The sequence below is a fragment of the Cavia porcellus genome, unplaced genomic scaffold (assembly GCF_034190915.1).
Source record: "Cavia porcellus strain 051 isolate PalLab524CR breed Dunkin Hartley unplaced genomic scaffold, mCavPor4.1 scaffold_4, whole genome shotgun sequence".
NCBI classification, from domain to species: domain Eukaryota; kingdom Metazoa; phylum Chordata; class Mammalia; order Rodentia; family Caviidae; genus Cavia; species Cavia porcellus.
In genome coordinates, this window is record NW_026947487.1 from 118,925,138 (window position 1) to 118,996,521 (window position 71,384).

Here is a 71,384-nt window from a genome sequence, read left to right on the forward strand (position 1 = left end):
CAGACAGAGAGGCACATGCGGACAGGGAGATGATGCCCTGCAGAACCAACTGGGGCCCTTTGCAGTCTCTTCCTCCCCAAGGTGACCCCGAACTCCCACAGCCACCCCATCATCACCTGCCCACAAGCAAAGCCCACTGAAGCACCCTGGTGCACAGAGCAGATGCATGAAGATGCACAAGTGACCTGAAGGACAGCTGGTCAGTCCAGACGGGAGATCTCTGAGGCCCAGGTCCCCATGTCACCCGCTTCTCCATGGCACTGCGTCACTGCACCAATGTCTGGCTTGGAGCCAAGGGTGCCCCCAAGACACTGGAGATACCCAGGCCAGCAGCAGCAGGGTGAGGGCACACAGAGACAGCACCCCACCACGGGGCTTTGGGGTTCCCTCATGACTCCTCGGAAGGGTGTCATCAACCCATCCCAATCGCAATCACGGACCCTCCCCAGGGCCATCTCCTCCAGCCCTCACAACCACACTGGGACAGGGGACTGCTGCCTGAAGCGTCCGGGTGACGGAGGAGCAGTGGACACTCGGTAGCCATAGATACTACAATGCAGGGAGGGGATGCCCCTCCGGCCTCACAGCTGGCCAGCAGGGAGCTAGAGGATGGTGGGCCACACCGCCTGGCCAGGGTGAGAAGCCTGGCTCAGCCCCCCACTGCCCCCGCACCCCTTCCCCTATCTGCCCACCTCCTGCCCCTGCTGCCTGAGGCTCCGCACCAGGGTGCTGCCTGGGTCAGCTCGGTGGTGCAACACCCAGCAGCCGTGCAGTTGAGCTGCTCCGTAATGCGTGGTGGCCGGGGCCATCTGCTTCCTCCCCGCCGCCCTCTGCCCTAGTGGGACACGGGGCAAACGTGCAACAGTCGCTTTATTTCTGGGCTCAGGCCTCCTAACTGGCCGGGATTGCTCAACACCTCCCTCAGCCTGGCGCTGGAGGGGTCAGGGTGGCCTGGCAGGTGCCACAGGCAGGAAGGCGACAGCTGGGGCCGCAACAGGCTCTGTGATTTTCCCCTGAAAGGTCTGGCAGGAAGAGACCGTGCCTGGCCTCTGCAGGATGGGGGAGCAGGTCCTTGACAAAGGGTGTGGTCCTGTGTACCGAGCCCAGGTCAGCCACTGCGGCTCTGCCCGGCCCCAGCTCCACCCACCCCACAGACCTCACCCCGCTCCAGCCTCAGCCTCCCTTCCTCCCTGGCCCCACAGGTCACCCCTTGGGACAGGAGGAGAAGGCAGGAGCTGAACTTATGCCTGAGACCACCACCTGCCACCGGCCATGCCGGGCAGCAGCACCCAGGCTGCTCCTGCTGCCTGGGGTCGTCACCACCAGGGCTCAGCCTGCCACCCCACTCACCCACCACCCGCTCAACAGGCCAGTGCCACCGTGAGCCCTGCGCTGGGCAGCAGCTGGAATCACAGCACTACTGAGGCAGGCTGTGGCCCTGGACAGCAGCTGGCCCCTCAGAGAGCCTGCGGGCAGCTATTTAACAAGAGCATAATCTTCGATTAACACCAAGACCGTCGTCGGCATCTCAGGTTTGGACAGACACATGCCCACTTCGACAACTTGTCACTGTGTGATTGTGATGTGACAGTTCCTGACGCACTCTGAGCCTCACACACGTGTGAGATGTGTGTGAACGCACACAGGCCTAACGTTTGCTCCATGGCAGGCACCGTTCCCAGCCCATGTGCTGAGCGAGTGAGCCATGCTCACCTCACCGGGAGCTGCATCCATTGCATCCTCTGCGAAGCTCTCCTGGCCCCACGGAGCCCGGCGCTGAGTGGACACAGGCCCTGGTGGCCCAGTCCCTGTGCTTCTCCGACACCTCCTGAGTCCAGGTCATTCCCGACTCCCTGCAGTGGCTCAGGGCTCTGGGTGGCCAGTGCCCACACACCAGCCTAGGAGGCCACACAGGTGGCCTGGGTCTGCCCGCCCCACCAACTGTGGCTGAAGGAGCCCCTTGGGCCAGCCCTGCAGGGCTGGGACCTCCTGTCCCCCAGAGACTCACGAGGGCCTCTCCAGCCGCCATGGGGACGCAGCTGACCTTGCTCCTCCCCTGCCCTTAGCTGGGTGTCTGTGTCCTGGCCACTGGCTTTGCTGCTGGACACTGCTGGACAGGCCAGCGAGCTGCCACCATCCCCACACCCACTCTCAATCACTGAGGTGCTAACACTCGTCTCATTCAGAGCTACAGGGAGAAACTGAGGCAGGGAGCTTTCATTCCGTAAACGGGGGCCACTTTCCCTCACAAGAGACACAGGAAGTTCTGACCCCACCTAAACTAAAACCCACAGCCTGCTCCCCAGTCACTTCCTGACGTCACTGACAAAGTGTCAGCACTATCACGCTTGACGGGGTGCAGGGCGGCCCAGCCACACCCCACGGGGCAGGGAGCAAAGGGAGAAAGGCAGAGGCGAACCTCTGCCAGGGCCCTCGCCAAAACCCCTGCCACCTACCCGCAGCCCTGGTGGGGAAGGACGGGCGCCAGGACACAGGGCACACAGAGCCATGGGGGAGTGCACCCCAGGAAAGGCGTTTCTGGAGTAGGGAGCAGACTACTGTCACCCCTGAAATGGGAGAGGACCCAGGACAGAATGGATCCGGGATGCTCAGGGAAAAGGCAGAAGATGTAATGGAAAGTTAATAAAACCAGCCAGGTTTGCACCGCTGCATGCTGGGCGGCCTGACCACTGCAAAGTACCCTCAAACCACCCTCAGCTTCCCCGCAGAGCCAGACCCTGGAGTAGAGAAGAGCCTGTGCCACCGTGCCCTGTCCCCGTGGTGACCACAGGGCTGCCAGCAGAGTGGAGCCTCCTGCCCCGCTGACTGGGGGTCGTGTGACCCAGGTCGGCTCTGGACTCTGACCTGTGGGCCGGAGCCAAGAGGCAGCCCTTGTCCCTGGACACCCAGGTCACCGGAGGACCAGCCCAGGTCAGAAACGCTGGGCTGCCCTGCTGTCCCCCGTGACGGCCACTTTCACGGTGGGCCAGTGAACGTTCCTTAGAAAGGACTTCAAGTCCTGAGTAATCAGCTTGCAAACTTTCCATGACAGAGAGCCTGAATCATGGCCCAAGTCATCCCTCCCTGAGCCCAGGGCTGCTGCTCGGTGTAGAGTCCCCACGGCACACATCGAGGGCCTGCAGGTGGCCCCTGACTTGAGGACTCAACCTGGACTCCAAGGGCTGAAGAGGGCCTGTAATGTTTGTCACAGGGCTCGGTATCCGCAGCCACACAGACATCACAAGGGGAAAGAAACACAAGCTTTGCACCGCAGATGGATTTTGCAAAGGTTAGTGAACTCACTATAGCTGTGGGTTGTGCAGAGCCGGAAAGTCCAGCGCTCTGGGAGGCTGAGGCGGGAGGATTGTGAGATCGAGCCCAGCCACCGCCACTTAGCAGCTTAGCAAGAACGTGTCTGAAAATTAAAAGTCGAAAAAGGGCTGAGGTGGAGCTCAGTGAGAAAGCTCTGCCTTCAGTCCCAGTACCACAAAAATAAAGTCAGTGAAGCAAGGAGTGACCCCTCAGAAGGGGACCCCAGGGAGCCTTCCCTGCCGAGGCGCTCATGCACAGCATGGAAGGGGCTGGTTCTGGGGACGCCCCGCCATGCCCTTCTCTTCACGGTCCGGTGTGAACTCTCGCTGGATCGTCTCTGAGGTCAGCTCCCATCTAGGGTCCTAACAATGTGCGCAGAACCCCCACTTCTCACTGGGCAGACAGGCGCTTTCTTAAGAGACCCCAGCCGCTGCCCACAGGAGCTAACGATTCCCTGTGGACCACCGTAGAGCTGGCACGCGGCCAGTGGCTGTCCTGGCCTCTGGGCTGCCACAACGCCCGACAGGACGCAAAGGCCACCCACCTACACTGAGGGGTCTCTGTGATGGGCAGAGCTGTGCCCAGCGTAGAGTGGACACACACACAGGGAAGGACACACCCATGCTGTCCACCCAGCCATCCCCACAGCTTCCAGGGTGGCAGCGCCAGCACTGCCCACACTCTCCTTGGCCGACACGTCCACTCACAGAAACCCAAACAGCCCAGAGTCCAGCATGGCAGGGCACCTGTCCCCACCTGCAGAGGGCTCTGGGGCACCAGTCTGGGTCCCGACATCCTCACCATCTAGCTTCTGGAGACGAGCAAACAAAACCCTCACACTGGCGCCACGGGAGCCCTTGTAATTCCCTCTGAAGAGCCTAGGATCTGGTGGAAACTACAGAATATTTGGCCAAAAAAGGAAAAAAAGATCACACGTCAACTTTATAAAAGAGCATTTTATTTCCATAAAGAATAAGATCAATACAGTTTTTAAACAATACAAAAATAAATATTCATTCTGCATATCAAAGACACATGCGTTCACACTGGAGCGGAGCCCAGCCCGTCCACTCAGCTCACAAACACCTCCACAGATGTCGGTCGCCCCTCAGACGTGCTCCCCACCTCGGGGCAGGGGGCTGCCCCAGCGAGCTCTGGCTCTTCAGATTTTGAGTCAAGACTCTGCCAGGGGTCTCCCGAGTCCCAGACCCCTGACCTCCCACCGTGCGACTCTAGATGCATCGTGCGGGGATCCAGGCAGGGTCACACAAAGGGGCCCTGGTCCTATGCCCCAGAACAGAGTGAAGGGGGACCCTCCCCAAGCCCAGGTCTACTTGGCATCTACTCCCACAGTGGCCCCAAGTCTCACAGCTGCAACAAGCAGGTCCCCAACACCCGTGCAGCCCTTGGACGCACAGGACACAGACATCAAGGAGCAGCCTTGAGCTGATAAAATACAGGGTGTTTTTAGACAGCACGTTCAAGTACTTTCTTACAATGCACATATTGGGAGTGGTTTTGGAGATGCATTAGCTGGAGGGTCACAGGGGTGACAGTGAACGGCCCAGGCATGAAGCCAAGCCTCCAAGCCTTCAGCTCCTGGCCTGCGATCAGCTGCCCACCCCACTGTCCCAGGTAGGAGACGCATTCCACCTGCAGGCTGAGCTCCAGCAGGGCAGAGCTGGAGCTCTGGCAGGCTTCTCCCCTGCCACCACTGGCTGGAGTAGGGCTGGGAAGCCCCAAAGAGTAGACAGACGGCCCCTGCCACACCCCCAGGCCGCCCCAGACAAGGGCCCAGGTACAGGGTGGCAGCCAAGCAGCAGAGGACGGAATCAGCTGAACATATGCAAAATGCTCCCACAGCTCCCAGGCACATTCGAGACTCGAGGTTTGCATCCGGCAGGCTTTAAAGTGCGGGAGATTCAAAGCAGTTTACAGTAGAACAGGTAAGAGCAGGCGATTAAAAGTACAAATAATTTTTAAAACCATCCAGAAAGAAAAGGGAAAGGAACCTGGAATTATTTAATTACAAAAATAAAAATAATACATTTAGCTCTCAGATTTCAGGTACTAAAACCCCAAAGGAAAAGTCTGCCTTATCTGAAACCCAGACACCCAAAGGCGCGTGCGTGCCTGCGGACAGGCCCTGTCCTGGCACCAAATTCCAGGAAGCAGGGAGCTCTCCCATGAGAACACCCGGGTTTCAGCTTTCACCCCTGAACAGGAGGCCTGGAGCTAAACACCGAGAAAACTCATCAGAGAGCTCAGAAGTAAGAGCTTCTCTGCTCCACACAGACGAGAACACAAGAAGCCATCAACCCACATCCCTAACGAGACCCGAGGACAGAAAGAAGCCTGCCCTCCCAAGCTGACTCCACACACCACATTCCTTAACTTTAGAAATGTCACTTAACCCCAAATGCAGAATGAATCATAGCAACTAAGGATAATTAAAGAAAAATGCAGAAAATACAGTTTTTAATCTCGGGTTGTAATTACAGGGTCCAGGACACATCCCAGAAGTTCCCACCTCCTGCACGAGCAGAACTCGGGCCCGACTGCACCCAATGCAGGCTCCTCAGGCCACGTGGCCATCACCACCCAACCAGAGCATCCATGCTGCCACTGTCACTGTGACCACTGAGCCACGGGCGGGGTGGGGGCGCGGGGAGCAACACCACTTAGACAGTGATCTGCTGGTTTTCTCTGAAAAAGGGTCTCTGGTGTGAGGAACAAATCTCAGAGAACATCCGGAAGGCTGGGTCCAGCTGGGGCTCCTCGGGCACCGGCAGCACGGAGCCAGTTCCGCAGCTCTTCCCTGAGTCTTCCACCAGCTGCCTGACGTACAGCTGCTCCACCTGGGGGATGCAAGGTGTCAGGTGGCAGGTGGGCCGGGCTCCAGCCAGGGCTGCGCTGCCCCTGCACCCACCTGCCTGCCCAGGGAATGAAGGGGAGTGGGGGCATCCCTGCAGAGATCGCCAACCCCATGCCCCAGAACCGTCCCAACGCGACTGCTCTGTGCCCAGAATTCCACCACCGGAGTGCCATTCCTCTCTTATATTAGGTAAGAGCTTACCAAGTCCTGCCCTGTCTCTTAGACACGAGGGCACCTGAACTGGGGAATCTTTCTGGGAGGAGAGGCTTTGATTCTAAAAAGCAACCTAATAAAGCTAGATACACCCACATCCCGAGATGCGGACAGTGGTCACCTGCCCACGTCTGGAGGTCTTTGCTGCCCCGAGCTGGGACCCCGCAGTCCCTACCACCTCATCTCAGCCCAAGTGCAAACTCTATGCCAGCCCCTGGGCACCTGGCTGCCCGCTCTCTCACCTGCACCAGGATGAGCTTGGAGCGCAAGGGTGCCATGTCCGGGAACTCCTCCCCGAAGCACAGCACCACCCTGCTGTCTGGCAGGCGGCTCTGGCTGCCATAGAACTGCTGCAGCTCTGGGGGGACACAGAGGGCGGAAGTGAGGGTGGGCTCCAGGCGGTGGGCTGCGGGCAGCCGGCGTGGGGCCGGCAGCGGGCAGGGGTCAGGAAAGCTGTGCACACGCCTGCACTCTGCAGCTGGCCGCCCCAGAGCCAAGCTCTAGCCCAGGAGATTTGACCGCTCCTCAGGCGGCACTGATTTGGATGGTCCGGGGCCAGCAGAGAGCACAGGCACAGAGAAAGGACACTCCGGCCTTGGAGGAAACCCCCGCGGGGTCCCAGACACCCGCATCCCAGAGCAGGGATGTTGGTGGGCAGCACGGACGATGTCCGCGATGTCACCCAGCATGCAGCTCGGTGCACCTCGAGCTCACTCCAGGGCACAGTGCAGTGCCAGAGCCACATGCTGACTGGCAGCTCCCCTCCCCACGGGACCTTGAGGCTCGGAGAGCCTCTAGAGTGCTGACAGACAGCACAGGGGCCCTGGCTGCGAGCCCAGCCCACACTTCCACCCCATCCCTGGACCCAAAGGCAGGGCGATCTCCAGGGAGCCGGTACCGACCTTGGAAGAACTGGCTGGTGTCGAAGACCTGCACCACCTCGTCGCGCTCCAGCTTGTTGGGCTTGCCTTTGCACACCACGGCGTTGCCGCTGTAGAACACGCGGCCCTGGCACAGCCGCTTGACGAACACACCCTGGCGGCTGCTGTGCAGGAGCACGCCCCGCTCCAGGTGCCCGAACAGCTTCCGTGTCACCTGCCTCTGCCGCTCGCTGGGGATGGTGTCGGCTGGCGGGAATCGGACCAGCTCCAGGCCCTCGGGCCCATACAGCTTGGTACTGGGCAGCCCCGGCGGGCCCAGGGCCAGGCGACAGCCCTCGGGACAGGTGGTGGTGGCCTGGCCCACCAGCTTGCCTCCATAGTAGAAGCTGATCACCATCTGGGAGAAAGCTGTGGAGGACAGGGGCGCTCAGGGTGGGCGCGAGGGCGCTCAGGACTCCGCTGTCCAGAGCCACGAGTCACCTCCCTGCCACACGGGCACCTCACTCCTTGTAGCCGTGATGCGCTCAGCAAGGTCCAGTGCCACTCACAAAGTGACATTCTCAGGAGCATGAAAGACAACAGAAACCCAGATCCACGCCCTGCGCCCTGCACGGGGAGTTCATCCCTTGCATCCCAGCCCAGGGGAGGCCCGGTGACCATGACACACACGTCCCACGGAGCGAACAACACGTCCACACCTGCTTATCACAGTGATCTGCCACTGAACTGGACGGTGACAGGAAGTGAGAAACAGGAAAAGTTAAGGTGCCACCCTGTCACTGCGTCAGTCTCTGGGGGCCCCTGGGGCTCAGAAACTCTCCTCCGAGTCCTGGCATTGAGTAGGTGCTGCCAGGGCACCCCCCGGGGTGGAGGGGCTCATTCCGGGAAGACTCCATGTTCCACCCTCACTAGTGGTGGCCGGTGAGCAGGGGAGGAAACCTCGGGTGCGAATGACCCTTGGCACCTCCTGCCCGACGATTTCCTGTTAGGACTCGGGGCTCCGGCCTGAATCTACTAATGCTGCCCGGGGCTTTCCGGGGTCTCAGCCTCACCTCCAACTCCTTCCTCCAGCAGGGGTGGGTGTCTTTCCTTTACAGGCTCCCCGTCTGAGGAGAGCATCCAGACAGTCCCTGACTGTGACACCCCCTGGGAACGTGGGACTCAAGTGACAGAAGTCTGGGTGACCATAAGTGGAGTCAGGAATGCGAGTGACACCTCAAAGTGGGGTTCCTTTCAGATCCGAGAATCTGCATGTTAGCAGCCTAAACTCAGAATCAGCCCAGCAGGATCAGCTGACGGATCCGGGTTCCTTGCGGGTGCTGCAGAGCCCTGCGGGGCACCCCACTGGAGCTGCTCAGGTTGTGAGGTGCTCAGCTCTCTGGAGCCCCTAGCGTTGTGCAGTACACCAAGTGTACCACTGGCGGGGGTGGCCCTGTGGGTGCCGCCTGCACCACCTGCCTCATGCAGCAGAGCACGTGGGCCCTCCCACTGGACACTGCTTACATCAGGTCATAAAGACTCCACACCCCTGCCCACGGGCTCCCACTCTATTCCGCAGTTCACTGGGGGCATTGGAATCCGACAGGGCACAGATTCCAGAGCTGCACCCCTGACATCCAGGGAAACGGAGACCCAGGTAGGGTCGCCCGGCAGAACAGGGGCACTCTCGGCTGTGACTCTCCCCACCGTCCCCCAAGCATGCCACGTCTGTGCCCCATGGACACTTGACCCTCGCTTCCCTGAATGAATTTTGAACTTTGGTCCCAATGAAAGAAACATCAGGCGACTGTCCTGCGGGGGCCGGGACCTGTCGTTGCTGGACCTCAGCTCCGACAGCACCTGCCGCTCCACGCAAACAGGCAGCACCACCAGAGACGGCACCGGGTGTCAGGGAGCCCAGGTGCGCTGGTGAGCAGCGCACACTGCACACACGGGGTGCCAGCGCCTGACCCGACTCAGAATCCCAGCCCTGCCGCCTCCGGCCGGCCACACAAACAAGCAGCAGCTGCCCCGGCTCTGCGCCATTTCCCCCAGCAAAGCAGAGCCATGTGAGCACCATGCGAGCACTGACTTAATTCACAGGGACCGGGATGGGGGCCTCAGGAGAAGGGCTCCTGAGCCCTTCTAGGTAGCACCCCGGCCTGGAGGCAGCCTTAACATTAGGACCATTTTCCTGGTAGGAAAGGAAGGCACCCTGGTGCAGGAGGTGGTCTGTCCAGCAGCACAGGGGCCCTGCAGAGCATCACACAGCAGGAAACAGGGGACAGAGCCTCACTCCAGGGCCACAGGGTGAGGAGAAGGAGGTGAGTCCCCCACACCTCAGGCCCACATGGGTCCCTGGCGTCTGCTTTCAAACAGCACCCGCATCTGCCCAGAGCACTCCATACCTGCCTGGTGCGGATCATAGGCAGGGTACCCGGTCACCAGTGGCAAGCCTGCAGGGACAGAGAGCAAATTCAATGTGCTGAGTGCCAGCAGCTGACCAGAGGCCCCAGACTGTCCAGGGAGCTCCAGGGCCCAGCCACAGCTTCTGCTGACTTTGCACTGTCCCTGCAGACCCAGACCGCAGCCAAACCAGAGGCAGGGGACTTCCTCTGCACTGTGGGATTTCCGGTCCCAGGCCAGTGACCCCTGTGGCCACATTCTCTTCCCACCCCACGGGTGGGAACATTGCAGGACCCTGTGCCACCAGCCAGGGCTCCCAGGCTCCGAGCCAGCATTCTCCAAGACACTGCCACCCAACCTGGCCCCTGAGGCCTGCTGGGCTGCCTGTCCCCTCCTGGTCATGGTGACAACTCAAGAGGTGTACAGGTGTTGCAGAAGCTGAAGGCCAGCAGTCACCTTGAGAGCTGAGGGCCGAGTGTGCCCTGCAAAGCAATCCCAAGGGTGCATGCCTAGGGCAGGCCCCAGAGCCTCTGCCTTACAGAGGGGTAAACTGAGGTTCAGGAAGACCCACAGCCTCCCAGCACGGCTCTGAGCATTTCACATGCCAGCATTCTCCCTGAAGGAGACCCCAATATCCAAACGGAGCAGAGCACCCAGGGAGGGGTGCAAGTGGCCCGACACTGAGTCCTCCCTCCAGCCCTGGGGACAGTCACCTGACCCCGCACTCTGGCTCTGCACAAGTGCAGGACGGATAGACGTGCCATGGTGGGGAGCCAGCACCTGACTTCACCCTCTAGCTCAGTGCCCTGGACAGGACAACCAGTGTCACCCATGCCGTCTCCAGCGGGCGCAGGGTCCTCACCTGTGCTGCCGGGCTGGGGCACCCACCAGTCTGGGAGGAGCTGGCTTCTGCAGGCCTCCGGCGGGGACGGGCTCCGCTTGATCATCCCCATATAATCATCCACAGGAGGCTGCAACAGGAGGGAGACAGCCGCTCAGCCCCGAGCTACCAGCAACCTCCACACAACTAAAGCCACACGGCCACCTCTGTCTGCAGAGAACACTAAGCTTCCCTTGCAAATTAAAAAGCCGTAGCCATAAACTCACTAGTGGAGCAGTCAGAGTGCCAAGTGACCACCTCTCGAAAGCCACCAGAAAGTTCCCTGGTTGCAAGCCAAACGGTTCAGGTTATGCAGCTGCCCAGAGGCTGGCTGACTAGGAGAGGCTGAGACACTCACGGACAGTGACAGCCCAGTTGGCAGAAAAGCCTTCTGGGGACAGCAGGACATTTTAGGAGGGACTCAGGGCCAAGAAGCTGCTTGGTCTGAAACCCAACAGCTGTCACCTGCAGAGAAGCCATCGGCACCGTGTAAGAATTCCTTGAGTGCCCGTGCCGCCCTTTGCGATGGCTTCGGGGACGCCCACCTTGGACTATCCACAGAAAACACATACAGGGTCAAAGCCAGCGTCCACGTAGCTCCAGGAGCTTCGAGAACCCCGTGCTCACCCACACAGGCCTGCGAGGCCTTCGCTGGTGACTATTAACAATTACCCCATGCACACTTCTCACAGCCCTGGGTAACCAATCTCCCAACCCGCTGAGGAATAAAGTGTGTATGTTAAAAACATGAGCAATCTGATAGCCCCGAGGCACAGTGACAGCCAGGCAGCGGAAGGCTGACAGTCCCCCGGCCCGGGAAGGGTGTGAGATCTCACTTAAAAGACAGCATCCAGGGCGCTGCAGTGCTGGACAGAAGCTCACTGACACAGAGCAGCGGCTTGGAGTGAAGGGGCAGATGCGCCCAGCAGGCAGAGGCCGCTGGGAGGGTGACCGGGGCTCCCCGCTCTCCCGTCTGCAGGCGAACGTCGCTTCCAGCGACAGCCAGCTGCACTCACCTCCTTGATCATGTCGTCCACCTCGGCTCGGCCACACTCCATCTCCACCACCTCACTCACGCAGCCGGCAGGCGCAATGCCCAGTTTGCCTAGGGAAGGCAGACAAGCCCTGTCACCCTCCGCACAGAGCCACACGGCCATCCCTGGGGCCAGCGGGTGGCCGTTTTCAGCAGCGGCCCAAGGCCTGGAAATGCACAGACCCTCTCCTCCCAGGCTGCGTCATCCGACCAGCAAGGGCGAAAGGGAGAAGTCGGCAGTGGGGCTGTAAAGGCAGCCTTTTAGGGACGCAGACAGCTCTGGCCTCTTCCGTGTCTTCACCGAAATGCAAAGTGAACCCTATCAAGCAGACGTCATGCCAGGTGTCACTACCTACTCTACAAAGCTAGTTTACAGGCGGGGGCCTCTGAAAACCCCAGAGATTTCCTGGCAAATGTGTTGGCTGGTTGAGTCACTGTTTTTTAAAGCCAGTTGGCAGGAAACCTCTTTTTGGCCTTTCCAAATATACGCATGTCTCTGTGTGCACACACGGCCCTCACGCCGATGGCTAACCCCACCAGTCCGGATCGGCACCTGCCCAGGGGCTTCCAGGATTTCCAGAGTGAGCATCCCCAGCTGGCCTTGCTCTGCCCTGGTTAGAAATTCACCTGCCAGGTCTGGCGCTGTGATACGCATCTCGACCCTCAAACCCCGCTGGCCTTCCCTCTCCCGGGGATCCACGGCCTCTTCCCATCCTTTCCTCCGGACTAAATTCTGATTCCGTCCCGCATTTGCTCAGAGGCTGCGGCTGCTGCTGAGCAGAGTGGGGCGGGGCAGTCCTGGTGCAGTCCAAAGCCGCTCGAGTACAGCAGCAGCTTGGGCTGGCGGTACACTATGCAAATGCACTGTGGCTCATCCCTGAGAGCCTGTCCTTCAGCAGCCACCACAGGTGACACGGCCCCATCCCTGGGCATAAACAGGCTCGAGCAGCCTATCAGGTCAGGCTTGGCCGCCCTGGAGGGGGCCAGAGAAACAGCCCTGCAGCTTCAGGTCACAAGTGACTTTACAGTGACCAAACATTGTCCAAAACTGGGGGGAAGGCAGGACAATGACGGCCTGGCCTTTCCAAGCCAGCTGGCCATTGGAACTGGACTGCACGGGCCATGTGACTCTCTCTCCCGGGGGCCACTGAGTTGGCGTCAGTGAAGTCGGGGTTCACCGCCGGTGATGAAGCTACAGATGATCAGGAAGACAGACAACACCCCGAAACAGAGTCCTGCCATCCAGATCGCCCGTTTGTCTTCCCGTCCTCCCCACAGCGAGCACCTTCGCAGGGCTGCTTCCCTCACCAGCTCCGCCCCGGGCTCGCTGTGTATTTCTGAGTTGAGATTTTAATTTTTAAAAAATTACGCATCGCCAGATGATGCGTTCATAGAATGTTTTAAACCAGCGGTGGTGATTGGATTTTCTCTCCTGAGCCAGCTCTGATTCGTGGCAGACACACAGCCATTGCTTGGAAAACAATTCTCAGGCTGGACCCAAGCCGGACACGTGCGACTGACTGGCCATCCCTGGCCAGAGCCCAGGAGTGGGAAGCAGGGAGCTGTGGCTTTTTGCTTTTCCTTTTTTTTATTTCCCTTTGGCTTTCCCTACTTTAATACCTTCGTGAACGCTTTTGGGTTACAGAGCTGGGAGCCGCTCAGGAACGGTCACATGCCCAAGTTCCAAGCAGCTCCAGGGCGCCGTCTTAGGCATTATGACCCGGCCCTGCCTTGTCCATCAGACTGTCCCCTTGCCCCCTCTCCAAGTGCCAGAGGACCCCAGGAGCCCCCTGAGCAGCTGCTGCAGGTTCTGTGGTCCCAGCCAGGGGAGCGTGTCCTAAGCTTGTCCCCTTGCGTGTCCCCAGCCTGGGCCACAGCCCAGTTCCCTCCGGCCTCCCCTACCCTCCAGCCGCCCCCTCAGCTGGAAGCTGCCACTTGACAGCAGATGGTGCGTGAGGTCAGTGCAGAGACCTCAGCAGCCGCTTACACAAACGACAGAACCGTTTGTTTAACTAAAGCCGTGTGCCCAGACCCTGTGGTGGCCACGTCCACCCCAGACCCGAGCCCTCTGCGAGGCTGCAGACCTGGCAGCTCCTGGAAGCCTGAGTGCCCTCAACCGATAGTTACATTTTTGTTCTTCCTCCGGGACGATTCTGTAAACTTTGTATGGCTCGGAAATGTCCAGCTGGGATCGGTCTGTCACTTCCTCAAAATCTGGGCTCTTGTTCAAGGCACAGCGTAACCTCGTCTTCCAAGTGGCTGGTTCAGCTTTGTCCCCTTCTTTAAACTTCCCTTTAAAAACTGCCCAGGCCTGAGGGAGGAAAGGGGAGCACGTTAAACACATGAGGGCTGCTGACCACAGATCCCCGCCATGGGGACCAGGCCCCCCTTCTCCCCGAGTCTCAGGCCACCGTCTCTCCGGATGTGCAGAGACCCAGGCCAGGCAGGGGTGTCTCAGGTCACTAGCACCCTCCCACCGCCGCCCCTGCTGAGAGCCTTTCGTGGTCCCTCCCTGGGCCAAAGGGCTTGGAGGTTAAGCTGCTCAAAGAGGAAGTTGCACATGATTTCACTAGAACGTTCAAAACAAAGGCTTTTTGCTTTTTCAAATCAACTCCCCTCTAAAACACAGTATAAAAAGGGAACATTTGCAAAAACCCTAAATGTGCCCATCAACTGCCCTGCTCCTTTTAATAGAAGTCTTGTTTTGCATGTTTGCAAGATGCTGGCTTTCTCCCCCACCCTCATCCAAAGCTCTGCTTAAAACGCCATGCCTGGTCTCTCCCTCTACCGCTTAGGTTTTTCTGCTTTGAACAGCTCTGTTTTCTGACCTCTCCAAACCTCAGGACCTGAACTGGGACCAGAAATTCAAACCAGGAAACTTAGAGGTTCAACGGTGTTTACAATTCATGGGGCAGTATTTTTAAAATAAAACACGGAAATGAGCATATTTTAAGAGCCCGAGAATTGGAACCCAGCAGCCAATCAGGTGACCACTAACAGGCAAAAGCGACCTTCAGTCTCAGGTAAACTCGGGCTTCTCCAGCCTGAGCTCACAAGGGATCTGGGGAGAACCCTCCCTCCCCATCGGGAAAGCCGAGGTGGACCCGCCCTGGGCTGGACGCAGCTGCCCCAACTGCCAGTGTGGCTTGAGCTCAAGGCGTCTGCTTGTGACAGGGGCTTGTGACACGCAGCCCCACGCAAGATTCACCTGTGACAGGGTCCGAATAGGTCTGAACTTACATTTCCGGGAACCCAGACTGGCATCTTTTTCCGCTAAAAAAGATACAAATGTTTATAGTGTAAGGCCCAGGCTTTCTACCCGACTGGTGCCAAATTTTGCGTCTAGGCTAAGAGGAACCCGGAACTGCAAGAGCCTTCCTATTCGTCAACGCAGCCGTCTCTGACAAAGGCACAAGTCCCCCTGGTGCTGTGACTTATGAGCAAACAACCTTTTATTTTTCCCTGTGTTTTGAGTCAAGGTCTCACTGTGCAGTCCATGCTGGCCTGGAATTCACTATGTAGCCCAGGCTGCTCTCAAACTGGTGACAATCCTCCTGCCTCAGCCTCCCGAGTGCGGCAGTTAAAAGCATGCACCACCCTGCCCAGAGTAAACTAAGGGACAGGTAATTCCAGGGTCTCTCGGCCCTGCCTCCCTGGTGTGTGGAGCCGGCCTGTGACGTGACGTACTCGGCAGCATCTGTGGTCTTGACCCACCAATGCCAGCAGCATGGCCCCACCTGAACAGCAGGAGGTGTCTGCAGACGTGGCCAGGTGTCCCTGGAATGAAGTCCGGCCCCGCCCTGTCCTTGAGAACCACTGGTCGGCCCATCTCTCACCAGGACCTCCAAAGGCTTGGACTCTGCAGCAACGTCACACGCTGGTCGTGCCGGCCCTGGCACCTCTGCCAGGCTCCCCCATTCCTTCTTCCCACCCCCTCGCCACGAGGAAGGCCAGGAGGCTCCATCCACCAAATGTGCCCCAGACACGCCCGGGGCCCCCGCTGGTACCAGCACACAGAACACCCTGAGCTTTGCCACTCAGCTGGCACCTGGCCCCCCAAGGCCTCTCTGGCTGGCTCTAAAAATTCAGTGAGGCTGGCTGATCTAAACACATGGTGCCAGGCCCATGGGAGCCCCTGGGCGGGTCCCTTTCGCTGTCAGCCCCGAACACTCAGCAGCCAGTACACTCCCTCATTTAGCATCCTGTCACATGTCGCATTTTAGAAACCGGATTCCGTCAGGGCTGGTGGGTCCAGAACACCTGTGCCTGAGGCTCCTGTTCGGGTCCATCAGGATCAGTGCCCATCACTGAATGCCTGGCCAGCTCCACTCACCCGTCATCAAGAAACAGGCAGAAAGCTCTTTTAAAACCAACCACAAGCTGGCATCCAGGCCTCCTCGCTGTGCCCGTGCTCGGGGTTAGGACAACGGGAGCAGAGCGAGGGTCTCTCTCACTGTCCAGGCTGCAGGACGCTGCCAACAAGCACGGAGCCTCTGGTGTTCTCACCACCACTGACCGAGGCAGGAGAGCAAACCCGTGGATTTTTTTTTTTTTTTTTTTTTTTTTTTTTTTGTACTCTCAAATTTCGGAAAGCCTTTCTTTGCACATCCGAGAAAACAGTGTCCCCGCCTCACCTGGCAGCACCTATGACGGCCTCACCCAACCGTGGCATCTGTCTCCCCATTGATTGCTCCCAGCAGCAGCCAGGCTCCACAGGCATCGCAGGGCGGTTCCTCCCCAAGACACCCCAGCAGGCACCTCCGCGTGACCCAGCTCGGGCAAGCACGAGGCGGTGCTGTGACAGCACGTCACCCTGCAGCAACCATCGGCGGCCCACTGGACTCCCACCCCGGGTGGGCACCGTGTCCCCTGCCTGTCCCCATTCCTGCTGAGATTGTACACTCATTTCAGATTGCCACATCGGCGACTGCGTAACCAACGGAAACATTGGGAATCCTGCACATTTTTCTCAACGCTGTTGAAACGGCCATGACGAGCATTGCATAAGATGTATAAATCTGGGGCTTTAGCTCACTACCCAGAACCCCCGCTGAAGCAGGGAACAGGTGGGTGGGAAAGGCTGCCTCTGCAGCCTGCAGGCGCTGTCCCCACCCCTGGAGGCAACCCTGCATCGGAGCCCCAGCACCCAACACCACCGCTTAAGTGCTGATCCCAGCCACGGTCAGCTCGGGACAGGGATTTCACGGGAAGGGCAAGATGGTGCTGCCAGGGGACATCTGGCAATGCTGGACACATTTCTGGTCATCGGGGGAAGGGGACGCCTCTGGAATCTGGTGGGAGGAGACCAGGAATGCTGGGAAACATTCTACAAAGCCCTCAGAATGATAAAGTATCTTCTCAGCTAACTGCTGTGGCCCGGAACCCTGGGCTGCAGCCACCCAAAACCTAGAGTGCCCGGATGACTGGTGGCACTTGGGCACTGTGTACCATGAGCAGGACCATTCTAAAGAGGGCATTCCCATAATGCCAAAGGCAAAAACCACCTGAGAGCAAATGCAAGCAAAATCCACACTGGCACTGAGAAGCGAAGAGGAGGGGCTGGGGCTGCAAACCTTGGGGTGCCCGGGCTTTCTGAACCCAGCCCTCAAATGGGAGGAATCGGGGGACACACGGGCAGCAGGGGTCCCGTGAGTGAGTACAGTGTTCCATGTGCCTGTTTTCCTTGGAGCCATCAGCAACCTGCACCAGTTCTCAGAAACAAGCCCAGAACACAGCTGTCACTGTCACCACAGCACCGTGAGACCTGAGGAGAGACACGGGCCGAAGCCACGCCTGACCAGCCGTGCTCCACTCTGCCCTTGCTGTCCTCTGTGTCAGAAGCCAGTCACTGCAGCTCAGGCCTAGGGATCAGCGGAGCCCAGCTGGCTTTGCTCCCCAACTGGTGCATGTCCAGCATCTGTCTCTGGCCCCCTGTGACTCAGCCCCCTCCGGAGCTCTCACCCCTCTGCCTTCCCCTGCCCCACATGCACGGAATGCAAAAACAAAGGTGGTTTCGAGGCAGGGCCTCTGTCTGCAGAAGTTTGAGCTGACTTTGACCAAAGGCTCCAAATCTCTCTGGACGTCTAGAGCCCCTGAGGTGCCCACAGGTGACTCCCGTGACCCAGTTCCCTGTCTGAAACTAAGTGTGCAAAGGCTGGGACCATGGAGGCCGGGCCCAGCTCAGAACACACCCTCAGCCAAGGCTGCCCATCTCGACATCAGAGGGCAACGAGCGGGCCAGGCCCCACGCATGGCGCCAAGAGAGGAGACCACACTGAGACACTGGCCCCGATGCAGGACAGCCCAGCCCCAGCTCAGGAGCAGTGATGACGGACTGGACACGTCCCTCGGAGCTGTGTCTGCAAGGCCAGGCAGAGCCATGGGGCACAGCCGCCAAGGAGAAGGGCGGCCGCTCTGTGTGCGGGGACCCGGGCTGACCTTGAAGATGGAGGCGTCCACCTCCTGGTTGTAGTCCTGCTTGCCGGCGTGCTTCCAGGGGATCCGGAACATGCTCTTCTCCTCGGTTTCCCAAATCAGCCCCGGGTACATGCTGCTGTCGATCTGCTCGATCAGCCACTGCCGGAGCCGCCGTCCGCCATTCCGGTCACACATCCTGGGAAGGAGAATCAAATCTTGCCGTGTAATAAACGCTGCCTATGACTCAGAGCCACCCAAGAGCGCAGAGAACAGGAAACTTGGAGGCTCACAAGCAGAGGTGCTGGCGTAGGGGAAGCCCCAGGTCCAGGGACTCTGGGCCACCTGCCAGTCGGAGACAATGCTGGCCTCTGTGACCCTGCCCTGAATGAAACCTGCCAGCCAGCCCGCTGGCCCATGTGAGCCCCACCTTCAGTTCCATCTGCCCTGCCCGCTCCCCCGATTTCCCTCTCAGACAGACACAGCCACGTCGGACAGCAACATTCTCAGCGCGAGCTGCAGGAATCTGCACACTCAGATGCACTGGATGACCCGACGCCCAGTGGACAGACACCTCCAGAAAGATGAAGCCGCCCTCCAGATGGTCACTGCACAGCGGGTGAAGGAGCTTTGGGGTGAGACAGAGCCAGGATCCCGTTCCACCCAGGTGACCCTGCCGTGTCATTTCACGCTGGAGTGTGGGGGAGAACTGTCACACCTGGTGGTGAGAGTCCAGGAGTCTCAGTGCAGGGTGGCAGCACCTGCGCCAAGGCCGGTGCCTTGGAACAGTCGTTCGGACAGAGGTGTTACCCTCTTCCACGAGGGGCCGTGGGTGAAGGGGAGGAGGAGCCGCAGCTACAGAACAGCCAGGTTGGCAGCTCGACCCTTCCAGGGGCTCAGCAGTTGGCTTTCCCAGGAGCACGCAGTCACAACGCAGGGCCAACACTTACAAGAACAGGGCTGGAAATCCCCCAGGCGATTGGACAGACGCCCACCCAAAAAGAAACCAAAGAAACAGCGTTTTTATCCTTCCAATGAAATGTGATCACTCTGGGCAAACAAGTTTGAAGCCATCAGCAGTGACAAGACATCACGTCCCCAAGAATATGATCACCACCAGAGCCATGCTGGTCCTCGGGCCAAACAAGTCAGCAACCTTTGCAAGAAGTGCATCTGGGAAACTCCAGCCCCTGCAGGTGGCCGTGGGGGCAGGGAAGGGTCAGGTGAGGGAGGGGAGGTGAGACCTCAAGAGCAGAGCGGGTTCAGCTTTTCCACCCAGTGACCCTGCTGGCCCCTGTGAGCTCAGCAGGGGTAAAGGTGTGAAACACAAATTGGAGTTTGACTGGAAACTTCCTGCCCCAGCAAAGCTCTCCCCCAGCTAGATCTCTTTTGACAACCCCTCTCTCTGAGAGGCCGCATTCAGTAAGTGAGGGATATTTCCAGAAGTCCAGAACCTGAGTTCATAAATAAGAAGGGACCCATTCGAAGGCTGGACCTAGGAAAGAAGGAAGCGGTACCTAGCCCAAAACAACCAAGCTGGGGCGCTCCTGGGGAGGAGGGAGGAGACCCCCAGCCTGGGCCTGGCTATGGGAGGTGGTGGGCTGGGCTCTGGGGGTGTGTCCGGGAAGGGAGCCCCTGAGGAAGAAGCAACCCAGCTGGCATGGGCCTTTTCCCCCAAGGGGCGAACACTTGCTCTTCAGGATTCCCGAGAAGTCTGTCCCCCCAAAATTGGTAAGGGTGGCCAACTTGGTGATTCACGTTCTCTAAAGAACAGGAAGGCTGGAAAGTACTTTAGAACCCTCTGATCTGGCCCTCTTTGCCAGGAAGAAAAGCAGGCTTAGGAAGGCAGAGCAGCCACCAGGGAGCCCAGCAGGCCAGTCGGACGGACAGTCATCCAGGCCACAGCGGCTCATTTTCCCCACCCTCCAGGAGAGGCCACCGCCAAGTCAGGCCGTCTCGCATGTGGACAGCCCTGAATCTGCCGCAGTCACCTCCGCGATTCCACACGGCAGCATCACCGCCTGCGCCCCTCACCGCTGCGACTCGGCCTGATTTATTGAACACTAAGAAAGTAACCCCACCAAACACTCAGCCAGGAAAAAATAATAGGCCGGTCACATGCTTATAACTTCCTCTTCCTCGATTTTGAGGTAAGAATCCCCTCCGCCAACCGAGTGGTATGTGGAGCTAATCTGCATCCCACATGTGCGTGCTGGGTCCCTGCCCGGACCACTCCAAAGGACTGAGACTGGACCTGGCTGAGCCGGTGCTGGAACCCCACCCCCACCCCGCTCCCGTTGATGGTCTGCCCTGGCCTCAAGTGACAGAATCACTCCCAAACTTTCTGGGGGAGCTACCTGCTACAGCCCAAAAGGGGAAACTGCTTTAACCACTAGCTCTTACCTTTAGTTTCAAAAGCAGTGGGGGGCTGTAGATTGGGGGGCAATTTAGAATTCCAGAACCTTCAGTCTGCAGTGTCCACCTCTAAAGCTCTGGACACCAGCAGACCTCACCTGGACAGTCATCCGGGGCCGTGGGATCCTCTCTCTCTCTCTCTCTCTCTCTCTCTCTCTCTGTCTCTTTCCTAGGTAGTGGTCATTGAACCCGCTACTGAACTACATCTCTAGAACTTTTTTAATTTTTATTTTGAGGCAGTGTCTCACTGTCACTAGGTTGCCCAGGCTGGGCTCGAACTTGCCACCCTCCTACCTCAGGCTACCAGTTTTGGCATTATAGATAGGAGCCCCCACGCCTGGCCCCTGGGCTCCCCCGACCCCAGAACTTTCTGTGACCCTGGTCGGCAACAACCTCCTTTCCCAGAGGAAAGGGACACACGGGAGCCAGGGCGCCACGACCCCACTCGGGAACCTCTACCCGCGTCGCCATCCGCACAGGCCCGCCCGAGCGCGCTGCTGGCCGGGCTCGTCGGTCCTCCCGCTGCTCGATTTCGGGGCTCGCTATGTCCCCCATTACTAACAAGCTTCCCTGTAAACCAAATCTTAAGAAAAACTGAGTTTCACAGCGCACCCCGTGTGGGGCGCAGGCGACAGGGACAGAGGTTTAGACCCGGGCTCCCAGAGGCGCTCGTGGCCGCGGGATCCCCCGCCGCGTCCCCGCGCACTCCTACCTGCCCGCCGCGCTCCCGCCGCTCCCCGAGTGCGCCACGGGCTGGGGCACAAGCGCCAGCGCTCCTTTAAGGGCGGGGCGGGGTGGGCGGGGCAGGCGCGGGGAGTGACCGCCACAGCGACCAATGGTGTGCGAGAAGAGAGCGGGCACCGCCCAATCGGCGCGGCCTACTCTGCCCGCCTTCTTCGAAGCGCTCGGCTTTCCGAGAAATCACTGTGCCACGCGGGGCGCGGCGGGCGGCGGGCGCGAGGGTCCCGGGCCCCTTCCGAGCAGCCGAGCCCCTGACCTTGCCGGGGTTCAGGGGCGGCGCGGGCGGGGGCTTCCCGCAGGAATTCCCGGGGGGCTGCGGGGGTGCGCCCGGCCGAGGCGGAGGTCCCCGCAGAGACCCCACGCCGCACCCGGGCCCGAGGCGAGGCGCACGCGGACACGTGACGCGAGGCCACAGTCACCTGCCCGCCGGGTCGCGTGGGGAAGGCCGGAGAGAGCGGGCGGCTCGGGGTGGCGCGGAGCGTGCACCGGGGCTCTGCACCGACCTGGCCGCGCTGCAGCGCGCACGCAGGGGGGCGCCTTCGGCCCTTCCCCCACTCCCCCTCAATGAAGGCCGTGATTGACTTCTCGACGGCTGGCCACGCACACGCCAGCGCCCGCACCGGGGTACAGCTACCTGACTCACCCAGCCTTTCAGGGACCTGGGGAGACCGCGAAAGAAAAGTTTATGGTTTTACAACAGTGGAGAGAGAGGGGGACAAAGGGGGGAGGAAGAGGGAGAGAAAGACCGGGGAAAGGGAGGGGAGGGAAGGGAGAATCACGGAAATTTGCAAATAAATGCTCAAATCAAGGTCTCAAAACGTAGCAAGCCGACTTGCCGACCTCACGGTTGTAATTCTTAGGTTGACAGACGTTTCGTTACACTTGAAAACCGCTTGTAAATTGGAAATCTCTCCGAGTGAATTTCCTGAGGCCGTGATTGCCAGGAAGTCAGGAGCAATCGCAGAGTAAACAAGTTCCCGCGGCCAAATAACCCAAGTGAAAACGCGTTTTAGCGCGCACATGCTCCGAGAGCGCCCGGATGGTGGGAGAGTGTCCCCTGGGGGGAGCTCCCGGGGCCTCGGTGGCCTCTGGTGTGTGCTGGCGCTCATCTCTACCCACGCACGCCTGAAACCCGCACGGATCGTCTCACCGACACAGGCGGGCAGCACAAGGCCGCTGGCTCAGGTTTCCACGTGGGGCTTGCTTAGCCCAAGGGGGCAGGAGCTGGGGGCGCGGCAATGTGGCAGAGCTATTGCCCGTACGAGGCGCTGGGTTCAAACGCTGGCACGGACCAAAAGGGACGGAAAGACAAGAACAGAAAAGACCGGCGGTAGGAAGTCTGCGCTCTGTATGGGCAGCAGGTGTCACCCTAGACACTGCAGGAGGCCCTCGCAGAGCCAGCCGCATGACAACCGACCCCAAAGAGGTGATCCTGCTGCCTAGGGACAGTTTCCACCGGCTCTGCTTATTTCCACCGAGTGTGAGTGTGTGATGGTGGTGGAACTGGGGACTGAATAACGCGGTCTGCACTGAGCTGCATCCCCAGCCCATTTTACTCTTTTTGTTATTGAGATGGTTGCTAAATTGTCACACTGGTTGTGGATCCTGCTGCCTCAGCCTCCCAGAAAGCTGGAATTACAGACACACGCTACTATACCCAACTAAGCCTGTTCTTATTTACTGGGCATTTAGTTAAGTAAGTACTGTGTGCTGCGCAGGGCACCCAGAAAACTGAATACGATGCCTCTCGGCTTGCTCCTGCCTGCCTCGCAGTCCAGCAGGTTTCGTCCTGATCTCTGCAGCAGCCCACTGATCATCCTGCCTCCTTGTCAGGTCCCATGTCATCCACCAGCGGCTCCCGGTGTATCTTTCTGTCTTCTTTGGCTCCCTGGGGCTGTCACCCGAGCCTCTTCCTGGCACCTAAGCCACATTCCCCAGCGTCACGGCTTTCCACGGCACAGCCCGTCAAGCTAGGACAGGTTCTGAGCGAGGCTCTGTCCACATCCCAGCTCCCTGGCTCACAAAACACACGGCGCTGAGCAAAGAACAGTGACCTGGAGCCACCACCTTCTCCGCTGTGCAGCTGCGTTGGTAATATGAGTTTGGACTCGTGACATTGCCAGCAGTCAGCTCTTTGGGGCCCACAGGAAGGACAATTTATATGGCCATGCATAATTGTTCCTGCCCCCCGGGACCGGCAGGGACGCAGGGAGAGCATGTGGTGTGTGTGGTGTGTGTGAGGCACCAGAAAAGTGCCTCCAGAAAAGGCGACCAGAAAAGTGGACACAGTGTCTAGACCCCACCTACTGGCTCCTCACTGCAACAGTAATAACCTGCCCTGTGACTGTCACCTCCCCGCCCCTAACACCGCAGGAGCCCGCCGCAGCTGCAGAGGGGCCTCGCCCCCTGCTCTCCTCTCCCCTTCAGCCTGGGCGTCCTGATCTCCCCATCTGCCCTCCCCCAGCTGTCCCGCTGCTTCTGCTGAACTTTGGGCCCGAGTCCTTATCTTTCTGCTCTGCCCAGCTTCTTCACTGGCAGTGGAGCCAGTAGACGGATGACAGAGAAACAGTGCCTCCGACTGCTGGCCTCTGCGCAAATCAAATCCCTCAGAGACTCTGCACCTCCAACAGTGTGTCCCTGTGCCCTACCTGAGGGCATCTTGAGCGGTGACCGGGGCTAAATGAGGGTTCAGTGTCCTAAGGGGCACCAAGAGCTAGTGTGCCCCTCCGTCAAATGGGGTCTCACTAGTTAGCTCAATTGGCCTCCAACTCATGTAGCCCAGATTGGCCTCCAACTCAAGATCCTCCTGCCTCAGCCTCCTGAGCGCCGGGATTGGGAGTGCTACTGTGCCCAGCTTCTGTTGTCTCCAGTGAGAGGGTGGCCAACTGCAAGCCAGCAGGTGAATTGTCACCAGAACAGAGCACTGGCCCCTGACCTCTGACCTGAGCCCCCAGAACTTTGAGACAGTGGATGCCCACTATGGAAGCCACTTGGCTGATGGAGGCAGCATTCCAGGGACCAGAGAAAGTGCCTCTCCTGGGCAGCGGGCAGCACGGAACCTCTGGCTCTCGTCCTGTCCCCATAGAGTGGCTGAAAGCCTTCCTGCTCCCCAACTGCTGTCCCTAGCCTTGGAGACACACTGCCCATCCTGTAGGTAGGAAAAGAGGGTGAAGTCACCCACCCCGCTGTCACTGCCCACACAGTGCCTGGCACGCAGCACAGGCCCAGGGCTTGCAGGAGAGACTTCAAGTACTCAGTCCTCCAATGCCATCGGAGCCTGGGCCGTGAGGCTACAAATGTGGCCTGGCAGTGGAGGAGTTCTGGGGGCTGGGCACCTGTGCCCCTGGAGAAGGACAGAGGACAGAGCTGGAGACTTTCCTCGGGCTTCTCGGCCTCCGTCAGTGCTCCAGGCAGCTCTGTGCCAGGTCCCTAAGCGCTTAAGTTCCCGCAGGCCTGAGGCCGCCAAGGTCCCTTGCTGATGGGCTGAGCGCAGCCTGGAAGCCCTCAGGGCACTTTGGGTGGTGGCGACGACGTGTGAGCCACCATGCAGGGAACAGCCTGGCCTCACGCCGGCAACTGAGAAGGAGAGGCCAGCATGGGGTCCTGCTGGACAGCCTCCCGCAGCCAAGGGTCCTCAGGGCGTGGTGGTAGGGAGTCGTGGCTCACAGCACCACGTGGAGGAAATGCTTCCCAGCAGGAGCTCCGGGGAGCCCCCTCCAGATAGCCCTCCAGTCACCTCCTTTCAGGTCCCCAGATATGGCACTGTCACAGTTCCTAGACCCAGAGAGCACCAAACCTTCAGCTCCTGGGATGCGGCCCCCTCTCCTGCTCCCCTAAGCCCCGCCCGGGTCACCCAGCAGCGTTACCACCCGCCCTGAGCACAGCGTCTTCATGAGTCTCCTGTCCGCTGTCCACGGGACACTGACTGGCTCTCCGTCATTCTCAGCCTCTTTCCTAAAACTCTGCGAATCTCCACGTGCACTAACCGAGCAGCAGAGACCGAGGCTTGGAACACACCATGGACGTCCGTCTGCTCGTGGCTCTGCAGGTCCTGAGGGTCTCCGGAGCCCTCGACTTCTCCACTCCTGTCTGACAGGGGTCCCGGGCTCGGGGCCTCTCCTCCCATCACCAAAGCCTGCGGTGGCCAGCAGAGTCCCACATCATCTGCTCTGCCCTGCCTCCCACTGCCCTCTCCCCTAATCCCTGGGGCTATACTGAGCCCGCCTGGCTGGCCCAGGACTCCTCCCTGCCTCCATGCCAGCCGACTGGCAGCTTCACCCACAGCCTTCAGTCCCCTCTGTTTGCCACCTGGCATTGCCCGGATCCCTCTCAAGGTCCTTGCTCTGCACCCGTCTGGGAGGTCCAGCCCCGGCCGGCCCTGGGTCCCACCCCATTCTCCTGGCCCAGGACTCAAAACCCTCAGGCTCCAGCCAGCTACCGTGAAGACGGTGACACAATGGGGTCCTCGTAGAGAGTCCACCAAAAAATGTCTACAAGACACTTCAGGGGAAGAAGAAATGGTACAAAATATTTTAGTACTGCATTTATTGAGACCTCATGAAAGTCCTGCCATGCCTGTGGACAAAGCAGTCAGTTTACCAGCAGCCAAGATGTGGTGTGTGTATTTTTACAAGTTTTTCTTTTTCTGAAGTGTGTTTATACATTTCTCTGGCACACTCTGTTTTCCAATTATCTTCCTGAACGGTCCTTGAGATAAACTCCTATTGCGTTTCAGGGCCAGCAGTGATTTAGAGGTGCCCTCTATGGACAAGAGTCTGTTCATTGCAAGAGAAGATCTCACAGGAGAGGAGCTGGAGATGTTACTTACCTCTGCAGACCAGGAGCTGTGTACATTTGGGGGTCCCCAATATGGTCCTCAGTTTCCGGGACTTACTAGGAAGACCCAAGGTGTGGCTCATAGCCACCGCCACAGTGTGATTCAGTGTAGTTAAAGCTAATCCCTGGGTGGGCGGAGGGGACTGTGTGTCTAACACCCAGCCACCAGGTGTGTGTGAAACGTCACCACCCTGGAAGTCACCAGGGTCTCGGCACCCAGGGTTCTTGCTGGGGCCTGAGCTCATGGGCACCCTCGTCTGGCCGTCCCCAAGAATTAGCAGGAGCGCAGGAATTCAGCAGGGACACACAGCTGATTCACTTTGGGCACGAGAGCACCGTCATCATCGAGGAGCTTGAGGACCCTTCCTGAATCCGGCTCCTGGACCCCAGCAGCACTTTCGGGCCACTGCGCAAGCTCTTCAGTTCTGAGGTGGTCAGTGTTTGCGTTCCCCTGCTGCTAACCACCTGCATTAGACAGCCACCCACTGCGGTCAGGGACACAGGGCTGAAGACAGAGGAGCTGACGTTCAGAACTGGGTGGGCGCCGAGCCACCAACGCCTCCTCCTGCAGCTCCCGCCCAGCGGGCCTGGCTCTCTCTTCCTACGGGGAGACCGACGGTGGCGGAGCAGAAACACACTTCCCTCTGTTGAGCCCTCAGATTCCAACTTCCACCTGCCCAGGAGTGGTGCCTCACAGTTTATACTTAGCAGTTACCTTACTGTACTGTTTGTGAGGTGAGGGCCACCCCTGAAGGCTCCCCCGGGCTCCAGCTTCCTGGCTGTATCTCAGCGCCCGCAGATGGAAATCCTGAGCTGGGACACCTGGGAGTCCAGGAAGACTTTACTGAGTGGACACAACTCGAACAGAAAGGGCACATTTGCTGCTGAAGACCACCCCAGCGTGATCACAGCATCACGTCCCTCCGAGCAGGGCAGCACCGAGAGACAGGAGCGGTAACCGGTGGCAGGAAAGGTGCTCGTGCTGGGTCTGAGAGGGCTGGCAGGAGACCAAGTACAGGACTGGTCAGGAGATGGCTGTGTTCATCAAAGAGCACTGGAGATAGACAACGTGGCTCACACCTGTAATCCAGCACCCTGGGAGGCTGAAGCAGGACGATTACATGGTTTTTGTTTATTTTTTTGAAAGTTTGATTGAATCCATGAATGAAGTCAAATAGTTAACATTGATGAGTGACCACATGTTGGAGGCCAAGCTGTGCAAATTAGTAACTTGGCAAGATTCCCTCAAAAACAGAATAGGTGAAAGCCTGGAGATACAGCTCAGTACAGAGGTCCTGGGTTCAATCCTTGCTACTGAAAAGCAAAAAAAATAGCCTTAGGAATGAAGAAGTGAAGCGAGACAGAGAGGAGATATTCACAACACAGAGTCAGAAAATGACCTCTGTCCAAAATGTTAAACCACCACGAGTCAGTCAGAAAAGGACAGGTGAGTTCTCCCGTGACCCAGCACACAGCAATGCCGTCTGTATCACAAGGATTCACCAGAAGAATAGATTTAATGCTATATACCATACATAAAGGATTCACAAAGGAGGCGTACAACAGCCACCTGCAGAGTCACACACAGAAGAACACAAAAGGGCCATTCATCCACGTGCCGGAGGGCTGGAGGACCCAGGTGCAAGTCAACGGTGTGGAGCTCACTGGAAATCCAGTGCAAGTCCTTCTGGGAATGCTGGACGGTTTGTGTTGGAAGACAGAAGAATGCTGGCGGCTGAAGGAACTGGTGATGACGAAGACCGAGCTCCTCTGCAGAAGCAAAAAGGGTGGACTTCCTTCTCCTTTCCCATTTTATTCCATCCAAGCTACAGGCCGACTGGTTGTACCACCCGCATCCATGGTGGGTTTTCCCTCGTCCATGTTGGGTTAATCATCCAGACACACCCAGACCTGTGCTGCACCAACCCACTCATCCATTCAAGTTGACACCAAAATTAGCGGGCACAGTCCACCCCTTGCTAACTGGGCGATCACTACACCTCCCTAAGCCATACTCACTCTCCAAATACAACAGCAAGTTCGTAATTACATCTAACATGATACACCGATCCTGCATACACGTGGCAGCACACTAATTCCCTGCCCAGAACAGAAGGCAAATGGGGGCAGGGTGGTAATGTCTACTCTTCCCCTAACATTTCACAATTTAAGCATTGTAACGTAAATTTGCAATACCGAAGAGCTGATATTATCTGTCAACATTTTTATGTTGCAAAGGAAGAAAACAAAGATACCTGCCTAGTAATACAAGCCTATAGATGCAGCAGGAAGAAAGTTATAATTGCACCCTCATTTCTGTAAGTGGCCATGCTGGTATTCAGAACTACTGTCTTCTGGTACCAGTTCTGTACTCCCTTGGCCGTCACCAATCACCTCAGGTCTTGGTGCTTTACCTGACAGAGTGACCCGTACGTTCCTGAGACCGTGGACCGTTTGTCACCCTGCCTGGATCGGGCTGTGGTCGTTTCCACTGACCTTAATAACAGGGCATGGTCATTCTAGGAGGCACCCTGGGAACCTCCTTCACTCCAGATACATTTTTCCTCCATGGTAGAATAATAGCCCCATTCCCCTTTAGGTATCACTCCTAACTGCCTTTGAGCTTGCTTACGCAGAGGCATCAGGAGCCCGAAAGAACCCAGGGACACTCTCAGTTTCCAGCTCGGGGGAACCACGGCTGTGCTTCCTGGTATATCTTCCCTGCTCAGGAATTAAGACTTCTAGGCCATCAGAGGGTAAGCTCACGGAACAGAAAGCAAAACTTTTGCTGGTGGGTCCCTAGAGTCATGGTGAGCAGTACCATTCCCACCTCCACCCCTCGATTCCTGGACCCCTGGATGCTGGCTGTGGAGACACAGTGCCCCACCGTGGATGCTGATTCAAAGCACGTACAGCCTTTTGACGAACCTTGCCCCAAACCTGCAAGCTATTGCCACTTAGCTGGAGCTGTAATGGCATCTTAGATAGATGGTTCTACCATGTTTATCAATCCAGCTGCTTCTGGATGGGGAGGAACATGGTAAGACCAGTGAATTCCAGGAGCGTGGCCCATTGCTTCACTTATGTGGCTATAAATGTGTTCCCTGGTCAGAGGCAGTGCTGTGTGGAAACCCACGGGGGTGGATAAGGCATTCTGTGAGTCCACGGAGGGTGGTTCTGGGAGAAGCATTGCATGCAGGGAAGGCAAAGCCATACCCGAAATAAATATCAATGCCAGTAAGAACCAAGTGCTCCCCTCTCGTGGCAGAAGCAGCCCAATACAATCAACCTGCCCTGGTCTCCTCAGCCTGATCCTCCAGGGACTATCCGAGACCCAGCGTTGGTCTCTGCCACTGGCACAGCAGGCATTCGGCAGCGGCTAGATCAGCCTTAATGGGCTGCAGAGACCATGCACAACCTCATCCCTGTTCAGGAGGCCCGTGGGCAGTGACCAGGTGGCTGGAGATCTGCACTAGAAGGTGAAGGAGCTGGAGATGAATGACCAAAGGTGACCACAAAGCAAGACCGGCCGGAGGCCTCCAAAGAAGCATAAAGGCGAACATCCTTCCTCTTTCCCTTTTTACCCCAACCAGGCTGCAAGTCGCTGCCACTCACACCAGCCGGGCTCTGCTTCTTCAGTCGCAGCTTGCTAATTAACACTCAGACACAGCTGCTAGTCTGCCAGAGGGTTCTTCACCAGTTAATCATTACACTGTCGCTGACTGTCAAAGACTTAGTCGGTCTTTGCACAGATCTTTCTTGTGGATCAAAACCTTGGTGACTGTTTAGATGTTTTTATTCATTACAGTCAAAAACACATTGCCATAACCCCTCTCAGAATCCTCCCCTTCTCTCAGTTATCCCGTCATTCTCCCTGCTTCCCGGAGTCCTCTTTCCTGAGCATCTTCAGCTATGCTGTCACGGCTGCCTCTATGTGCTGAAGGGATTCAGAGTGTTGGCCCTGCGGGTCCTCTTGGCTCTGAGGAGGAGGGGAAGTCACACGGTGCCGGATCCCGCACGTAGCTGGATGAGGGCCCGCTGTAACTCTGTGTGAGCTGCCTTCCTGTCAGGCGGCCCTGGCCAGCAGCGGTCACCAGAGTTTTTATCACACAAGCGACCAAACCAAAGGAATAAATTCGTTTGAAGTGACGGGCAGGATTTGGAGAGGGACTCATCACAAAACGTCCTCTGTAATAAATTCAAACTTTCACCCACCGTTTATTCTGATCACCCTGGAAAGTTACGCAGCTCCCCGGGAGCAGTGAGCTCGGGGAGTGGCCTTTGCCCAGCAGTGCCTGAGTCACTGCAGTGTTAATAACTGGCTGGGTGGTCAGTCTCGTCACTGTCACCGGCAGGCTCGATAGCTGTGCCTCTATCTCTCCTGCAATCTTTATGTGCCTAGTGTTAACATCCGCGAGCCTGGGAAAGTGCTCGGGTATTTACACACACAGGCACGCACACACACACACACAGTATATTTGCACAAAGCTGATCAGGGATGAAAGGTCACACATGCTCTTGAGGGTTTCTGTGGGTACAGAACGAATGCTGCATTTCAAGGAGTCTCTCTTAACAGAGTTCCAGAAGGAGCTCTGCTGACCTTGTCAGCCCAGGCCGGATTTTATAACCTTGCTTCTAGCAATAAGCAAAGATTAGGGATCCAGCACACTCACGGAATGGCACAGAAATGTACGAGAGGTTTGGCCAGAATCACACAGCATGGGTGCAAACCAGAAGTGACAAGCGGGTGTCCCCACACGCTCACCAGAAGGCTGGAGTTGAAAACATTGATGGGAACAAATGTTGGGGAAGATGTGGGGGTGAGAACCGTGCGTCCTGCAGGTGGGGAGACAAATTGGCGTGCCCCACTCGGAAAACACAGGTTAAGTCTCCTCCCCCAAGTGTGGTAGCTGCCCACCCCCAGAAACGAGCATGTGAGGTCCCCCAGAGACACAGAGGTTTAAGAGCAGCTCCGTTCACTCCCCAGGTGTCAGTCTGCCACCAGGAAACCAACCTCGGGTGCCCACCCATGCATAGAAAGGCACGTGGCATGCTCAGGGTGCACCTGCAGGCCCCAGGAGGCTGGAGGCAGCTGACACGCAGCACGAGGATGGGCCCACTGTGCGGTGGAGGTCAGGACCCAGGTGGCCTCCAGGAAGCAGGGGAGGGACCAAGTGGGAGCTGTCAGGGACAAGCTGCGGGAGAGCTCCCTGGAGCGGGCTGCTCAGCTGTGACCAGAGTAGCAGACATAGGTATGTCCATGCCACAGCACAGCGAGGGGCGTGGGCTCAGCAGAGGCCCTGATGCACCTTCTACGGGTCCGGAACCGAGCCCCAGAGGCAGGTACCCACAGCCCAGGGTACATGTTTATTCTGGGTGATCAGAAAAAGATTCACCCAGAGTACACAAGGCAGAAACCAAGTGAGCACAGCTTCACAGGCAGCAATATACACAATCGTGTGTGTGTGTGTGTGTGTGTGTGTGTGTGTGTGTGCGCGCGCACACACACACCCACACAGCGGATGGCTTTTCACAGAAGGGGCTGTTTTCCCACAAAAGCGAGATTGAGTCAAGGCAGTAAACTGAAGTCACTCAAGGGCTGGGGGGTCAGAAATGTTGAGGACCTTGCCTGCCTTAAAGATGTCAACTTTGCCCTTGTTTCTTAGCAGTAGTTTCTCTTTGACTAAAAGCAATTTGCTTTGTTTGTTCAAGGTGGATTTAGAGGATAATTTACCAGCTGCTAATACAGCCCCAGTATAGGACAGTCAGGAACAATCTGAGATATGTGCCGGGCGTGGTGGCTCACCCTGTCACCCCAGCACTCGGGAGGCCGAGACAGCTAGATCACTGCAAATCCCAGACCAGCCTGGGCTACAGAGCGAGCTCAAGGCCAGCCTGGACTGCATAGCGAGCCCCTGTCTCAGAAAGACAAAAAAAGAGAGAGAATCTGAAATATGTTCATGTTTGTTCAACCCTAAAATTTATTACTGCCAAACATCATTCATTAATTTCTTGGATTAGGTTAAGGTGCCTGCAGTGTACTCATTCAGAATTCTTCCACCCAAAACATATATATAGGATCAAAATATATAACAAGATAAGAAAATGGCTTGACACACTCAGCTGCGTTTGTCTATCAAATGAGACTTTATTCATATCGTTACGAAGGGAAGAACTTGAAACAACCCCGAGCCAGAACGACTCTGCAGAGTAAAAGCGTTCCAAGCATAGATCAGCAGGAGCTAGACACCAGTTTACCAAAAATATCAATTCTAATGCGTAAATAGATGAATGCTTTTAAATATTGACATAGACGTGTGACAAGGCAGGATTCTGTCTCGGGAGATGAGTGGAACATAGTAACCCTTGTGTTCAGCAAGCAACTTATATTTAATTCAGAACAAACTTACCCAAATCTGTGTCCAAGCCACCTTTGTAGACAGCCACAAGCGTGTCTCTCACAGGTGCGTGGCTTGGGCACAGAAAAACATTAATGTAGCAACTGTAATTTGCCACTTAAGAGAATCACAAATTCTGAGCAGAGGGAGAGACGTTTGAGGTGATGCCCCAGGGCTCTGTCTCTGCCCTGGTGCTTAAAGGCCCAGCTAAGGACATTGTCATGGCCTCCGTGTGCAAACGGTCATCCAGGGCTGCCATGGCCGTGGCCGTGGCAGGCAGGTACTAGTGGAGAGTCTGCGCACATTTCCTGATCCACTTCGCAGTGAGCCGAACAGCAGCAGTGAAGAGGAGGTGCCCAGGAGGTGAGAGCTGCCTCTCCCTCCAAGCCGGCAAGGAACACGCATCCCCTCACCTGTGCAACCCCGACTCAGGGTCCCCGTGTCACTCCAGACGGCGCGTGACTCAGCCTGTGATCAGCTCATCTCGATTCTCAGCCTGATTGGCTTGAGACACAGACGCCCACGAGAGTAGTCCGGGTGACCCTGGGTGGGTCCCGGCCCTCTCCCCACTGCTGTTCCTCGCTCCCTCTGTGTCCAGCCGGCCCTGCCTGCCTTGACGTTTCCGAAGCCCGTCAGCAATCACGGTCTAACAGATACCCCACCTCCTTTACGCTGTAGATGCCCGGTATTTTGTCCCAGCAACAGACAGGTGACTAACACTCCATCGTGTCCAAGTCTCTGCCAACATGAAGATGCCACAGCTCTAGGTCCACTTCAGGGCCACTGGAAAGGGTCAGTAGACGTTTTCTGATCTAAAGCAGTCAAGTCCACCAGTGCTGTCACGTGCTTGGCTGTGACACATCAGACAACTACCAACAGGGGACGCGAGGCCGGCCACCAGCAGATAGGACAGGTTTGGTAACCTCGAGTGGGGCCCCAAGGGCAATTTAAATCTGCATGTTGCTTTCTCTTTTATAAAATACTGGCTTTTAAATTGCCTTGTTTGCTCCCCCAGCATCTCTGTCAAGCAACACTTGATTATCCCCGTTTGACAGATGGGGAAACTGAGGCCTGGGCCCGAGGCCTCTTGTCTCTGAGCCCGAGGCACTCTGCACACCTCCTCACTGCTCTGCCCAAGGGTGGGGGTGCGGCCCAGAGCAGAAGGTGTAACTCAAGCCCCTGTCTCCCCTTCTGTGAAACGAAAGGAGAGAACCAGTTACGCACCGGAGCCCCGTCTCTCATCATTTCTCCAGGCCGAGGCACAAGCTAAAAACAGCCAGGCAGAAACTGGCTGGGGGCGGCCGCAGCAAGGACACGTGGCCGAAACGCCTCGGCCAGTCATTTCCTTCCTGACAGCCTCCAGCTCCTCGGCTTTCTTCCCGTCCGTCACCCACGCACCACATCATCACTGGTGACTCGGGCCACTTCTGTGTGCAGAGGACACCTGCTTGGTGCTCTGCTGGGGACACGTGTGACAGCCGGGCTCACATCAGGCTCGCAGAGGGCCACGCAAAGCCTCGGGAGTCCCCTAAATTCTCTTTCTGGTCTTTGGGTTTCTCTTGAGACCCCCGAGGGACTGGGATTGTCCCTCTGCAAAATAATTCCCAGGGACTCTTTCAGGTTTAGGTAGCAGGAAAGTCTATGAGTTTCGTCCCGGGGTGCGCTGACCCTGAGCAGGTGGTGTGGGCTGCTTGTCGCTGCCCACGTGCCCCACGCTGACCGCAGCAGGCACAGTGACACTTCCAGCCTGTGGACGTCCGGCTTACTTTTCCTAAAGACACTTCTCATGCTCCTCGGTCCTCATTTATTGCTTAGACCAAATCACTTGGCATTTCAACACGCAGGCTTCCTCCGGCACCCAGCGCAGGAGGTCAGTCTGTGGTCAGGCTCTTGCAGGCAGCGAGAGCCCTCTCTCTGTCCCTCCAGTGACACAGCGCATTTTCCTCTCCAAGGGCCACAAATCTATGTCACAGGAAGACGAATGTGCAGCTATTGGCTTTTACAAACTTGGTGCCAGGCCTGAACGGGCACGGGACAAAGGAAAAAGCAATGGACAGAGGCAGGGGAACCGTGTCCAGGTTCCTGCAGAAAGCCGTGTGACCGCTCAGGTCTTCCACAGCAGTGAGATTCTGTAACAGACCTGGAAATGACTTACTAAAAGGCGCCCTGGTGTCAGTATGGAACGTGGGGAATGTTACTGCGGGTCACAAGCAAAACCCTGACTGGACAGGATCTGCGCCGTGTCCGTGGATTAGAGAGGACAGTGTCTCGGAGCAGGGACTCAACGCTGGCCCCGGCTACACCGAGTTTACTGTGAATCTGTTGGAACCAAGAGTCTGACAGCAACCTGAGCTGGAGACTCAACCGTGGGTAACAGGACCCACTCAGCAGCCGCGCCCCGAGCCGGGAGCCGGGAGGTCTCGACGTGCAGCAGAGGAGGTGCTGAGCCCCGCAGGGGAGGGGCGTGGGCTAAGGAATCGCTGACTGCACACACGGAAACTTTAAAGAATTAGTTTCATACTGTACGACAAACACAAAATTCCGACAGTTGGAAGCTCTAACTTTCTAAGACAATGTGCTTACATCCTTACAAGAAATATAGGAAAATAAATTGACAATCTCAGAATAAGAAATGCTTTCTCAGACAAGGCACAGACCATAAAGGAAACGCTCTATAAACTTCAAAGTTCTACAGTAGCGGCAAAAACGGAAAGCAAAGGTGACCAAGACCACAGCTAGAAGCCGCGCACAGCAGCACTGTAGACCGGCAGTTATCTAGCAGGAACACAGGAATCCTACACACAGCAAAACCCCACAGACAACTCATCAGAAAAACGTGCAAAAGATATAAACAAAACGTGAAGTTACCACATTCCCAAGAGAAATACAAATACATGCCTACACAAAAGAATGCATGTGTTCCTGCCAGCTTTATTCCTGTCAGCCAAAACGTAGAAACAACCCAAGTCCATCGACTGATGAATGGGTAAGCAAAATGTGACATTTCTAAGGAGCGGATAGAATTCTGTCATTTAAAATTAAAAAAAAAAAAAAATTAGGGCCAGGGGGACTAGCTCAGCGGTACAAGCACCTGCCCAGCAAGCACAAGGTCATGAATTCGACCCTCAACACCAAAAAAAAGAATTAACACTGATACACACCATAATGAGGTGAATCTAGAAAACATTATGGCTCGTGCAGGAAGAAGGTAGGTTGGTGGGTACTGAGGGGTAGGCCCGGGAGGAGAGCAGGGAATGATCCCGAGACATTGCATGGGGGAGGATCCAACCAATGACAAATGTTCCATTTAGAAGACAATTACATAGTCACTGTACAAAAGAGAGGAAAAGAAAGTGCTCTAAACTATATAACTGCATGTATATTTAAATGTATAAGATAGAAAATGACATCACAGAGTTTTATTGGATCATTGAACAGAACTGTTTGCAGTATCATTGTTGGAATGTCCACTCTACAAGCTTTAATTTTGTGACTTAAACAATTATTTCTAAGATGGTAATATGTAATCCATTAACTAGTGATTTCCTACTGCGCATTTTTTTATTCTGTAAATCTGTATAACTTGTACCCCTTCACTGTTTTTTTTTCCTTTCTTTTCTTTTCTCCTTAAATAAATAAAAAAAAAAAAAAAGATTCTATCACATTTTACCTGAGTCCTCTGTTTATGATCAGGCCTGAATCAGTATTGATGGGTAGCGTTCTTACCTGAGTTCTCTTCTATTCTCTATTGTTTGTAGTTCCTTCTAGTTACAGGAGAATCTTGTTTTTGGCTGAATACTAGAAGAGCCAAAGTAGGTTCCTCTAGGCTTTGGTAGGGAGTAGGGATTTTATTATAACTGGAAGGGAAGCCAGTGGATGTTTAACTATCTCATATTGGAGAATAGAGTTTTCTTGAGATAAGTACACAAATTCATAAAATGGGCTTGCTTCAAATACCTACTTTGAGTTCTTTTGCAGAAAAGCTCTTCCTTTGAAACTCTACTGAATACACATTCTTTTGCTAAATAAATTTGGATAATGCCATATGGAGTTTGTTAAAGGGTACCTCTCCTGACAGGTCACAATCATATATGTTCTTTTCATTGGTTTGTTTAACTAGCAGCTGGTCATTATCATGGTTAGCAACCTTAATTATTTCTAAAAGCTCTGTGAAAGAATTTAAGAATATAAAGCACATATCAGACTTTACTTAATAAAATGCTGTTTAAAGTCAAAAAAAAAAAAAAAAAGAAGACAATTACAGTAAAAGGCAGGTTGCCACTGACCCCCTCTAAGTATCCCCCTGTGCTGCTAAAACGTTTATCATTCTGGCCGCACTGTGCAGCAGTGAAATCCTCTTTCATGAAAGTCTAGTTGCAGTGTCCTGAGGGCTCCCTCAACGCCCTGACTTGATTCAAAACAACCTTCCGTCATTTCGACCTTGGGGAAGAGCCTCCAGTCACACGGTGCCAGATCCAGGGGACGCGGGTGAGGCCACAGCTCATGTCTTTATAATCTGTTGCTCCAATAGATGGTAGTGGGCAGCAGCGGTCACCCACAGCGGTCAGGTGTATCTGACGGTACATCAGAGCAGCCACGACAGCACAAGAAAGATTCACAAAAGAGGATTTCACAACAGCTGCAGAGAATGGCCAGCAGCCAGGCACGGTGGCACACACCTGCAATCCCGGCACTCGGGAGGCTGAGGCTGGTGTGTTGCCTTGAGTTCAAGGCCAGCCTGAGCTCCACAGTGAGTTGAAGGCCAGCTGGACCACACAGTGAAACTCTATCTTAAAAATAAAAAGAAAGAAAAGGAAAAACCAAAGTGTCAAAAACCTGAATAAGTGAAGGAACCTATTTTGAGGAGGCTTAATGGCAATATGTCTTTTACTATGATAATTTTTTAATTTAAATATTTACCAGAATTTCCAACCACCCTTGTATTATAACATTATGTTAACGTTCACACAGTCATGGGATGCTAAAAGCCATCGGGTTGTGCACTTTAAAAGGGTGAATTGTGTGGTGTGTGATTATACCTCAACACGGCCGGCTTGAAGTATTTAACTCAATAGTTCATAGGAGAGGAAACATGCAGTGCCCCGCCAACGCATGGACCACCCCTCGGGGAGCCCCACCACCACCTCCTGGACCTAGTACTGCTGCTGGGCTCCGGCTCCCACCCTTTCCCCCAGAACCGTGGACTACCGCAGATTAAACATGCTGGCTCAATGGGAGACCCAAGAACCCCTCACCCAAACAGAAGACCTCAGCAGGCTCCAGTCAGTATGGAGAGTTTGCCCCTAAAATAGAGGTCTTCGGTGGGTAAATAGAGGTCTGCAGTGGGTAGTGAACCTCCCTCCAATTGTAAGACCTTGGAAAACCTGGCGAGAGAGTGGGTGATCCCTTCCTCCACACAGAGAACATCAGACATGTGAGGAGTGGGCCAATGGGGCCTCCCCCAACTTGGAGAAAATTAAAAGGGCTTATGAGACCCCCAGTGACACAGGAGACCTGGGGACTAACAACAACCTGAACACTTAGCAGCAGCAGGAACTAAGCGTTGACCTACATCAGTACTCTGAGGCTTGTCAGCCCAGAAAGAATATAGGACTCACCCAAGAGGCCCTGCAGGAGGAATTCAGGTGACTGGCCCACGTCTTCATTGTGGTACCAGCAACTGGACAAACATCAGCCACACAGTAGGACCCTAAAAGTCACACTACGGACAGTTGAGACTGTTGGGATTGAAAGACCAAATATTTACCCAAAACGTGAAAATGACAAAACAAAAAGGCCAAATGCAATCTCAGGAGCAAGTACAGTCGACCCTGATATAGAGGACCTTAAAAGTCATGCACCAGGAATCTCTGAAAAGACAGCAAATGAAGTAAAGAAACAAATCCACGAGGCTACAGAGGAAATCAAATTAGAAATAGTTTCCTATATAAAGACAAAAATAACAACCTTAGTAAAGGAGTTACTCAGCATAGCCAGAGAAGAAATAGATTAAAAAAAAAAAAAAAAAAAAAAAAACAGGAACATGGGAAATTGATTGAAATCTTGTATGAACAGTATAGAAAACAAACAGAACCTATGAAATTCAGAGACATCCAAGAAACAAAAGATTCTATTGAAAGCTGGCAAACCATTTCAATGAAGCTGAGGACAGAATTTCGGACCTTGAGGACAGGATCACAGTTAGTGAGCATGAAAGGATAGAACTTTTAAAAACAACAAAACAGCATGAAATGACAATCTAGCCGCTTCAGGATGATGTCAAGAGAAACAATATAAACTAATAGGCATCAGTGAAGACGCAGGAGTCAATGCAAATGACACTGGTAAACTATTCACAGAAGTAATGGTAGAAAATTTCCCACACATAGGGAAAAATCTCATATACAAATAAGTGAGGCATACCGAACACCAAACAGCCAGAACCAAGACAAATCTACACACAGACATATAATAATTAAGATCCCAGACATGCAGCATAAAAACAGATACTAAAAGCTGTTAGAGAAAAGACACAACTCACCTATCAAGGAAAGCCCCTTAGAATCGCAGCGGACTTTTCAGCACAAACCTTCAAGTCAGGACAAGCTTGGAGTGAAGTATTTCAAGCCCTGAAAGAAAATGACTTTCAACCCAGGCTGATGTTCCCAACAAAACTTTCATTCAAATTTAACGGAGAAACAAGATATTCCATGACAAAGAACAACTGAAGAAATTCGTGTCCACCAAACAGCCCCAGAAAACGTATTAGATAGAGACACAAGTGACCACAATCTCCAGAACAACAGAAAGAAACCACCAGGCAGGACAAGTAATTAAACAAAGGGGAAAAGCAGAAAGCAAACAGCTGGAGCACAAGGCAAAGTCAAGCCAACACATATCAGTGATATCCGAAAGTGTAAAAGGCCTCAAATCACCTACCAAAAGGAATAGGTTGACAGAATGGATCGAGAAGCAGGACCCCACAATATGCTGTATACAAGAAACACATCTGACCCAAAAGGAAACTCATAGATTAAAAGTCAAAGGGTGAGCCGGGGGTGGTGGCTCACACCTGTGATCCCAGCACTCGGGAGGCTGAGGCAGGAGGATTGTTGCGAGTTTGAGAGCACCCTGGGCTAAAAAGTGAGCTCAAGGCCAGCCTGAACTGCATAGAGAGGCCCTTTCTCAAAAAGACAAAAAAAAAAAAGTCAAAGGATGGAAAACAGTGTTCCATGCAACAGGAAACCAGAAAAAAGCAGGGAAAGCTATTCTGTTTGCAGACAATGTGAACTTCAAACCTAAAACGATTAAAAGAGATAAAGAAGGTCGCTACATACTCATTAGTGGAAAACTTTAAGAAAAACTAACAATTATAAATATATATGCACCAGATACAGGAGCATCCAACTATACAAGGTAGATACTAATGGACATGGAAAACCAAACACCCAAGAACACAGTTTTAACAGGGGATCTTAACACCGCACTGTCACAAAGAGATAGATCGACTAGACAAAAAGTCAGCAAAGAAATAACAGAACTCAATCATACCTGTGAGCAAATGGACTTAGTAGACATTTACAGAGTGTTCCATTCAACCACATCAGAATATACATTCTTCTCAGCTGCACATGGAACATTCTCCAAAAGAGACCATATATTAACTCATAAAACATTCTTAAATAAGTGCAAAGGGATTGAAATTATCCCATGCATAATATATGATCAGTGTCACTGAAACTGGAAATTAACAGCAAAAGAAATTGTGAGACCTGCATAAATACATGGAAATTAAATACCCACCTTCTGAACCAGTGGGCTACAGGTGAAATTGAAGAAGAAAAAAAGCAATACCTACAACTCAATGAAAATGCAACAAAATACCATAACCCATGGGATCCATGAAAGCAGTCCTAAGAGGGAAATATACAGCAATAAACAGTCACATCAAGAAGACAGAACAAGCATACATAAACAACCTGATGCTACATCTCAAGCGTCTAGAAAAGGAAGAGCAAGTCAAACCCAAAGCTCACAGAAAAGAGGAAAGTATAAAGATCAGAGCAGAAAGTAATGCAATTGAAACTAAAAAAAAATAGAAATTAACAAGCCAAAGAGCTCACTTTTTGAGAGAATTAACAAAATTGATAAGCCTCTAGTCAACCTTATCAAGAAAAAGAAGAAAAATTCAAATTCACGCAATAAGGACTGAAAAGAGAGAAATCACTACAGATTCCATGAAAATCCAAAAGATCATGAACACCTACTTTGAAAATCTCTACTCACATAGAGTGGAAAATACAGAGGAAATGGACAGATTTCTAGAAACATCTCAACTACCAAAGCTCAGTCGAGAAGATACAACAATTTTGAATAACCCAATATCAGCTACTGAAATTAAAAACATGACTAAAAGCTTACCAACAAAGAAAAGCCCAGGGCGGCCTGATGAATCCATGGCTGAATTCTAAAAGAAATTTAGAGAAGATTTGATGCCAATACTCCTTAAACACTTCAATGAAATCGAAGGAGAAGCAGTCCTCCCTCCCTCATTCCTGGAGGAAAGTGTTACTCTGATACCAAAACCAGAGAAAGACCCAACCAAAAGAAGAACCATAGGCCAGTCTCACTAATGAACATTGGTTCAAAGATGCTCAATAAAATATTGGCAAATAGAGGGCAGTAAATCATCAAGAAGATTCTACATCATGACCAAGTGGATTCATTCCAGGAATGCAGAGATGGTTTAACATACGCGAATCAATAAATGTAATACACCACATCCACAGAGCCAAAAACAAAAACCACAGGATCATCTCAATAGATGCAGAAAAAGCTTTTGATAAAGTCCAACACTTGTTCATGATACAAACCCTACAGAAACTGGGAATGGATGGTACCCACCTCAATCTCATAAAGGCCATCTATGACAGACCCACAGCCAACATTATACTAAACGGACAAAAACTGAAAGCCTTCACTCTAAAATCAGGAACAAGACAAAGACCTCCACTATTACTGCTCCTCTTCAATATAGTTCTGGAAATATTAGCCAGAGCAATTAGACAAGAGAAAAAAGTAGGAAAGAAAGAAGCTAAATTGTCACTATTTGCAGATGACATGATACTCTATATAGAAGACCCAAAAAACTCCGTTAAGACTACTAGAGGTAATAAACAAATTCAGCAGCATAGCTGGATACAAAGTCAACACTCAAAATGTACAGCATTCCTGTACACAAACAAAAGACTCACTGAGAAATTATGGAAATACTGCCTTTCACAATAGCATCTAAAAAAATGAAATACCTAGGAATCAACCTAACCAAGAATGTAAAAGACCTATATGCTGAAAATTATACTGCTCTAAAATAGGAGATTGAAGAGGACATTAGAAAATGGAAGGATATTCTTTGCTCTTGGTCAGGAAGAGCCAACACTGTGAAAATGGCCATACTCCCAAAACTGTTATACAGATTTAATGCAATCCTAATCAAAATACCATTAGTACATTACAGAGCAGGAGAAAACACTCCTAAAATTCATTTGGAAACAAATGAAACAAAAGCAATTCTGGGCAACAAAGGCAAAGCAGGAGGCATCTCAATTCCTGACTTGAAACTATACTACAAAGCCACAGTGATAAAATCAGCATGGTACTGGCAAAGAAATAGACTGAGGATCAATGGAACAGATTAGAAGACACAAACACAACTACAAAGACACTCAGACACCTGATATTTGACAAAGGTGCTAAACATATTCACTAGAAGAAGGACAGCCTCTTTAATAAATGGTGTTGGAAAAATTGGCTCTCCATGTGCCAAAGACCTAAACTAGACCCATGCCTATTACTGTGCACTAAATTAAAGTCTAAATGGATCAAAAATCTCAATATTAAAACAGAAACACTAAATCTATTGGAAAACAAGGTAGGTAGAAAACTTGGAGACATAGGGATAGGCAGAGAATTCGTGAACAAAATGCAAACCACATGGGAAATACTTCAAAGAATCAACAACCGGGATCACATCTTATTGAAAAGTTTTTGTACTTCAAAAGAAATCACCAACAAAGTGAAAAGAAAACCCACATAATGGGAAAGAATTTTAGCTGACAGTCCCACAGACAAAGGACTTATATCCAGAATATACAAAGCACTAAAAAACATCAAGCCCCCCAAATTCAAAGACACCCTCCAAAAATGGGCATCTGAGATGAACACACAGTTCTCAGATGAAGACATACAAATGGCAAATAAATACATGAAGAAATGTTCACCATCACTGGTCATTCGAGAATGTAAATTGAAACAGCATTGAGATTTCATCTCACTCTGGAAAGAATGGCTGCCATGAAGAAATCAACTGATAACAAATGTTGGCTGCGGGGAAAAAGGAGCCCTGCTCCACTGTTGGCGGGGGTGTAGACTGGTGCAGCCACTGTGGAAATCAGTGTGGAGAGCTCTCAGAAGACCAGGATTGAAAGTTCCATTAAACCCAGCTATTCCCTTCCTGGGTATTTTCCCAGAAAAACTGGGAAAGGTCATGTCACTGAAGGTCATGAAACTGAAAAGGTCATGTCACAGTGATATATGTGCACCCGTGTTCACAGCAGCACAATCTGTAATAGCTAAATCTTGGAAACAACCAAAATGCCCATCAGCCACAGAGTGGATGAAAAAGATGTGGTATTTTTATACAATGGAATATTACTCAGCTATAAAAAGAATGATCTTGAGGCCTTTACAGGTAAATGGAGGCAACTCGAGACTATCCTCATAAGCGAAATAAATCAGACTCACTTTTGTAACTATCACATTGTCTCTCTAGTGTAAAAAAATAATACAAACTGAAAGAGTAATAAGATCCAAAATAAATAATAGATACTGTAAAAATGAAAGGGAAGGAAAGTGCTCTAAAGGATGTAGCATATTTAAGTGTGCAGGACAGATGACCAGGTTACTAAGTTTCCATCGCATCACTGACCAGAAGGGTTTGCACTGTCAATGTCTGAGTGTCCACTTTTTATGCTTTGATTTTGTAACTTGCACAACTGTTTCTAAGAGGACAATATGTAACTTATCAACTAGTAATTTCTTAGTGTTAATATTTTTCTTTGAAATTCTGTATTACTTCTAACCTTTTTTCTATTTTGTCTTTTTTTTTTCCTTTCTCTTTAAATAAAAAAACATGAAAAAGTACTAGGGAGAATTTCTTCTTTTTTTAAATTTTATTTTATTTTTACTTTGAAGAGAATAAAGCCAAATGAAATAAAACAGAGTCAATCAAAACAAAACAATGAACATGGAAAATGACTTTAAAACAAAATACAAGGAAATCAATAATGGCTACCATAATGCCTCATGGTATCTTCCAAAGAACTGCCCGTAGCGTCAGGCATAATAATAAAATTTTATTTTGAAGGGAATAAAAACAAACAAAATAAGACAGAATAAAGCCAATTAAAACAAAAGAGTGAAAGTGAGACAGAACTTCAAGACAGGATACTAGGAAACCAACAAGGTTACCATGATGCCTCTTGTTATCTTCAAAATTGCTGCCCCTACCAGCAGACATAATATAACCCAACAAAACAAAACAGAATAAAACCGATCAAAAAAGAACACTGAAGAAAAGAAAACAGTAAAATGGACCAAAACAAAACAGTGAGAACAATATTGGATTTCAAAAACCAGACAGAAGGACACCCCCACGGTGCTATACTGCGTATTGTTATCCTCTAACTAGATGCTCAGACTACCAGCCTAGGCCTGCGAGGTCAACTGATCAATACTAGAACTCATTAGTCTGTGTGCCTCAGTCACTATCATGCCAGCCTGTGTTCCTTCGAGTGAGCCGGTTGCTTACAGGGTTGGGGTGAAGGGTCGCTTCTTGTCTCCCAGCCCGTGCACTATTGGCTCACAGGAAGGGTGAACTGGCTTCTTCTAGGGAAGATATTAGCAAAATTCCCAAACCGTAGCAATACTTGACGTGGCTGAGAAATTCGGTAATACGGAACAAACATACTGGTGGGGCAAAGCTGCGGGACCTCCCGGAATACTTGAACAATGTCTCTGAGTGTGGAGGTATTCGTCCTCTCGGACTCCAGTTCTGCTTCAGGGCACGGACCATGCAGAGGCCCAGACACGTGTGCAAGAAGGCACAGAGAGACTACTGACCTGTAGCTCCTGTCACAGCAAAAGCCAGGCACGGAAGTCACAGTAGAGTGTCGTCACCTGGGCTGGCCCTTGGGACTTCCCTGGGGGATCCATAGCACACACTTCCAGGTGTGTCTGGATGGCTGTAGCGGTGTGGCCTTAGGTCTGCGCCTGACCCCCAGTCCCTTGGTCTCTGGCAGTGTTTCCCAGCTCTGCTTCCTGGCCACCATAAACTGAATGCTTTTCCTGCCCTTCCACCATGATGGGCCTGCCTTGGAACCCGCCAACCATGGACTGAACCCCCTGCAACCATGAGCCAGGTAAACCCCTTCTCCTTTAAACTGTAGGTGTGGACTACCGTGTCTTAGCATGGAAAAGCTGACTAATGCCCCATAAGCACACAGTAGGGCTGGACATGTCCCACCACTCAGGAGATTCAGGCAGAAGGATTGCTGTGAGTTTGAGGCCAGCTAAGGCCACAAAGTGGTTCAAGGCCACTCTGAAACCTGCCTCAAAAAGATAAATAAAAGCACATAGGAGGAGGAAGAAACTGGTTTGCACAAACACCCAGGGATATGACTGACACGGCCCCCAGCCAACCCAGGTCAAGCTAAGATGTTCTGTGCTAGTTTTTAGAAGTATTCCGCACTAGTCCTGGGGTCAGGCCCAGCTTGTTAACACAGCTTGGGACAGCTCACACGGGCAGGGTGGGCTAAGTTGTCGGGAATAGCCTCTGTCTTGCAGAAAAGCTCACAGGTATGAGTCACTTTAAATCACAGCAGAATACCTGGCAATCAGGAGGGCTGTGTTCGAAGAACTAGGAGAAAGATAACGAGGTGGGTGTGCAGCTCACATTTAGAGAAGTCCATGGAGCTCTGTCCCTGAAATGGGCTGCCTGCCAAGCTCGCAGGCTTGCGGGAGAGACAGCAAACACAATCCGGGACCCCGTGCATGTGGCAGGGACAGTCGAGGCAGTGGACACAGAGGGCAGCCCAGCCGGGAGTCAAGGCGGGAGGAACCCGGCTCTCTGACAAGCAGTGAGTGGACTCGGCCTGCCGTGCTGAGGTCGCCCCACTGAGACCATCGCAAGGCTCAGGGAGGTGGCAGACACCACCCAGACAGACTGAGAGGGGCCCGGGAAGCCCAAGTTTGAGTGGGCTACCAGACACCTGGAGCGCCCCTGGGGGACAGCACCGGTCACCACAGGCCACTGTCCGAGGGGCTGCAGAGAGGAAGGAGCCACACAGAGCAGGGCTTCCCGAGCAGGGGCAAGAGCCATGGGCTGGGCAGGAGGGGTGTGGCGGCTCCTACGCAGGGCTGCACACAGTGGCGGGCATCCCTTAGGATCATAACAGGGCAGGGAACCCCTTGGGAATGTTGGACTCCAGGTATCCACATTATAAAAGAACACATGGTGTCATTCGGAAGTTTCCGGTGGGTGGTTTCTCTCCGTGACCATGAACCTGGGGGTTTCCAGGAGGCAGTTCTCTGTCCCTGGCCGCGGCTTCCTCTGGCCTCAGCCAGCAGTGGCCTGTCCACTGTCCTCCACACATGGACTTCCAGAATGCAACGGCTCCCCGTGCAGGGTGCACTTTTCACAGCCTGGAGGCCTCTGCAGGGTCAGTGCCATCCACCCAGATGGACAGCACACAGGTTCACCGAGTGTCCAGTCGTCACCTGGGTCGTCCTGTGGACAAAGGGAGGTACAGGGGACCGTGTCCTTCCAGGTCAGCACTGTCCAGGTAGAGCCAGCATCAGACCAGGGAAGGGGCCATCTGTCCAGGACCCTCAGCAGTGTGGAGACAAAACCACCCGGCCTCAACGCGGTGGTCAGCGCTCAGCGATCGCACTGCTTCACGTTAAAACTGCAGTCACCCGAGTTTACTCCCAGTGTTCCCTCTGTTATGGAGAGGCATGGTTTTCACCTAAGGTTTCCCACTTCTCCTTTCTGGTTTTCACTTGAGGAAACTCAAAAATTATGTCATCCAAAGACACTGGGGTTGCCTGTCCCCTCACTATGAGGACATCATCACAAGAGACATAGAAAAAGACCCTCGAGAACCCGGGGCAGAAAGACAGCCATGCGGAGGCGACAGGGACACCGACACACTGGCCACGTGACGTGGCGGGGTAAAGCCACGGCCACAGGAGTCACGTGGGGGAAAGAGCTGCGGTGTCTGCACGGCCCCAGCTGCTGTGACCCAGCTGCCTTTCAGTGTCTCAGGAGAAGTGGCAAGGGCGAGGGCGGGTGTCAGACTGGAGGCCAGACCGCAGGGAGCCCCGCACGGCGGGACTTCCCACCTGCAGGAAGGCGGTGGCACTGGTGCCCGGAGCCCCTCCCACACCCCGCTGATGGCCAGCTCCGTCCTGCTCGGGACCGTGGCGGGGTCGGGCAGTGAGTGGCCCCTCATTCTCAATTCCCAGGGCAGGAACCAGAGAATGGAGTCAGCAAGGAAAGCTGGTTTCAGCGAGAAAGTCACCAGGACAGCAAAGGCTGGCAGCAAAGACAGCGATCCTCGGTGCCAGGGGCGTTTTCGTGCGGAGGACTCGTGATGAGCTGCATGTTGGTGCCCCTCAACAAAAAAAGAAAGCAAGAAGAAAAGAGAAAAAGCGGATACGTCCGCATCCTGAACCCCAGACCCAGGAGTGCAGACGTCGTGGAAGAGGGGTCTTTGCAGACATACCTAAGCAAAGGATTCAAAATGAGCCCCAGTGTCAGGGTGCTTATAAGAAGAGGGGACACAGACACAGAGGGGGCAGTCACATAACCAGGAGGCAGCGACAGGAGGGGTGGGCCCCCAGGACAGGAAGGGCCGTGGTTGCCGCTGAATCAGGGTGAGCAGGGAAGCGATTCTCCTCCAGGTCCTCCAGCGGGGGTCGATCCCGGTGCCATCCTGATTTCAGATGCTTGGCTCTAAAACAAGCTGTCCCCGCTGGCTGTGCTGACTTTCAGGGAGCGACAGTCTGCCCAGCAGCCCCTCCCTGCACAGCTCTTGGGGTGGAGGTCGGGGGAGGCGGAGGGCGTTGGTGGGGGGATCTCCAGGCTCATGTTTTGAAATCCACACTGTGCTCGCTTTTAGCAGTAACACGTGACCCTGTTCACTACTTCTCAGAAACCCTTACCCCCAAGATGCTGACGTGGCACACACGGGTGCTGGCTCTGGCAGGAAACTAGGTCTCCCCCACCTGCCCATCCCAGGAGAGGCTGAGTGAGACCCAGGAGGCAGTGCTTCCTCTCTCCGAGTTCTGGAGCTCTGGACAGGCCAGCCAACACTTCCCCACAAGGAGATGAGCTGAAATTCTGTTTCTAAAAGGCGGCACCGCCACCGAGCCTTTGGACGTGGTACTTTAACTAAATACTTCTCCAGGCAGCTTCAGAAGGCTAACCTGGTGGGGTCTCCTGAGCCCGTCCTCGGCAGTGGAGATGCTCTCATCCCTGGACCACGCCGCCCTGCTCCACTCCCTGTGTGTGGCATCTTCCTCTGACCGATACTGCTGCACAGTTATCTGATGTGCACACGCGTGTTCACAGCAGCCCCAAGGGGAGACAGCCTGGTAAGTGTCCATACAGGTGACGGAGAGGCACACACGGTCCATCCACACGATGGAACAGCGCTCAGCCTCCGGAAGAGATGCAGCTCCGACGCCTGCCACCGTGTAGGGATACCCAGAGGACACCATGCCATGGGAAATAAGCCAGACACACAGGAATAAGCAGCGTGGTTCCGCTGACATGAGGAACCAACAGGCAAACTCATAGCGACAGAAAGTAGGACGGTGAGTCAGGTGTGGTGGCACACGCCTGAAATCCCAGTTCTCAGGAGGCTGAGGCAGGAGGATTGCCATGAGTTGCAGGCCAGTCTGGGCTACATAAGCAAGTTCAAGACCAGCCTGCACTACATAGCGAGACCCTGTCTCAAACAACAAACCACATGAAACAAACAGACGAACGACAATTGCTGGTACTATTTAAGTGACAAATGTCAGTCTTGTGGAAATGGAACAGCCGGTTCCGAAGTGCTAGGTCAGCAGCTGCCCACGGAGCACGGTTTGGAAATGTGAAATGGCTATTTCCTGGAACTGGTGCACACAAGCGGCAACGCTGGGATCAGAGCTCTCGCTCTGTCGGGGAGCCAGAGGCAGACTTCGCTGCGAAGAGTCTCCAGGAGCTGAGAGAGAGCAGGAAGACCATCCCGCAATTCTGCCCATAGTTGCTTTTGTTCACTTTCTCCTCCTTCTCCCGGCTCCTCAGTGGGGATTCATTGGAGGGTAACTACCTGCTAACATTGGCTTTACGCTTTATAAAGATAAAAGACAATTGTAGAAAATTTTTACAAAGGCAGACAGAAACAAAACATAAATTCCCTGAGATCCCACCATCCAGCACGAGCACAGTCACATTTGGTTAACATTCTGCAAATCCTTTGCTATTCTAGAGGGGCCGGGGACACAGCCCAACGGCCCAAGCGCCAGCCTGGCAAGCTCCGGTCGTGAGTTTGGTCACAGGTACAAAAAAAATCTAATGGCTGTAGACAGATAAACTAGCCAGCTAAAAGGGACCAGGGAAAGAAAGAGGAAGAAGAGGTGACAGAGATCAGTTAGATAGATAGATAGGGCAGAAATAAACAGATGGACACAACAGACATGTAAAACTTACATAAATAAATGCAAGTTGTGTCTGCCCATTTTAATTTGGTATGATGCTCTAGAGATCATATTTCACTGCACTGTCTCAGCTGGCTTTGTTCTGTCTTGTTCTGTTGTATTTTACTACCTTCGAAATAATCATAATAATAAACAGCTTAACGCCCGTATTGTCCGATTGACTTCACAGGCCTAGACTAGGAGCCTGAGCATCTAGTTAGAGGATAACAATCCGCAGTATAGCACCGTGGGGGTCTCCTGTCTGGTTTTGGAAATCCAACATTGTTCTCACTGTTTTGTTTTGGCCCATTTTTATTGTTCTGTTTTATCCCCTTCAAAATAAAAAAAAGTAAAACAAAATGCACCTCTGATCTTCCGTCCTGTGACACACATGTGCTTTCTGTGTCACTTTAGCATGGTTGGTGGTGCTTCTGCTTTGCTTCGTGTGTGTAAGTGCCTGCTATTTTGCTCAGCACGCCTGTCACTTCTATCTGTGTAGACTTCACAGTATGTTCACGAGAGGCTCCTCCACCCCAGAGTGAGAGACCATTCATCCGAAGCCCCCCGCAGTTCCGTGCTTGTGTTCTGCACAGAAACGTTTCACTTCCTCTTGACCGCATCCCACACAGCGAGAGAGTGCAAGCCACTCTGTCCATCCAGGCATCCAACCGCTGGCCTCGGTTTGCTAGCTGAACACACTGCAGCTGCCCCCGCTGCAGTAAGACATTTCTTCCACCAGCTGAGCATGGTGGTGCATGCTGTAATCCCAGCACCAGGAAGGCTGAGGCAGGAGGATCACGCAAGTACAAGGCCAGCCTGGGCTACACAGTGAGTTCAAGGATGGCCTGAACTACACAGCAAAAGCCTGTGGAAAGAAACAAAGACAGACAGACAGACAGACACACTCACACACACAAAATGCTTCCCCTGGCGGTTATGGATGGATATACCAGATGCTTGCTGCATCCTTTCTTTTCCGGGTCCCTGCTTTTCACTAACAGGATGTGCACGGCGGTAGTGTTAGTGCACACAGCTGGGAGGGATCGTGCGCACCCCAAAGGTTCTCCCATCAGCTGCAGCCAGCACCTGGACAGACCCCTGTGGCGATGACGTGAGGACTCTGCAAAGCCAGCACCCACAGGTGGGTCTTTCGGGGAAGGAAACTAATTATCTAAGAAGAATGTTAGGTAATGAGCTTCCTGGGATTTTCCCTTCAAAATTTCCAGGAACCCGAACCCTGGAACCACACCAAGAGTGTGGACAGAACAGGGTAAGCCTGTACCAGAGGAGAGGAAGGGAATCTGAGGGGCCCACGCAGGGGCAGCCCCCCTTTCCTCTTGTTCCTTTTCGTCTCCTGGCTCCACCCCAGATCAACTCCTCCCACAGGTGCCGGAGCCTTGGGAGACGGCAGACCAGCGACTAAGCAAAGTGCTTCATTTTGGCAGAAGAACCAGAATAGGGGTTCTGGGGCGGAGAAGCCTTACGTTTTTTCTTTCCCCTTCACCGCAAGGCAGACACAGTTGCAAAAACCTTGAAATGGCCGTGCAGGAAGGTTAACCCCTGGGGAGAACCCTTGGGGTGGGCACTGGGGGGGGGGGACGAAATGCAGGTCTCACCCCCAAAGTGGATTCGTAAAAAGTGAATCAAAAGACACAGAGCTGTGACGTGGCCAGACAGCTGCCCAACAGCTCTAATCAGGGACACAGCCAAAGCCACCAGGCTGTCGCTTCGCACCTGTTCAAAAGAGAAGGAACAAAGAGCAAAGATAATAAGTCCTGACCGAGTGAAATCTGCACCGCTGTCCACTGCGGGAAATGTAAGTTAGTTTGGCATTACGGAGGGAGGGAGACGCCTTCAAAAGGGAGAACCAGAACTCCCGTACGATCCAGCCCTCTTCTAGGTGTTATCGAGTCACGGGAACAAAATCTAGGAGAGATGTTTATTCCTCTGTGTTTACTGCAGCATCCCTCACTATAGTCAAGGCAGGAAACAAACTAAACGTCAAGCTACGGAAGAACAGGTGAAGAAGAGGGAGCACGTACGTGTGACATTCCTGAGCCTTAGAGAAGAAGGGAAAGGAAATCCTCCCGGTACCAGACGTGGATGAGCTCAAGGACATCATGCCAAGTCACATAAGCCACACAGAAGGACACATACTGCATGATCTCACTGACACAATGACACTGCCGTAGTCAAACCCATAAAGGCAGGGAATGCAATGGTGGTTTCCAAGGGCCAGGGAACAGGAGAAAGGGAGACCAGTTGGCCAAAGGGCAGAACGCTTCGATCCCGGGATAAGCAGTCCTGAAGATCTACAGCTCTCACACACACAAGCTGTGTGAGGAGAACAGTAAACACTTTAATCTAATGCAAAGAAATACGTGGTCAGATGTCCATAAACAAACATGGAGGAGAAATACTAAAACATCTGACAGAACAGAGGAAGAAAGCAGACGAAGACAAACAGAAACCTAATAACAAACCATGTCACAGGATGTACCCAGCAAGCTTGCTATCACTAGACAGAGATGATCAGATAATACTAAAATAAATATCCAATTGCACGCTGTGTCTGCAAGAAACTCACCTCAAATGTAATAATATAAATGGGCTAAAGGTTCAAGGGTGGCCAACGACAGATCCTGAACACAGTGAAAGGTGGTCACTCCTACAGTTACACAGCATTCCCGTTCTATTCCTGGAATTTCATACCAAAGGAAATGAAAACGTACATTGGCACAACAATTTTTGGAGAAATTAATCAATTACGGTGCGTTGATGTAACAAAACTTCCTCAGCATAAAAAGCAGTGAGGTGTGGATGCTGTGGCATGAAGGACTCCTGAGAACACGGTGCTGAGTGACAGAAGCCAGCCACAAAAGACCTCGGATGGTCTGGCTTCATCTCTGCGAAGTGCCCGGAAAGACACACTTAGAGACAGGGGACACAAGAGCGGGCTCCTGAGGAGAGGCAGAGCAGGGCGCGGGACGCTGGCGGGTGCAGTTTCTTTGGGGGCACGGAATTATTTCAGAATCGGATGGGGTGATATTTTCACACCCTGCAAATACACTTAAAACACTGACTTTCATAACACACACTCTAAGTGAATTTGACATGTGATTTACATCTCAAAGGTCTGGCTTTTTAAAACTAAAAGGGCAAAAGTTGCTATACTGCTCTCCAACAAAGTAGATTTCAAAACAAGAAAATTAACAAAGATAAAGAGAATAAACTATGGTGCCCAAAAGCTCGATTCATCAGGAACATTGATCGTAAATGTGCACGCACCCAACCACAGGGCTTCAAAATACGTAAGAATAAAGAAAGAAATGAAAGAAGTAAATCAACTCAAAGTTACACGTGAAGACTTCGACACTCCTCACTCCGTACCTAGTGAAACCAGAAGAGCGAAACCACCAGGAACACGGAAGGAACCCTGCACGACGCTGGCCAGCGACTGGGTCCAGCTCACATCCGTGGCGCTCTACACCAGTGACGGCAGCGTCTGCGAGTCCACGTGGCACAGAATCTCCATGAATTACTAAAAATTATCCTACACACTTGACACCTTCGCAGCGTGTTCCGTGGCTATCATGGAACTCCACCACAGGAGGATATTCAGAAATCCCCCCAAGTATTTGGAAATTAACCAGCCCACTTCTAGATAATCCCTAGGCCAAAGAGTAAGTCACAGGGAAATTGTAGAATACTTCGAAAATGAAAATGAAAACACAACTTATCAAATTGTGGGACGCGACTAAAACAGTGTTTAGAGAAGAATTCACATTAGTACACGTTACCCTGGAGATGGGAAGAGTTTACAAATAAATAATGCAAAGTTCCACCTTCAGGACCTAGAAAAAAGAAACAGAGTAAACCCAGAGCAAGAAATGGAAACGACTAATAAAGACTGAAATCGGAAAAGAAATGAAATTGGAAACAAAACCAAAAAGTAAACTCAAAAATACCAAAAGTTAGTTCTTTCAGAGTATCAGAAACAGGGATAAACCGCTCGCTAGAATGACCAAGAAAAAACAGAAAGAACAGAAACTTCTTATTTACCAAAATAAGGCCTGTCATAAAGATCCTAGAGATAATAAACGGGTAAGGAAACAACATTGTAATAATTCTGCAATAAATTTGACAACCGGGATGACTTTGCCCACTTGTTTCAAGAACACAGACTACATACACCAAAACTCACTCCAGATGAAACAGATAACCTAAAAAGTCCTGCATACATTAAAGAAATTAAGTTTGTACTTTAAAATCTTCCAAGTAAGAAAGTTCAGGCCCAAATGGTTTCACTGGAAAACCTATTAAAATTTAATAAGAGAATAATATAAATTCTACAGGCTCCTCCAAAAAATGAGACAAGGAAACACTTCCTAAGTAATTCTACGCAGCCAATATTATCCTGATACCAAAGCCTATGCAAAAACCATACAAGAAAACTATGGACCAGTTCCCCTTGTGAACCCAGACAATAAAAGTCCTCATCAAAATATTAGGAGCTCAAAGCTAGCTGTAGGTAATATGCTCTGATCCAGCTGAGTTTATCCCTGGAACAGGAGGTTGGATCAGCACCAGAACATCAATCAGCATGACCCACAACACCAACGAACTAGAGAATACAAAACATACATCATCTCCATAAATGCAAAAAAAAAATTTTAACCAAATCTAACAACTATGAATGATTTTCAAACCCTCAGCAAAGCAGAAATACAAGGGAACTTCTCTAGCTGGTAAAAGACAAGTAATGAAGACCTACAACTCACCTTTAATGAATGCTGACTATTTCCACCCTACACTCAAGAGCAGGGCCAGGCTGTTTACCCTCACCCGGAGAAATGAAAATGTGTGTCCAGACAAAGCCTGCACCCACAGCTTACAGCAGCCTTGCTCATGATGGTTAAATGTCGTGGACAATCAGCTAGCCAAAAGTGGAGTGCCCATACCAGGGAAGCTCCTAAGGAATAGAAAAGAGGCCAGGAGTGGTGGCACAAGCCTGTGATCCCAGAGACCGGGAGGCTGAGGCAGGAGGATCACCGTGAGTGCCAGCTCAGCCCGGGCTTATGCAGCGACAGCCTGACTCCAAAACAAAGGAATAAATTACTAACACGACAACTTGATTGAAAAGAAGTACATTAAGTGAAGGGAACAAGCAGACACGGGACACTCTAGATCAGCAAATGATAGGACAAGAACAGATCCGTGCCTGCACGGATTAGGTCAGAGGGAGGCCTGACTTCAAAGAGGCAAGGAACTGGGGTTGAACTGCCTGCACCCCTGTGTGCCAGTTCATGACTCCATGAACCTATCAGAACTTATGCACCAAAGCAAGTAAATTTTCTTTGTGTAGATTGATATAAAATTTTTGTTAGAATGGGCCAGGGATTTAGCTCAGCGGACCAAGTGCCTTCCCGGCAAGCACAAGGTCATGAGTTCAATCCCCAGTACTTCCCCTCCAAAAAAACTGTTGTCAAAGACGCACGTGCGCGCGCGCGCACACACACACACACACACACACACACACACACACCTCCGGCCGTCTTCCTGTTCTGGTCTTAGGGATCATGTTGGTCAATTTGTCACATAGCCAATACTCAAGTTGGTAGCTCACTGACTCCAAGGCAGGAGTCTAAGGTGGAGGAGCCTAGCAAGGGCACAGCTGCTCACAATGTGGGCTCCAAGAGATACAAAGTGGGGCTGGGGATTTAGCTCAGCGGTGTAAGCACCTGCTCGGCAAACTCGAGGTCGTGAGTTCAATCCCCGATACAAAAAAAAGAAAGAAAGAAACACAGAGCAAAGGGAGGAGCCAGGGAGGGAGACGAGCCTTTCTAGGCCATGACTCAGTGATCCCACTGCTTAGCAGCACCCCGCACCACAGGTAGCTAGGACACCGGGAGGCAGCCGTCCCCCAAAGCTCTGCCTGTGAGCACCTGAGGCTCTTGGAGGACAGCTAGGAATAACCTATCACACAGATCTGCTTCAGAATGCTTTCTTTTGAGAAGAAAGAAAAGCTCATTGGTAATTTGCTTGAAACCACATTGAATCTGTCACCTATGGAAACCTTTCTCCATACCCAAGAACTAGATGTTTTATAAATAATTTCTATTTTATTGATTGATTGATTGATTGATACCAGGGATCCAACTCAGGGCCTCATAATTGCCAGTCAGGCACTTAAGCCATGGAGTTAAATTCCTGGCCCATAATTTTTACTTTAGAGAGAATAAAACCAAGTCAAATAAAACAGAATAAAGCCAATCAATACTCAACAGTAAAAGTAATACAGAATTCAAACAAGAAATCTATGATGGGAGGTTTTAAAAAATGGCGGCTTGCTAGGGGATTGGGCAGAGAGTTTCTCCGGAGAAATCATATTAGAAGCTAGAATATGACAACATGGAGAGGGCCAGACGAATGGATAACGATTCTTATTAACCAAGGCAGCGCGGCTGGAAGATTTAAAGTCGTGCTGAGACTGTGAAGGCTGATAATGGGAGGCTGCAAATCCCACGCCTTTAATGCGGCAAACTGACCAGTGGACCCAACAGGAAAAGATGTGTTGGCTTTGGTGACTGCTGGAAATTGAGACCTGGGACCCCACAAAGCAGCCAGGACTGCCCCGCTGCACCAGAGGAGATTTTGAAAGGCTCTGGAGCTCCGAAGCCGAACGCTGTGCAGTTTTCTGACCATTCCACACTGTGCGGGGAGCGCAGTGAGGGCAAGCGGCATGGTGTGCAGTAGACTCAAGAGGAGGACCTGCACCGAGCCCTGGTGAGTACTGGGGACCCTGTGGCTGCTGGGGTTGGCCAGAGAACATCTTGGAACTGGGCAGTGCCCGCCACCACAGGGACATCAATAACACAGAGAGTCTGGTGGCAGACATCTTAGAGTTGGGCAGAACCTACAGCTCGGTGACATCACCGAGTCCCCTTGTAGGGAGGTCTGGTAGAGGACATCTTGAAATTGGGCAGAGCTTGGCACCGTGTTGGCTTCAGCATCATACAGAGAACTAATGGACGACATCATGGAATTGGGCAGACCCGCTGTCCTGGTGCTCCTGGCACAGAGAGGCCTGGAAGAGAACAGCTGGGATTTGGGCAGAACCCTGTGCCATGGTGACATTAGTCAGCTGCTTCTGGCACAGAGAGAACTGGCACGATCTATGCGGCTGAACCAAGCCTCTGCTTGGGGCCCAATAAGCAGATACAAAATAGTCACAACTCTGCGCCATCCAGAAAGTACAGCCTAATTTACGGATTGACTGGCACAGAGGCTGGAGGCTAGCCTGCACCGTCCCTGCATCCCTGCCTACCCCAGATAACAGCAAATTGTGGAAGACAGCAAAAACTCAAGTCAGCATGCTTCTGAAAGGCCCTAAGCAATACGGAGAGGGCCAGAGACCCCCAGGACACTCCAGTCTGAAAGAATCCAGAAACATGACAAGAGATAAAAATTTTAAAAAATCTCCAGCTGCCCAACATGAGAAAATAAGCCCAGGAGAAGTAAACACTGAAGAGAACAAGCACAGTAACCATCCAATACTGGACACAGCATCAGCCGAAATTTAAAAATACCTCCATGACCTCATAGATGAATTTAAAGCTGTACTCCTGATCCAAGTGAGGCAAGATATAAAGAGATTAATTAAAGAAATGACAATTCTCACCCAAGAGAACACAGATGGAAAAACTGAGGAAATCAGAAAAGAAAGAGAAACTTCTAAAGAAGAATTTAAACATAACCTAGAATACATGAAACAGATCCAAAGAGATTACCAGGAAACTAAAAGCTCCATTGAACACTGGCAAAATACCCCAACAGAAACTAAAGCCAGCCTTCTAAAACTTGAAGAGAGATTTATGACATATGATGTGAAAGAAAAAACCTCTTAAAAATAACAAGGAACCAGAAAGAAACAATTCAAAGGCTAGAAGATGACAAAAGGATATATAACTTAAGAATAAAGAATGTGAGTGAGGAAGCAGGAGCAACCAAAAATGAAATACAAAGAATATTCACAGATATATTAAAGCAAAATTTCCCATGTATAGCAAAAAGAAATGATATCCAGATAAAAGAGGCATACAGAACACCAGCTACCTACAACCAAACAGATCTACGCCTAGACATATAATAATCAAGATTCCAGAAATCCACCAAAAGAACAGAATATTAAAAGCAGCCAGAGAAAAGAAGCAGATTACCTACAACAGGAAAATTATCAAAATAACAACAGACTTATCAACACAAACTCTTAAGTCAAGAAGGGAATGGGGAGAAATATTTCAAGTCCTGAAAGAAAACAATATGCAACCAAGACTCATATACCCGTAAAAACTCTGTCTCAAAATTAATGGAGAAATAAGATGCTTCCAAGACAAGGAGGAACTGTGGGAGTTCGTGGCCACCAACCCAGCCCTACAGAGAGTGCTGAAGGACATTCCAGAGAAAGAGAGGAAGGGATACCAGGATTCCAGCAACAGTGGCAGAGAGGCCTCAATGAATGGGGCAGACAGTGGAATGAGGGAATAAGGTGGACAAATTATAGCAGAAAAGTGGAGTAGCAGACATGAGGCAGAGATGGTAAGCTATAGTCTTTAGTATAGACAGCTCTGAAAAGGCAGAGGTCATTGTTAATAGTGCATCAGGATTTAAAAGACACAGTAGTCTTATTGCCATATTTAGTTTGAATTTAATTTGTTCTGGTCTGTCCACTCATGTAAGATTTGAAGGCACAGACATCTGACCCAAAAATAGCAGGTTATACCATGGTAACTATCCTTACTTTCCTATTAACTTAAACTGAAATCCTGTATTACTTACATTGTCTTACTATGACTGATCTTAATTGAATTCAATTCATAAGACCATGGGTTGGCCTTGGCTGATTTTATTTGAATTTGGTATGCTTTGTAGTATCAACCCTAAAAGTAGAGGCAACTACTCTGAAGATGACAAGATGTAAAGGATATCCATACTGGTGTTAATTATTAACAGCTCTCAAATCCTACAATGCTTTCAAAGTTGTGTTTTTATAAAAATAGGTAATACTATGTTTAACTATATTAAGCCGGTGTTGTGGACAAATCTATTCAAAATAACAAGAGAAAACATAGTAACTACGGAAGATCATCTATATTGTGGTCTTATATGTCTTATCCATTGCATGTTTTTCTAGGAATTTGTTTTGCTGTCTTGTTACAACTTGGTTTTCCCTATAATACAGAGAGGATAGATATATATGTAGAAATTCACACATGAGATTTTTTTTAAAAATTATTTACGGGAACAGATTATATAATGCAAGATGCAATGAACAGATACTCTGAAGAAGAGACACTAAGAAACCCAATGCTAATTTTGTAGCATTATGATATAAATTCTAGCAATACTATTATTCAATGATCAGAATGATATTAGTCTAGTCTCTTAAGTTCAATTTCAGCATATGTAAAGATGGGGACGGCTACCACGAAGAGAATGTGAGATGTGATAGTAGTTATTATTGTCTTCCCCAAAGTTAGACCTTGAAGACCTAAAAAGCCTTCATCATCCTGTAATGATTTGATTATAATCTATAATATTCAATATGTATATCATGTGGGTGAAGATGGGGACAACTATTTGTAAAAAACTAGAGACAGTTAGATAGACAGTGAAGATCTCCAGTGGACTTGCTTTGAAATCTGTATTTCTTTAAATTGTTTTTTAACTGTTTTGTTCTGTTTTGATATGTTTAATCTTACCCTCTTTGAGATGTAAAACAAGTGTGTAGGACTGATAACCATATTACTGAGTTTTTGTTCGATCATTGAGCAGAACTGTTTGCAGTGTCACTTTGTGAATGTCATTCTAAATACTTTAATTTTGTAACCTGAGCAGCTATTTCTAAGATGACAATATGTAACTTATCAACCAGCGATTTCTTACCATTTATTTTTCTGTAATTTTGTATTATTTCTACCCTTTTTTATCTCCATGTATTTTTTGTTTCCTTTTCTTTAAATAAAATAAAATAAAAAGAAATCTATAATGGCTGCCAAACTGCCTCCGGTGGTCTTTAAAATAGCTGCCCATACCTTCAGACATAAGAAAATCAAACAAAACAGAACAGAATAGAACCAATAAACACAAATCAATGAGCACATAAAACAAGATAGCAGTAAATCCAGTGGTTCCTGAACTGCCGTCAGGATGCCCTCAAGCGTAGTTTCAGGGTTTGTCACTTGAGTTCTTGCACGTTTTTTGCACAATTTCTCCTAGTTTTGTAAAAATATGTTTGGCTGGGGGCCGGGGATTTAGCTCAGCAACATGAGCACCTGCCTGGAAAGCGCTAGGCCGTGAGTTCGATCCCTGGTATCACGCACAAAAAAATTTGTTTTGCTATAAAATTTGTATTTGGTTGCCATTATGAATGAAATCCTTCCATTTCAAGGTTTAACTTTTTTGGTTTAAAGGGGACATATTTCTGATTATTTGCTTTATAACTGGCCCCACTGGGACCCCGCCACCAGCACTGTGAATGTCAGTCTCTAAGAAGTCACAGCTACCCGAGCTTACACCGGTCACCGACGATGCCTGCCCCTCCTGGTCTGTCAGACTTCCCCTTTCTAAGCGCAGTGACTAACACTTCAAAAACAGTGATAAGCAGTCGTGCTTTTATTTTTCTAAGTTTCACCCACAAGTAGGTGAAACAGCTGTTTGGTTTTTATTCTCAGCCCTTGCTTTTCTGTCCCGAGAGATAAACCCGTGTACTATTACGTCACAACAGGCTTCCATTAATTAATACTGAGCAGCTTGGCAACACGGAACACTAAAGAAGAGAACATAGTCAGCCCCACCCTACCACCCTAACCAATCAACCGTGTGCACCCTCTACTGCTCCCCGTGCAGGCTCTGTACACCTTTTATTTAGGGCGTAAGCATAATACCAAAATGTCTGTTGAAAGGACAAAAGAAATCCCTGGATTTTACATCAAACTGTATCCCCAGGGCCCTGCTGGCATGTTTTCCGTCAGAGCTATTTAGAATGAGGGCAGCTGGTCTGGCAACAGGAAAGAACTGTAGGCTACACGATCTCCACGGTAATGGGAAAGAATTGCGGGTGCCACCAGGAAAGGAAGGGAAATAACACAGAATAAAATAAAAGCAACTAGTTGGGAGCTGGTTTCACAGGGCCTCGGCTCCCAAGGATGGCACGGTTACAAGGTAAAGAGCGTGACAGCCTGACAGCATCTCCTGCTCTGAGTCAGATAAGACAGCACGTCCCAGAGAGCTGACCCCAGCCCGTCCCTGCAGTGGGCCACTGTGTCACCTTGGAAAGATCAACCCCTTTAGTAAAAAGAGCAAGTGGATCATTGGGACGCTGCAGCTCTAACTTTGTGTATCTGTTTCTTCAGAATACAGGGCAACTGGAATAGGGTTCAGCCTTCAGAGCAAGAAAACCGAGAAGCATTTCCAGGAGACACCAGACCATAAAATCACATGCTCTTAGTGTGGGAAGGACCAGAGGCTGACCTAACATAACTTCCCACTCTGCAGGAATCCCCTCGGTGACATCTTGACGGCCTTTTGAGTTGTTCTGGTAATGACAAATTTGCTATTTCATCAAGCAGTTTTTGAACAGTTCAAAATGCCTAGGAAACTTTACTAAATTGAGCTGAGGTCAGTTCCTATTCAACATGTCTTACTTTTCTGGTTGCTAACACAAAATACTCAACACTCAAAATTAAAGAGGAAAGGTTTATTAGCTCACAGTTCATGGCAGTCTCAGTCCATAATCCGCTGGCTCCAAGGCAGGGTGACTCTGGGCAGAAGGGCAACAGTCCAAGGGATGGGGAAGAGGAGCCTCTTCCTGTCCCTTATATTGTGTCCAGTCTACCTGGAACGGGGCGGTGCCAATCCAATCAGTAGACTGAGCCGGCAATCACCCGTCTTAATCCCAGAACCTTAATCCCAGTATTGCAACACAACTAGTCACACATTCTGGATTCAGCCACCTCCAATAAAGCCCTATGGCCACATGAGACTTTGGGGAGACAGCTAGACACAAGCCGTGGCAACATTCAAAACTTGAACTAGGAATGCCAGGCAGTGGCACACACCTGTAGTCCCTGCAGATGATTAAGGCAGGAGGGGCCCTTGAGCCCAGGACTCTGTGGCCAGTGAGACCTTGTCAAAAAAAAAAAAAAGCTTTTAAAAATAGATTTGGGGTTGGTAAAGAAGATCAGTGGCAGAATACATACTTTGGAGGGCACGTACTCTTCGTGTATGAGGAGCTGGTTCAATGGCCAACATTGCAAAACTTAAAAAGTAGAAAACACACAGGAGCTCTCACACGTGTTAATACAGAATGCAGCTCTTTTGTCCAACACACGGCCAGCCACCTTTTCTTTGACATACTGTGAATTCAGCGGTATTTGGTGAATTACGGTCACGTTTATAAAAGAATTTCTTTAAGCGCAGCATATCGCCACATGGATTTAGGAAAGAAATGCATTCTATACATATTCAGTGGAAATTCTATTAATAAGTGGCAGGCACCGAGCCCCAGGTCACACCCCAAAGACCTAAGCAGTTGTTTTTTTAGCTTAAAACCTGACCTCTAAAATGTTGACTACATTCTCAGGCTAATCCACAAGAACACAGTGAATCTGCAATGTAATTTTCTCACCATTCTATTAAACAAAATGGAGAGCAGCGAGCAGCCGCGGTCAAATGTGCTCACTGTATACTGCTGTTGCAACCAACTGCCCAAAACACAGTGGCCTGAAACAACACACGTTTATCCTCCGCAAGGTCCCATGTGCAACACGGGTCCCACAGCCCTCAGGGTGTCGCCAGGGCAAAGTTCACTCACAAGGCTCCAGCTTCCAGGTGCCATGGTTCGGACAGATTTCAGGCTGTCCCCATCGGTCATGGGCTGGCACTGACACCCTGCACAGATGTCGCGAGGTGGTGGGCCCTTTAAGAGGCGGGGCCTAGTGGGCGGAGATTGGGGATTTAAGAGGAGCTGGTTTGCCGCTCCATCCCTCCACTTCCGGTCTCTACCGGAAGTGCCTCAGGCCTCTTCCCCTCCCTGTGCTCTGTCCGCCATGTTGTTCACCAGGACTTTCACCAGGACGGTTGGTGCGCGGCTCGCTCCACAGAACAGTGACCCGGGTGACTGCCCTGCTTCTGAAGCACCACGCCCGCAGTTCCATGTTCACAGCAGTGACCCGGACAGCTCTTGGCTGGCGCCCCCTCCACCCTCAGTGCCTGCGTTCTGAGAGGGCGCTGGGCGCCCCGCCCTGTCCACCGCTGAGGGTCCCGGGTGTGCACCCGGCCACCAGGCCAGTTTCTTTGCCGCCCTCTCAGGCCCAGGAATGGAGCCGTGGTCACCCTGGGGACCATGCCCCTGCCGGCAGCATTGACCCTGCCCGAGCGGTTGCGGAGAAGATGGGTGAGCACGGGCAGGGGGTTCGCGGGCGCCCACACTGCCCGGCCGCTGCCTGCTGAAGGACTTTGTGGGTGGCTTCTGTTGTCGGTTAACTGAAGGGGAGACGGGCTTCTCGAGCTTAGTGAACAAAACTGGAAGAAAATCAAGACCGAGGGAGTCCCAGAGTGTGCATCTAAAGAGTGGCAGAAATGGAAGGCCGGAGACCCGTGTGAGGTGGGCAGGAGGTCGCCAGGGGCGCTGCCCTGCAGCGCCACCGCTTCCTGGATGATCATTTGCAGGAGAGCGTATGATGCACTGGGCCCGAGGCGTCGTTCTCTTCTCCTTTGTGAACCTCTCACGGTTGAGACTTCAAGAACCTTGCTGGGCTGGTGCTTGGTAAGTAGCTTCGGTTCTAAACGGAAGATGATTTAAAATTCAACACATAGGCACCGGAAAGCTCGGAGGCAGCGAAGGTTCGATGAAAACGACAGAGATGTTTCCTCCAGATGCCAGCCTGCGTCCTTGCTGCAGTTGGTTAGAACAGCCTTTCTCTTATGAATATGATGCCACTGCGTAAGTGACTGGGGGATTTTAGTGGCCTTATAACGGCGTCAATTCCCCCTCACAGTTTCTTTTCCTACTGATCTTGGAACTGTGAAAATGTCGAAAGTGTTGGTCCCCACACTGCTCCTGTGGGCACATTATAAATGTGTCATTCGTGAGAGCAGAACACAGTAGAAAACCACTTATATTTTTCTGTGGGTATCATAGACTAAATGTAATGTACAAGTATGAAAACTGTTCAGAGAGGTAAAAACGTAAGTACTTTTAACCTTTTTTCACATTTTTGTCTTCTTAGCTACAGTTGATGCTGTTTTCAAAAAAGTAAAGTACATCTTTTCTTGGTAAAATCAAAATAGAATCTGGTAATAGATTCCTACATACATGATCCCAAGACAACTAAGTGAGGAATCATATTTTCAGTAAATACTATTGTACACTATATTGGGTGTCTAGATAGGAAAAAATGAATCACAGCTCTTCTTTCATACATGATAATTAACTCAAAATAGACCTAAAACACATTGAAGAGCTGGAACTGTAAAATTTCTTGAAAGAAAAAATGTATGTGACCTTGGATTAAGCAAAAACTGCTTAAATAGGATGTACCAAAAACACTTTAAAAAGCACTTGGTAAATTAAGACATTATAAAAGTTTAAAATTTTACTCTTCAGATACTTCTGTAAAGAAAATGAAAAGGCAAGCCAAAAAAATAAAACCACAGAACATCTGACAAGAGCTAATAAGCAGAATATATCAAAAACTCTTGCCGATTTGATACAGAAAACAACACAATTTTTTAAATGATCCAAGAATCTAAACAGACACTTCATCAGAATATATCAGTGCTAGATAAGCACATGAAACATCATTTGGTCATTAGGCAAATACAGAACCATAAAGAAACACCCTACTGTATAGCCACTAAAATAGTTAAAATTTTAAAAACCGATAATACCAGGGGCTGGTGACAATGTACAATAACAACATTTTGTATGTTGCTGGTGGTAGTAGAAATAGTGCCAGCTGTTTTGGAAAATAGTTTGATAAATCCTTAAAAATTTAAACTTGCTTTGTAGCCCAGGAATTACACTTATAGATATTTACCCAAACAAACAAGACTGTTAGAAAAGACACGTATGTCCACACTGATACTGATAGACAAAGGTTTATAGCTACTTTATTCAGTTGTCAAAGTCAGGACGCGGTCTCTCTGTCCATCAGCTGGTGAGCAGGTAAACTGCAGTGCAGTAAGAAGAACCAGCTGCCTCTACAGGTAATAGTATGGGTGACTCCTGGAAGATCATACCAAGTTTTAAAAGCCAAACCTATACTGTAAGATTCTGTTTACCTTGAGTTAATTAAAGGTCCAACCGCAGTGACGAAAGACTAGAGGTTGCCAAAGAGTGGGGCTGGAGGGAAAAATTTAACTATACAGGGATACAGAGGAACCTTTGGGGTGACAGAAGTGTTTATATATAAATTACACATTGATGAAGCTGACCTCCAAAAGCATCATGCAGTGGAAGCCACTGGCAAGTCTATAATTAAGGGTAAGTCCATGTGTGCTGTCACTGAGAGACCGTCAGAGGGGAAATAGGGTTTCAGTTTTGTTTTGTCAAAGGATTCCTCTAAATCTAAGTGAACGAAAACAAAACATTCCTCAGAATTTTCAGAGTTTTCCTGAAGCCTCCCCTACCCCCACACTCCTGTTCCAACCTTGGTGGCTCCCCCAGACATCAGTGAGACTTACTTTCACTTACCGGAGGTTTTGATCACATGCTCAGAAAGGTTGTTCTCAGCTACCATGTCAGTGTTGGCGTGTACTTTCCAAGCTGTGTGCTCAGGAGGCCATCTCAGATTAGGGACTCCGGTCATCTGTGTACACTCTCAGGAATGCTAGCCTTCTTCCTTTGCTTTCAGATGACACCTGGCTGAAATTTTCACAAAGGGCGACCTTGGAGAGAGAACGATCTTCCATGGGTGGGGCGGGACTGTCATAACTAGGCATGCAGTTTAGAGTCCTCACTTACCTTTGGAAATAGCTTGGTGTGCCCCAAGACTGAGTCTACCATCTGCCCCAGTTGCTTGCCCCCCGGAAGAACTGCCCTGTTATCTGGTATAACAGGAGGTAGTTACTGTCAACCTGCCATTTCTCTGATTATGACAAAGATATCTAGGACATACTTGCTCTTCCTATAAATCCCACATCCAGTGAGTCCTTGTCCCTGAGCTTCCTTGAACCATTAACTGAAGTTCAAAAATGATGAATGGAGCTTTCCCACTGGAGAAGTTCCAAGTGGAATTAAGCAGTTTTCGGGGATGTCAGTTGGGGATCTCTTGTCCTCCCAGCCTTCATCTTTGGAGTTGCATCAGGGCTTCTCTCCCTCAGCGGTGTCCATGTCTGTGCCTTGGTCATTCTCTATAGTGAGAGCTGTCCTGGGCTTTGTACAGTATTCTCCACTTACTAGATACCAGCAGCAGCCCCTGGTTGTGACAACCAAAATTGTCATCACACATTGGCAAGTGTCTTCATGAGCTACAAAGCACCTCCCATTGAGACCCAATGATTTGTATGTCTTCCTTTCATTTGAGTCCCTTTTAAATCTTCTCTTTGGCTCGTCCTTGCCTCTGATTCCCTAGCTCCAAACCTGCCCTAACCTGTCATAAAACGCACAGCTCCTCCATCAGGGATCCAAGGAGAAAGTATCTCACAGTGGCAGAAGCAAGAGCTGGCAGAAGCAAGACAACTGCCAACACAAGGTGGTGAGGAGGAACTGGGTGCTGCTACCCTGGCGAGAGTGGCACTCCAGCAAGGAAGAGTGGTGGCCTGCCGCCTGCCCGCTGTGCATCACCCAGGGGAGCTCCGTGTGAGCCAGGAGCCCTCTGCCTCATGGAAACCCACTGTACACCAACGCCTAGATAATCCAGCTTTGAGCAGTAAAAGCCTGAAGCCCCATAAATTCCCCAGAAGAATGGAATACAGGAGAACTGCAATGAAAGGAATCCAAACAGCAGGGCCTGCCCTCACGGGGATCCCGGGAGTCCCAGAAACAGCATGATGACAAATGCATCCCAGGAAAGCATCAGGGCCACACCCATCAGGAGCAGTCTGCACCATAGACAGGAACTCCCTTTACAGACTTCTTGGTTCTGACCCACTGCTGTCTTCAAAGGGAACGTCAAACAGTAACTACTCAGAACCACTAGGTCTGAGTGAGAAATAATTCTGAGCTTATTAAAGTCACTTACTGCTACATCCCTATCTTGATGGACCTATGGCAACCAGACTGTGGGTCTCTGAAGACCTTAGCATTCCCAGGCGTCTCCATTCGTTGGGCGAATGGCAGCACCTCGTGTGACTGTCCCTTTGAAAGGAATTTCAAGTATAGGGGCTGCCTAGTTACAGAGGACCCTGCTGAGGGCTGGACTCAGACATGCCTCTGGGCACTCCGTACTCATGCCCACTTTCTCCTGCCCAGCACCTCCTCACTACATAAGGAAGCACATTACAGATTACCTGTGCTCCATTAAGAATGTTCTAGATATTCTCATTGTCCACTCCTGCCTCCAAAACTGCTGCCCTTGGGTCACAGGAGCAGAAAAGGAGGAACACAGTTTTGCCAGCCTTGCAGATACCAAGCCTTCTCTACCTTGATGCCTAACAGCTGGTCATGGTCGGAGACCTCCGTCTCTTTTCATCCTGACTATGACCACCTGCACCCCCTCCCCCACCGCCAGCAATAGGTTATCTTTCCCGACAGCTTTCCTCTCTCCTAAGCAACTGGTTAACATTCTTTCAATTTTAAGACTCCAGCATGCCCTTGATCATGTGGCCATTTCACTAAGAAAAATAAAAACTGGAAGGAAAGAAAGCACAGCCTCCCTGAAGCCAGAGCTACTCAAGTATGAGCCTAGCTGTCTGCCTGGAAACAGGGTCTTCCCAGAAGGTTCCGTCCATGTACCTAAGTGCAGGTCTGGTGCTTGTCCTGGCTCTGCCTATGGCACAGGATCAAATAAAAAAACCACATACATAAGTGCATTATCCACAGAGTATGGAAAGCCCCAGCTTAGGGTATGGTGTCAGTGTGTCTTCCTCTCTCGCTGAATAAATGCATGCAATTGGCCACAAGTGGAAAGAATGGATAAAAAGAGAAAACATTTGAGGGTTAGCCCAACATTCCTTTCAGGCCCTAGGAATACAGTGCTGAACAAGTGGAGTTTCTAAAACAGACCTAGATATGAAACATCCAACAGGATGAGAAATTGTGTAGCTCCAGTGAAGGAAAGGAGGAGGAAGGGAGAGACTGAGATGTGATGAAGCTCTGGGATGACGAGGATCTGTGAGTAGCCAGGGGGGTCCAGAGCCATCACAGGATCCGTGTAAGGAGGGCAGGGAGGGTCACATCAGGGAAGGAGAGGTGAGAGAGAGAGTTGAGAAGCTCCTGCCCTGGTGGCCTGAAAGTGGAGGAAGGAGCCATGAGCCAAGGGATACCCAGGCTTCGAGAAGCCAGAAAAGGTGGGGAATTAGATTCAGCCCCGGAGCCCCTAAAGGAGCTGCCCTGCCACATCATCTTGTTAGCCCATCGAGGCTTACGTGGAGTTCCAACCTCCAGCACTGTGAGGGAGTGTGTTGGGAGCCGCAGCCCCGAGCCCGGTCGCCTCACTTGGCGGACGTGAGGCCTGTAGTAAAGAGTAAAGCCTGAGGTAGATTACCCCTCCCATCGAGCACGTTAGTTTCCTGCTTACCGCGTAAGCAACCCGCTCAACAATATAGTCTGCCTGGCAACTGATGATGTTAGCCAATCAGCTTGCCTTGCTTACTTTAACATGATTGGACACTGTATCCGTATATATACTGGTGCCACCCCTGGGGGAGAAGAAGAAGCCCGGAAGTAGAAGCCCAGAAAGAGCCGCGGGGAGCGGACCAAAGGAGGCTTCGGCTGGGAGCGATCCCAGGGCAGGCTGTACGGAGAAGGAAAATAAAAGAAAAGGTTGTCCACTGCCAGACTTTGTCGTGTGTCCTTCCTGCCGGCCGGGAGCGACATCGACATTTGGAGGCCCGCACGGGGACTGATCACCCCCGAGACGTGACAGCGGACAACGCTCCAGTACAGAGCTGCGAGACAGGTGAGTTGGGGATAAGCCTGGGCTCTGGGTGGTGCGCACCTACAGGGCTTTTAGACTCCCCTCAGGCTCACGCGTAAGTGGCGGATTCCTTGGGCCTCACGCGGTGAGTAACATATTAAAAGATGGGAAACATGCTAGGTAGCAACACTAAGAGCGAGGGTGGTTGTGGAGAAAGCTCTCAAGAGCTTACAAAAGTACGCAGGGTATTTGAGCAGGCCCAGTCGGGGAGCTCCCGAGAGGGGCCCGTCAAGGGGAACAAAGATGCTAAGGAGAAGGACGGGGCTCTAGCCTCGGAGTCGTCTGACTCCGAGGACGAGGGAAAGTTGAATGGCAAGGAGGCCAAAGAGACCAGCTGTCAGGAGCCTAAGTCGCTCGATAAGGAGTCGCAGGGTTCTTTCCCAGCGTTGCGCCGTGAATTGCGCTCCGCTCAACTTGGTCTGCGGAGGAGTAGAGAGCTCCTGAGCGCTCCCCGGCGCGAGAGGGAGGCGAAGCCTTCCGCCCCACCTTGGGGGCTGTTCCCGGAGGCGGTCCCTCGCCGCGAGGCGGCCGCCCGGGAGCTCTCTTCCCCTTCGCCAGAACAAGAAGTGATGCACGGGCCCCCATTTTCCGCCCAATCATGGCTGCCGTCTTATGCTCCGCCGCCGGCGGGTCGGTATTTTTACAGGCGGCTACGGCAGGGGGGACGTTTGTCTCATGAGGTACATCCACCACCTGGGATAGATAGTGGCCCCTACGGGATATTTCCTGTACAAGTAGCTATGGGCCAGGGACGTAATGCATGGGAGCCTTTTGAGATAAAGCAGATTAGAGAACTTAAAAATGCAGTTACAACCTTTGGGCCGACTGCGCCTTACACCATTGCCATGCTGGAAAACCTGTCTTCTGGGCCCCTCACCCCCGCGGACTGGATTCAGCTGGCAAAGGCGTGTCTGCCCTCGGGTAGTTACCTGGATTGGCGAGCCTGGTACGCAGAGTTCTCTGCAGAGCAGGCTGAGAGAAACGCCAGTCGGGGAAACCGGGGGTGGAACAAGGAAATGCTTATGGGAGAAGGTCGGCACGCTGATGATCAGACTCAGTTCCCCGGCGCTGTCTATGAACAAATCAACGCCATAGGGCTCCGCGCCTGGAAGCAGGTAAGTGGTGCCGGAACAGCCTCCTTGTGTCTTTCAAAAATAATTCAGGGTACCACAGAGCCATTTGTTGACTTTGTGGCCCGAATGCAAGATGCTGCCGATAAGATATTTTCTGATCCGGGAGTGGCTCGACCGCTGGTAAGGCAGCTGATTTTTGAGCAATGTACAAAGGAGTGCAAGGCAGCGATAGCTCCTCATAAGAACAAGGACCTCAACGCCTGGATTAGGATATGTAGAGAGATAGGGGGGCCGCTCTCCAACTCGGGAGTGGCTGCTCTCCTGGCCGCGGCTGTACAGCAGAGGGGACCTCGAGGGTTAGAAGGGGAATGTAAGGCCAGAGGGTGTTTTGCCTGCGGGGAGCCAGGACACATTAAACGTCATTGCCCAAACAATGCAGATGCTAGGCCTCGCCCTAGGAATGAAAAACCATATGTTTGTGGGCGATGCAAGAGGGGATCACACAAAGCTGAGGAGTGTAGGTCGGTCTTTGATGCTCAGGGCAACCGTATTTGTGGACGAGATGCTAGAGGGCCAAAAAATGGCCAGAGGGGGCCCCCTTCACAGGCGGGCCCCCGCCCCAGAGACAGGACAGCTCAGGATGGCAGCCTTCAACAAGGGCCACCCCTGGGTCAGCAGGTGTGGACCTCAGTGTCGCCTCCAGACTTATATTAGTGCCTGATATGGGTGTTCAAGTGGTTGAAACCACCTTTAAGGGACCGTTACCCGAAAATTCCGTGGGTCTGGTGATTGGGAGATCCTCCACGGCCCTTCGGGGTCTCATAGTAGTCCCGGGGGTCATAGACTCAGACTACACAGGACACATTAAAATTATGGTTCAATCTCTTGTGGGTACTATGGTAATCAATAAAGGAGACAAGATAGCGCAGCTCTTGCTGCTCCCCAGTCTCCACAAGAGATTCCCCTCAAAGCAGAAAATTAGAGAAAGTCAAGGTTTCGGTTCCTCAGGGGAAGTCTTCGAGGGACTCCATATAATACTTGATAAAAGGCCCATGCTCTCACTTAAGGTCAATGGCAAGGATATAACAGGGCTCCTAGACACAGGAGCTGACCGTTCCATTATCTCTAGAAAGGATTGGCCCTCCAACTGGCCCACCAACACTGCAGATAACACGCTGCAGGACCTGGGGATGGTGTCAGCTCCTCAGGTTAGTGCTTCAACCCTGTTCTGGTGCGATGAGGAGGGTCATCAGGGCCATTTCCAACCATTTGTGTTGCAGTTGCCAGTGTCTCTATGGGGAAGGGACATCCTCACTCAGATGGATGTCACGCTTACGTCAAACTGCTCCCCCCAGGCTAAGGATATACTCAGGAACCAGGGATATACCCCCGGCAAAGCCTTGGGCAATGCCCTACAGGGTCGGACATCCCCAATACCAGTAGAGAACAAAAAAGGTAGGCAAGGGCTGGGTTTTTCTTAGGGGCCGCTGAAAAAGCTCTCCTACCCACTTCGATCAAAATCACCTGGAGGTCAAATGATCCGGTTTGGGTACCTCAGTGGCCCCTGCCTAAGGAGAAGCTATTAGCCTTGTCAGAAATAGTCAGTACACAACTTAGATTAGGACACATTAAGCCGTCAACCTCCCCATGGAACACCCCCATTTTTATAATTAAAAAAAAGTCTGGCAAATGGAGGCTGCTCCATGATCTAAGGGCGGTCAACGCGCAGATGCAGTCCCTGGGGGCGGTCCAGAGGGGGCTGCCAGCTCTCTCAGCCATCCCTCAGTCCTGGCCAGTTTATGTTATAGATCTTAGAGACTGTTTCTTCTCAATCCCCCTGCATCCAGAGGACACTCATAGGTTCGCCTTTACTTTACCCACCATTAACCAAGAAAGCCCTGATCTCAGATACGAGTGGATAACGCTGCCCCAAGGTATGGCCAACAGTCCCACTATGTGTCAGATTTACCTTGATTCCCTACT

At 51.7% G+C, this 71,384-nt stretch overlaps 1 protein-coding gene across 2 annotated transcripts; it reads right to left on the minus strand.

Moving 5' to 3' along the window:
* Window positions 1–4,253: 4,253 nt before the first annotated feature.
* Window positions 4,254–21,179, minus strand: Irf8 (interferon regulatory factor 8). Of its 2 annotated transcripts, XM_063247758.1 has the most exons (10): window positions 21,121–21,179; window positions 18,018–18,192; window positions 14,820–14,852; window positions 13,707–13,890; window positions 11,563–11,651; window positions 10,529–10,637; window positions 9,669–9,716; window positions 7,303–7,689; window positions 6,643–6,758; window positions 4,254–6,170 (listed from the first exon to the last, which is right to left on the minus strand). In XM_063247758.1, the coding sequence occupies exons 2-10, from the start codon at window positions 18,189–18,191 to the stop codon at window positions 5,994–5,996; spliced, it is 1,317 nt and encodes a 438-aa protein (XP_063103828.1). In that variant the 5' UTR covers window position 18,192; window positions 21,121–21,179; the 3' UTR covers window positions 4,254–5,993. The 2 variants fall into 2 exon arrangements, with proteins under 2 accessions (XP_063103828.1, XP_003461072.2); XM_003461024.4 differs by lacking the exon at window positions 14,820–14,852.
* Window positions 21,180–71,384: the final 50,205 nt, after the last annotated feature.

Bases quoted from the DNA above. Each gene is read 5' to 3' on its own strand.
- Irf8 (XM_063247758.1), bottom strand. From the start codon at position 18,191: ATGTGTGACCGGAATGGCGGACGGCGGCTCCGGCAGTGGCTGATCGAG. The intron at 11,652-13,706 runs GTAACTATCGGT...TGCCTTCCCTAG, and splicing joins CCCGGAGGAAGAACAAAAAT to GCAAACTGGGCATTGCGCCT. The intron at 6,171-6,642 runs GTGAGAGAGCGG...TGCATCCCCCAG, and splicing joins CCAAGCTCATCCTGGTGCAG to GTGGAGCAGCTGTACGTCAG.